The sequence below is a fragment of the Sceloporus occidentalis genome, unplaced genomic scaffold (genome assembly GCF_023333645.1).
Source record: "Sceloporus occidentalis isolate IW3139 unplaced genomic scaffold, rSceOcc1.0.p SCAF_128, whole genome shotgun sequence".
In the NCBI taxonomy this organism is placed as follows: Eukaryota; Metazoa; Chordata; class Lepidosauria; order Squamata; family Phrynosomatidae; genus Sceloporus; species Sceloporus occidentalis.
In genome coordinates this window covers 456,308-528,396 of record NW_028317108.1, presented here as the reverse complement: position 1 = coordinate 528,396, position 72,089 = coordinate 456,308, and the positions used below count along the sequence as shown (strand labels likewise).

At 42.0% G+C, this 72,089-nt stretch overlaps 2 protein-coding genes across 3 annotated transcripts; one reads left to right on the top strand and one right to left on the bottom strand.

Annotated features, from left to right (window-relative positions):
* The first annotated feature begins 2,825 nt into the window (after nt 1–2,825).
* LOC149281698 (fermitin family homolog 3-like) lies at nt 2,826–35,275 on the top strand. 2 transcript variants are annotated; one of them, XM_089499025.1, is made up of 14 exons: nt 2,826–2,985; nt 9,860–10,093; nt 10,221–10,346; nt 10,737–10,902; nt 11,010–11,112; nt 11,471–11,578; nt 15,466–15,597; nt 19,901–19,950; nt 20,029–20,153; nt 30,221–30,327; nt 32,130–32,345; nt 34,656–34,780; nt 34,864–35,005; nt 35,093–35,275. In XM_089499025.1, exons 1-14 carry the CDS (start codon nt 2,826–2,828, stop codon nt 35,273–35,275), a joined length of 1,977 nt encoding a protein of 658 aa, XP_089355151.1. The 2 variants fall into 2 exon arrangements, with proteins under 2 accessions (XP_089355151.1, XP_089355150.1); XM_089499024.1 differs by having other exon boundaries at nt 10,731–10,902.
* A 1,291-nt stretch (nt 35,276–36,566) lies between these two features.
* LOC149281697 (tRNA 2'-phosphotransferase 1-like) lies at nt 36,567–57,658 on the bottom strand. Its single transcript, XM_089499030.1, has 7 exons — nt 57,605–57,658; nt 54,923–55,004; nt 53,736–53,905; nt 45,827–45,995; nt 45,116–45,172; nt 40,065–40,175; nt 36,567–36,589 (listed from the first exon to the last, which is right to left on the bottom strand). Exons 1-7 carry the CDS (start codon nt 57,656–57,658, stop codon nt 36,567–36,569), a joined length of 666 nt encoding a protein of 221 aa, XP_089355156.1.
* Nucleotides 57,659–72,089: the final 14,431 nt, after the last annotated feature.

Below are 72,089 nucleotides of genomic sequence, written 5' to 3'. Positions count from 1 at the left end.
GTATGATTACACAATTGTGCCAAACAGGTGCTAGTGATCATTAATTTAATATGTAGGTTGAAACACAATTGAAACAGCTGTGTAAGAGAAATAAAACTGGGTGAGAAACAGCCAAGCTCACTAACAAGGTGAGGCTGCTGTCAAAAGTCTGAACATAGCAACAAGATGCAAGGTAGTTTTTCTGCATCAACAAGGTCTCTCCCATGCAGAAATTATAAGGCAGACAGGGGTTTGCAGATGTTCTATCTCAGCTCTTTAGAAGAAGCACAAACAACAAGGGCTGGTCTGGGTAACAGGCGCCCCCTGCCCGATGAGCAGGAGCGTTTGGGCAAATCCCAGATCTCCCTCTAACCAGCCCTCCCTAGCACTATACACCTGCAATTGATGGCGTTTGAAAGGGCAGCGTGGATATATATATGTACACCCCTTACATTTTTTGGTAATATTTTATTATATCTTTTCATGTGACAACACTGAAGAAATGAACTCTGCTACAAAGTAGTGAGTGTACAGCCTGTATAACAATGTAAATTTGGTTTTTCCATCAACATAACTCAACACACAGCCATTAATGTCTAAACCTTGGCTACAAAAGTGAGTACACCCCTAAGGGGAAATGCCCAAATTGGGCCCAAAGTGTCAATATTTTCTGTGGCCACCATTATTTTCCAGCACTGCCTTAACCCTCTTGGACATGGAGTTCACCAGACCTTCACAGGTTGCCACTGGAGTCCTTGCGCTCCCCTACCTACCGACAGATGCTCAATAGGGTTTAGGTCTGGAGACATGCTTGGTCAGTCCATCACCTTTACCCTCAGCTTCTTTAGCAAGGCAGTGGTCATCTTGGAGGTGTGTTTGGGGTCGTTATCAATTTGATGCAGTGTGAGGCATATGGTCTGAGCACTGACAGGCTGACCCCCCACCCCTTCAACCTCTGTAGCATTGCTGGCAGCACTCATACTTCTATTTCCCAAAGACAACCTCTTCCCAATGACACTGAACACGTGCACTCAACTTCTTTGGTTGACCATGGCGAGACCTGTTGTGAGTGGAACCTGTCCTGTGAAACCGCTGTATGGTCTTGCCCACCTCTTAGCAATCTTCTTATAGCCTAGGCCATCTTTATGTAGAGCAAAAATTCTTTTTTCAGATCCTCTTTGCCATGAGGTGCCATGATGAACTTCCAGTGACCAGTATGAGAGAGTGTGAGAGCGATAACACCAAATTTAACACACCTGCTCCCCATTCACACCTGAGACCTTGTAACACTAATGAGTCACATGACACAGGGGAGGGGAAATGGCTAATTGGGCCCAATTTGGACATTTCCACTTAGGGGTGTACTCACTTTTGTTGCCAAGGTTTAGACATTAATGTTGAGTGTGTTTACACTGTTATACAGGCTGTACACTTACTGTTTTACATTGTAGCAGAGTGTCATTTCTTCAGTGTTGTCACATGAAAAGATATAGTAAAATATTTACAAAAATGTGAGGGGTGTACTCACTTTTGTGAGATACTGTATATATATATATATATATATATATATATATATATATATATACATACATACATACATGCAGGCATTTGTAAGTGCAGTGTATATATGTGTGTGAGTATAGGCATGTATATGAGTGTGCATGGGCAATGTATGTATGTATGACCAGTGTATATGTGCGTGCATGCAGGCGTGTGTAACGGCACTGTATCTGTATATGTAAAATTCCAACGTATTGTGCTATATACATTTTCCCTTTATGTTGTTTCTTGTGATGCAAGTGGGAATACCCAATGATATCATTGTGACCACCCACCATCATCAGCGGGACCGCCCAGAGATGTCTGTCGGCAATCCTGGCCATGTCCTGCAAGAATAGGCTCTGGGTAGCCGGGCCCATAAATTCTCAGTTGCTAATAAAAACATGAGTGTTATAATGCAAGAGTATGGGAAATATCTTTTTTTCAAGTCCCATCTAGCATGCTGGGTTCATTCGCATTGAGTAAGATATCGTTCACATCTGTCTAAAGATATATGGTACCTGTCTGTATGTGAGTGCAGCCAGTTGTATTACCATTGTCTGCCATTTTGTGCATGACTTTTAAATTTGCCACATTTTTTTCCACTACAGTTGTCCTTTCAGAGTAAAGAAATATCCTCAAAGGCGTATCAGCAACCATCACTCCTGTGTTGCAATGGCATATTGTGTTAGCTAATTCGAGTTAAAAGGCTAATTGATAATTTCAAAACCCTTTTGCAATTATGTTAGCACAGCAATACCCCCCATACTTTTGAATGGTAGGATATATATATATATATATATACAGTATATATATTTATATTTCTACTTCCATCACCTGCGGGACTGCACTGTCCTATACAGCTAGAAAGAGGGTTGTGAAATACCACCAAACGCAGGCACATACAAACACTCTAACATGATACACTGACACAGTGTCACTTAACACACACAATACACATATATACATATATGCACTCTCCCTTTCTCCCTCTTTTAACCCGGTAACATGTGTTATATAACCCTGCTGAGAGCCACTAGCACATCCATAGCTGACAGCAGGACAAGTGGAAGCATTGGATCATAAATTAATTGTATTATAATGTAAACAATGGAGACCAAATAATCTCTTAACTTGAAATGTATATATGTCTTATATGAGGATAGAAGCTGATAGATATTAATAAAGAATACTATTACCATCATGAATTCGCTTCAAGCTGGACAATAATTATTTTTAGCAATACTATATAATATAGGACTAAAACTATTCTGTTTCCTTATCAGAGTGGTGTGGAAACCAAAAACATGGCTGGAATCAAGACATCAAGTGGAGACTATATAGATTCGTCCTGGGAACTGAAAGTTTATATGCATAAGCTAGAAGATGAAGCTGACCCAGTGACACTCAGGGTGACGGGTGACACTCACATTGGAGGAGTCATGTTGCAGGTGGTGGAAAAAATAGGTGAGTTAATACACCATTCATGCTTTAGAATACCCTGATTGCATATGAAATGGAGCATGTTAAAGTAATGTGGCAAGTCTTCTGCCTTCTATTTCTGGGTAATTTTAAATAACCGGGGAACAAAAAAAACACCCCACATGTTTTACATTGTGCTGAATTCTGATGGGGTTTGTTATGTTTTTTAAACACATAATTTAGTTATTATTCTACATGTTATATATGATAAAAACTAAACTTAAGTGTCTTTATAACTGTTTGCTTGCCATTGCACTGCATGTAGTAGACCAGTGACATGGGCTCTTACAGAGAATTACATCAACATTAGTATAATCAGCTTCCATCAGGGACAGCCTGTGGGAGTTTCTGTCTCTGCAATGTCCTGTGCAGCTAGAAAGGGGGTAGTGAAATACCACCAACCCCAGGTTGATTTCCTTAGTTCCCCTATATGGCAGGGTCAGCCCTGGCTGGGTTCAGTGATGGTTCAGTTTACATAAACACACACTCTCCGTCTCCTAGACACCACTAACCTCAGGCTCACCCTTGACACTCTGACGCTATAGATACATATATTCAGGCTAACGGCATATACTAACACCAACACCCACAGACACACATGCTAACCTTAAATACTAACATAGATGCTCACGCCAACACCATAGAATAACACGCACACATATCTTATCGGCATACACAAACACGCACTCTAACATGATACATTCACACACACTAACACTTTACACACACTCTCTACCACAATACATACACATATATATATATACACACACTCACACTTTCTACCTCTTTTAACTCTGTAACTTGTGTTATGTAACCCTGCTGAGAACCCTGGCCACTGGCATAATCAGCTTCTTCCAGGACTGCTTGTGGTCACAAACGTCCTCCAGTTTCCGGTAGCTCTAAGGACTAAAATAACCAAAAGAAGGAAAAAAGAGGAAGATATTTTTGTACAATAATACTGGGAACAGGGAGTGAACACTGTGGGCAATATGAACAAATTATTAAATCCAAATGTGTTAATATATACATTTAGTAAATATGCAGCTTTAGTACTGTATTTTGGTTAAAGCACACAAGTTTCCTTGACCTGTCAAGGTGCTTCATGTGAAATGGGAAAAACCACTGCCATTTAGCTAACAAAAAGTAGCTGGACTCAGGAGAGTTTAACAATGTGGTACATCCAAATTCTCCTCAGCGGGAATGCCCAAAAATGTCAGGAAGAACAGGTAGCCCTGGCCACGTCCCGCAAGGTATGGCCATTGGTGGCAAGGGGCCCCCAGTTGCTGCTTACTAGCAGTGTAATTTATGTATGTGTCTCCTGTGCCCAGCATGGATACACTGCTTATTGTACTAGGTGATGTAAGAGCCCAGATGGGGGCCCACTTGGTGCATGGTGATTTGCAGAGATATAGACAGACTCCATTATTGGCAAAAGTAATGGCTGACATGTTGCATCTGTGGTCTGACCTGCTTGAAGCTGCCAATCATTTTTACACACACACAGGTCTGGACAGATCCTAATTCTTGTTTGAATAGAGGTGCCTTCTTTCAGAATATCTTTACTGTCTAAAGTATAAGTAATGGTTTCCATATGGAGATTGTTTAACACCACTAGTGAGTATATTTTGGAAAGTTCTACCTGTTCTTCCCACATACTGCAAATGACACACCTTATATGTTATATGTTAAACCAAAAAACAAGATAGGCCACATGCAAAAGTAAAATATTTCAACCACACTGACCTTGCACTATGTCTGGCCAAATTGTTTTTGGGGGTTGCAGTGATGACATGCATACTGTATTGTGAAACAACTGTGCACTACGATGACTCATGTTAGTAATTTGATGGAAAATGAATGAAAAATGCTTAAGCATAATATTGAATTAATTTCTAATATTAGCCTTTTGATGTGCTTCACAAATAAAATTACCCGGACATGGATCACCAATAAGCATACCTGGGAACTTCTGGGCTCTGACTAACCAGGTCCTTCCCTTGCGCAACGCGGCAGGACTGCCCACTGACATCAGCGGGCGGTCCCGTGATGTCGGTGGGAGTTCCCCCGGCCTCAGTGGGCGGTCCAGCTGACATTGGGGGCCTTCCTGCTGATGCCAGTGGGAAACACCCCCCATTTAAAGGGAGGATTCGGGTCTTGACCGGGCAATCTCCGGACAAACCTGGAGACTTCCCAGGTATGCCAATAAGTAAAACATCCAAATAATAAACTTGTACAGAATTAAACTACACTTAAGTGATACATGTTTTTATTTAAGTGCAATAATAAATAGGGCACACAAAGCTAAAGTATATCCACAGAGATAAAGCCACAACTGCTTCTGATAAAAATTCCTTCAAAACAAATATTACTATTAATATATGCTCACACTAGCCTGAAAAAGTGTTGGCATAAGAGGGGATTTTTTTACATGAAGTTTCGTCACATCTTAGTAGCTGGATCAGGGTGTTTTGTACTAAGTCATGTGATATAAAAGTTAATTGCATGTAAATGTTAATATTGTGCTTACCTAGTGATGTAAATGTTTGCTGTGTAATTAGTTTTCTAAAACCTTATAGTAGAGTATTATATATAGGCTGGGCTGGACTGGCGATGGCAGGGCAGGCAATGGCTGGATATGTGTGGCTGCACAATACATTTTCATGCTCACGCAGCAGATCGGGTAATTGCTTGGCACTGTTGGCCAATGGCCCACTGGGTATCGGTTTTTATGGTGTTTTCTGTTCTTTTTTTTCTGACTATTTTATATTTCATTTTCTTTTGGCTCATCTAGTTAGCCTATTTCTTACTAGGTTCCTAGCCTAGTCCTATATAAAGGCAGTCTTATGTCACATGCTTGACTGACTGTATTATGTTGAAATACTTGTGATGGAAAGGTACTGAATTTATTCAACACATTTTGAGTGAAGAATAATTTCTAAAACATTAAATTGAAGAATCTGATAATTTTAGACCATGAGCACAAAGGATGTATGTTGTGTATTGAAGAAGTGTCAGATGTCAAAAATAACTATGCACCAGCAATTCTGTCAGTAATAGAAGGCAGATATGGAGAACAGTATGGTGGGAGATAATCATAAACTCTTAAGAAATACAGGGTCCAGAACATGCAGAAATAACATTCACATGGTTTATCCTGTTCAAGACTGAACAAAGAATATACATGTCTTGTACCCAGTATACAAATAACCAAGATCTGGATGAGATGTCTCCAAACTTAAGTATATAGAGTTTAACTAATCTTAATATGAAGTATGTCTTTGCTGGGCACTTTATAATTTACATTACTAAGAAGGCCCATGGAGAACAAAATAAATTAAAATAGTTAACTAGCACCACCAACAGAAGAGCTGTCATATTCAAAATGATTCATAATCCTAATTCTTGCTCATATTGCAATAGGTTGTACCTTTCTTCTCATTTAATGTATGAAGGTAAAGCTAATCCCTATTCTAAGTACAAATTATATCTTAGTTTTATATATATGTAAAGTGGCCTAATATTAGTTGGCCTTCATTTAATGAATTCATGGGTACAATTAAGAAATGCTTACATACTTTAATAATAATGTAGTTTATTAAATAAAATATATATTCAGTTCATCATTTAAAAATATAATTAAATGTATTAAGTAGATTAAATGTTTTCAAATAGTACATTAACATACAGGTGCAGATCAGTCTTGAATATTCGCTTTCCCATTATAATTGTTTCATGATTTTTCTTTGTCACCAAGTTTAAAAAAATCCCCTCTAATTTTTGTTTTGTGATAACATTGTGCATTTACAGTCTATTGAAACAACAGGCCCCTAGGCGTCCCCTACCTCAAATGGCTTTATCCAGGTCCCCTCACAGCCCTGGTGAATAGGCCACAGCCATAGCCTAGAGTGCCTTAAAGTGGAGCAATCGAACTGCGGCTGGCAGGGGGGGGTTGTCTAACTAGTCTTGGAGCATCCTCATTGGTGGGGATTCTAGAAGGTACATACCTGGCCAAATCCTGCTCTGTAGAGGAAAAGTACCTGTAACCAGTTGGAGGAGCTTGTTACCTGCAGCCCTATATAAACACTGTTGACCCTGCGCTTGTGTCCATTCAGGCTGCGGAGCTGCATATCTCTGATTTTCCCTGTCTCGCTATAGTTTCCTCTTTGCTGTATTCCATTCCTGGATTTCCTTGTGTTCTGTTCTGTGCTTCTGATTCCTTGATTCCGGTTTTGCTCTTTGGTTCAGCTCTGTTTCCTTTATAAGGTGTGCCCCACCCGTTTGTTATGTTTGTCTCAGTCTGCAGTCTAAATGTATGGTTTTGTGTTTAGATTCAACGCTTAGTTTCAGTTTATTAATAATTCAGTAGGCAGGGTTTAGTGTTAGGACCCACTAAATACTGGAGTACTTTGGCGTAGTGGTGGGCTAAGCATACTATGACCATATGATGTGACGGAATCTCCAGTTGTTATCATATAGTCCTAAGTTCCTGTATTCATGTTTGTCTGTCTCTTATGTACCTTTGTCCTCTTTTCCCTGAATCATCAGAGGATCTCGGTTCCTCTCTCTTCTCCCCATGTGGATTCTGGCTCCTCACTCCATCTCTTGTGGTCCTTGTTCCTTGTCCTTTGTTGTGTCCTGTATTATGTATGTCTTGTCTGGCTATGTTTTTTGCTCGGTCTCCCTGTCCCTTGCTCGCTCTGTCCCCCTTTCTTGCTATGTTCTGCTGTTACTCTGCTTAGCTTCCCTACTCCCAGCCTGCAGCATCCTGCACATCCATTTGTAGAGATATGTCTCATGCCTGCTCCAGGGTGCCTGCAGGATATCTCCAAGTTCTGCTTTGTTCTGGACAACATCCGCTGCTATGTCAGGGTCTTGGTATGTGGCTGCACTACCCTAGGTGCCCACCCAGGAGAGTGCAGTCGGCCTGCACCAGGCCCTGTCCAACTACGCTGCTGCACAGTCGTCTCCTGCTTGACAACCTTGACTTGTTAAACCTTTGTGATGCTGTACTGCATGCCCTTGACATTCTGGAATAATTATTGATATTTATTTTTTGGACTGCCTGTTACTAGGTGTCTGTACCTTCTGCCTTATAGCTCCCAGCCCAGTCCTTACAAAATACTCAAGCCATATGGAGACTGCAGGGGTTGTGGACACAATATATGCTCTCACCCAGAAAATGGGTATGATGGCACTCAAAGTCTAGAACAAGGCTTGACAAATCCCAGGTCGCCTGGGGCAGACAGCACAGCCACTCAGAGCCTGAGATCACCGCCACGGAGTGATTCTGTAGGCTGTAGGTTTTCCTGCAATCGCGTTTTCAGCTGCCACAGACAGCTTCAGGAAAGGGGGTTGAGTGTTGATTAAGTGCAGCGTTAACCCCTTCAATGCGGCATTTTAGGGGTTAATTCCCGTTTTCTACGGGGCTCTGCTGCTGGTGGTCTGCCTGGAAGCCCAGGCAGACCAGCAACAGCAAAAACGAGCCCCCACAAGCCCTTTGATGACTCCTGTAGGAATTGAAGCCTACAGCAGTCATCAGAGACTCCCCCCTGAAATGGCTGGTCTATAGACCAGCAATTGCGTCCCAGCTGCCAAAGGGAGCTTCAGGGACAGGAGGAGAGGGTTCTTCGGTCTCCACATGAGTGTGGAGACCAGCCCCAACCCTCCGCTGCTGCCTGATCGCTCCCTGAGAGCGACAGTGCAGTGTTAACCCCTTCAATGCCGCGATCGAGGCATTTTAGGGGTTAATTCACGTTTTGTAAGGGGCTCTGCTGCTGGTGGTCTGCCTGGAAGCCCAGGCAGACCAGCAACAGAAAAAATGAGCCCCACAAGCCTTTTGATGATTCCTGTAGGCATGGAAGCCTACAGCAGTCATCAGAGACTCCCCATGCAATGGCTGGTCTATAGACCAGCAATTGCGTCCCAGCTGCCAGAGGCAGCTTCAGAGACAGGGGGAGAGGGTTCTTTGGTCTCCACATGAGTGTGGAGACCAGCCTCAACACCCCCCTGTTGCCTGATCGCTCCATGAGAGTGACAGTGCAGCGTTAACCCCTTCAATTCCACAATTGTGTATGACACATTCGTCGCATTGCAGGGGTTAACATTTGTCCCCACAAGCTTGTGGGGACTAAATATCAGTCAATGCTGTGCTCCAATGGAACATCAGCATTGAAAGCGTTAAAAAAAAAATTATCAAAAAAAATAATTACAAAAAACAACAAAAACCAGCACTGACCTGAAAGTCCAGGGTGCTTCCAGGTCAAATGCTCTGAGTTTAGTAAGTGGGCTGATGATGATCAGATCACTCCTGACCAACTGTTAGTTTAAAAAAAATCCTGGCTCCTAACTTTTTTAGCTGGCGCCTAGATTCACAACAAATTTGTCAAGCCCTGGTCTAGAATGTACAGACACAAGTACAAGCCTCCAAGCGGCACCTGCGCAACCCTCTCCAGAAACTCAGGGGAAATCACCTGACTGTTTCCACAGTGACTGCAGTCAATATCTTTCATATAGTGCCACAGGCTTATCAGGGTCCTGACTACTATCTATCTCTTTGCTGCAGGGGGTCCAATGATATGAGCTCATCATCTCCTACACACCAATCATCCTGTGCTTGATTCATAAACTTTCTTTTGCCAAGAGATGAATGTTGAGTGAAATTTTTATAATAACATTGACTGTATATTATATACTTTATGACATTTAAACAATAAATGGAGGGTTTCAGGGTAGGGTAACCAGATGCTTCTGTCCCCAGACCTGTCTTAACAGTGGAAGATAAAATACACTGATGTATCATGCAAATGCCTACTATACGCAGGAAACATCCAACTATACAGTTGTTGATTATTTCCTACAGGGAAAACACAGGACTGGTCAGACTATGCCCTCTGGTGGAAGCAAAAACGCCAATGGCTGTTGAAGACTAATTGGACACTTGACAAATATGGGATTTTGGCTGATGCACTCCTCCATTTCACTCCTCAACACAAGCCAGTTATCTTATCTTTACCCAACCAGCGTTCACTAAGGATCCGGGTTTCCTTCTCTAGTACCACATTTAGTGCATGTGCTGAGGTTTGCAAAGTGCTGGGTGAGTCTCCACAGTTTAACCACCAATCATAAACAACCACTCATGAACCAAGTTTTGGTAAAATACATCTTTCTATTAAATCTCTTACAATAGTTGTCTTTTTTCATCTAATGTCTGTTTTAACTAGGTATCAGGCACCCAGAAGAACTTTCCTTCCTGAGGACACCTGAGGAGCGTGAGAAAAAGAAGAAGAAAGAGAAAGATCAAGTGACTCAAGAGATATTTGATCTAACCTCCTTTCAGCCTGTTTCTGGTAACCTTCTTCTTCCTCAGAAACACCTAGAAAGTATTTCACATGCCTCTTTCCCAGTGTTTATGTGACTGTCAAAGGTAGATTGTCCACTGGTAAAAAAAAGGCTTGACTATGTTAATCGAGACTTTAATGTCACACCATGGATTTCTCTCTTCATCTCTATAATGTGAATTATATGATGTGCTCTTAAAACGTATCAATTATCCACTAATTAAAAATACACATTGTTTCCATGTTATGAATATCTAATTAATATTTTTAAAACTGTTAACAGTTTTACACATTCAACATTTCACAATGATAATCAACCTAAATATTTTTATTATTATTATCATTAAAGTCTTGCCTGTCATCATGTGTCCCTTTCTGACATCTTCTTTTCAGATTCAGCAACACAACTAATTTTGGGAGGAATTCCATCTCATTTCACTACAAGCCCAGAGGCACAAGAGAGTTACCGTGCACTGTCAGTCTGCCAGACTGGACTAACCCCTGAGGATATACAGAAGAGATCCAAACCTATCTCTGTGACCGATAAAACTTTAGTACACGGCAGGTGTGAAAATATGTTTCAAGCATATAACTTCCTCTTCATCATAATACCCTATATTTCACCACCTATTTATTTGCTGTTAACTGATATTCCCCACTGTCTTCCGGAAGGTGGCTGGACTCTTCTAAGTCTCTGATGCAACAGGGGATACAAGAAGGCGACAGGCTATGGCTGCAATTTAAATATTATACATTCCATGATATTGATCCAAAGGTAAGATAATGAGGTTATGAGTTAGGAGCAAGGAAGATGGTTGGGGGTAGAAAACATTGGTATGTGTAGATGTGGCACAACTATACATACAAATTAAACAGCTAAGACCACCTTTTGGGAGAAGTACACAGATTCCCTATAAAATTATGTCAGTGTATCTTCAATAGTTTATGATCCTGAGCTCCTTAGCTTATATATAATTATAATTTTATCACTTTACATGGGGACCTCTAAAACATTTTCTCTTAGCATTCCTAAAAACACAGATGTTTCAGTATCGTGGACTCAAGCAAGAGAAAGGCCAAAATAGAACTGTATGTAATAATAACTATTCACTCTTTATGTTATTCTCCTCTAGATGGATATTGTACGCATTAACTTGCTATTTGAGCAGGCGCGGTGGGCTGTGCTGCTTGAAGAAACGGAGTGTACAGAAGAGGAAATGATGGTGTTTGCTGCTTTACAGGTACTAGAAATTTACTAATTATATAAAAAGGGTATGTCTTTTTTTGGCTTAACATTCAGTCCAGAGTAGAGGTGTGAGCCATGTCTGAGCCTGGCGAGCTGTACAGAAGCTGATCTGAACTTACAACAGAAGGAAAGTTGTGTGAACAGAAAAACCTACAAAAGAGGAATTTGAGAGGCTCATCTCTACCCTGTACTCTTACTTTTAATGAGCCAGGTGTTGGGCTTGAGCCAACAATAGTTATAGTCTGAAGGCATATGTGGATTATATGGCAGTATTATATGTGATTATATCACAGTATGCTATATGCCTATAAGCCATTGTACAAATTAGACATAGCATATTTTTTACAGCATGTGAAAATGTTAGATGACACAGCCTTGGTATTGTCTGGACTCCATGTTAGTGTCACAAAGACAGGAATTCAAATTATATTAAAGTCATAAAACCATGGGTAATATGTGTTGGTGTAATTTGCATTGTTGTCTTTCTTACATTAACATAGTCTCCAGACATTGGGCAATCTCCCATTCTAAAGAAATCTTCCCTCGAACATCCGCATCAAACTTCCATCAAGTTTCCCCCCTTCCCCTGGCTTCCAAACTACTATGGATTACATATAATCAGCTTTCCTCTAACTACCTTCTTTAACCTCCAGTGGCGTCTCCAGCTTTCATATTTAGAGGGGGCACATGGGGGGCCAGGGACCAAAGTAGGGGGGCCAATTATAAAACCGTACATATACACTATATATATATATATATATACACACACGTTAGACGTGCATTTTTAACTACATAATATGCACTTATCTCTTTGAAGTTAGCCCCTGCTGCCGATATATAGAAATATTACACCCTGCTTCTGATATATATATTAATATTAACCCCTGCTGGGGATATATGTTGATATTAGCCCCTGCTGGGGATATATGTTGATATTAGCCCCTGCTGCGGATATATACTTATATTATACCCTGCTGCTGATATACATAAAAATTATACCCTGCTGCTGATATATATATAAATATTTGACCCTGCTGCCAGTATATATTAATATTAGCCCCTACTGCCAATATATATTATTAGTCCCTGCAGCCAATATATATAATTAGCCCCTGCAGCCAATATATATTAATATTAACCCCTGCTGCCGATATGAATATAAATACTAGACCCTGCTACCAATATATGTTAATATTAGCTCCTGCTGCCAATATATGTTAATATTAGCTCCTGCTGCCAATATATATTAGCCACTGCTGCCAATATATATATTAATATTAGCCCCTGCTGCTGGTATATATTAATATTGGACCCTGCTGGCGATATATATTAATATTAGACCCTGCTGCCGATATATATAGTATTGGTCCCTGCTTCCTATATATATTAATATTAGCCCCTGCAGCCAATATATATATTAATATTAGACCCTGTTGCCAATATATAAATATTAGCCCCTGCTGCCAAAACATATATAAATATTTGCCCCTGCTGCCAATATATTTTATAGTGAAAAAATATCCAAGCATTTCCTTGGGCCCCGCTCAACGCTTCCTTGCATGCAATCACTCCCTCCGCTACCACAACAAAAAAAGAAATATTTCCCACACTGACTGCAGATCAGGGAAAGACCGTGAGAGTCAGTCCTGCACCGTGACATTGAGAGGTCCTCTCCCCTGTAATCATCCCCAGAGTCCCTTTATCCCCTCATTCACTAAACCATACCGCTCTTTTACTTACACCCTGTAGTTCAGGTATAGATCAAATAAACAACACATGGAAACAGCACATGCAACTAAATGAGATATAAAAAAAACAACTTGTATTTGCAGGTATACATAAATAATGTATGGAAACATAGCATTGCAGTTATAAACCAACAGAACACACAAACCCAGCATTGCAGGTATAGATCAACTGGAAATCACATGTACACTCAGCACTGAAGGTATAGATCAAATAAACAACACATGGAAACAGCACTCCAGGTATTGATCAACTGAATAAGACATACAAATCCTATATTTGCAGGTAAACATAAATAATGTATGGAAATATAGCCGATACAGATGAACAGAATGACACAAAACCCAGCTTTGCAGGTATAAATCAATTGGAAATTACATATAAACTCTGCATTAAAGGTATAGATAAAACACCCTAAATTACAGGCATAGATCACTGGTCACACACCCCAAAGCCAGCCCTGGTGTCCACACTGCCCACATAAAACCCGACCAGCACCCAAATTACATATTGTGTCAACTTTGTCCCCAAACAGCTGAACGTACGCCAAGTTTGTCCCATAAACACCTCTCCCTCCTAATCTATCCTATCTACCCCCCTCTCCCTCCCAATCTATCCTATCTACCCCCTCTCCCTCCCTATCTACCACCTCTGCCTCCCTATATACCTACTCTCCCTCCCAATCTATCCTATGTACCCCCTCTCCCTCCCAATCTATCCCATCTACCCCCTCTCCCCCCCTATCTATCTCATCTACCCCATCTCCCTCCCAATCTATCCCATCTACCCCATCTCCATCCCAATCTATCCCATCTACCCCCATCTCCCTCCCTATCTATCATATCTATCCCATCTACCCCCTCTCCCTCCCAATCTATCCTATCTATCCCCTCTCCCTCCCAATCTATACCTATCTACCTCTTCTGACTCTCTAACCCCCTCCTAACTTTCTACCCCCCTTTGAAGTTCACTTACCTTGGGCTTGTCCAGCGGTGAGATCGCGAGGTCTCTGTATCCCTGGTTCTGCAGTGTGCGCGGCTTCACTGCCGGGCGCCGGATATGACGACATATACCGGCGCCCGGCTTGAAATGCCGGCACTGCGACCAAGGCAGAGGCCTCGCGGTCGCGGAGAAGAGTGAGAGGCGCCGAACGGTTGCTGAGAACTTAATCCTCAGCAACCGCTCGGCGCCTCTCTTTCTCCCTCTGGCCCCCCCCTGCCGACGCCACTGTTAACCTCTACAATCTGGCTTCCATCCACAGGACAAAATGTGTAACCATCTCCTTGCTGTTAAAACAAATAGTCACTACACTACACTGCTCGTACTCTAGTCCTCTCTGCAGCCTTTGACACTGTTGACCATCCTCTCCTTCTGCAACCCCTTCATTCTCATGGCATCTGTGACATGGCTCTCTCGTGGCTCAAATCATACCTCTTTGACCATACCTTCGAATGGCACCCTGATCTCTTGTATACCGTCATGGACAAAAACCATAGCATGTTAACATATAGGACGTTTCCAGACTTAAATAATGTAAAGTTTATTTTTGGTGCAAAAGTTTGCAAATTTTACATACTGACGCTGGCCATCACTTACCATCTAATTATAAAGAAAGACAATGTTGCCTTTAGTACCAGCTTGGTTTTGATTGAGAAAGCAGTGTTTCAAGGCTTGGGCTGCCCTTCTGGCAAGCTAAGCAAATATCTGGTTGGCCGGTGCTAAATGGCACAGAAAGTGTATAGAAGGGGCACAGTAAGAATCCAGTCAGGTTATAAATGCTGCCTTTAGTCACAGGCTTCTTAAATCCATCCCTGGAAGATCGCTCACATGCCACAATTTTTGGATATTCAATCTTAACCACAGGCATCTCAATAAAAAATGAGCAAAACTACTTGCCTTCAGGCAAGGATACTAAATGTGCTATTTGCAGCATTCAAGGACTGTAAACCCATGCTTTAGCTCTTGTAATGCTAGACATCCAGGTTTAAGGCAGCGCCTCAAAATCTTCAAATCAGATATCCTAGAGGATCCCCCCTCTTGCCAGCCCTCCTCTGGAATGAGATATATATATACATTGTTATATAAATCATTAATGTTGTTTTGTTTGTTTTGAGATATCTTCTTCTTTCTCTGTAGTACCACGTGAACAAGTTATCAGTTAACTCAAACCCAATGGATATGACCCCAGACCCAGCCCTGCAGGATTTGGAGGAAGCACTTTCACATCTGGAGGTCAAGCTGGAGGCATCTACTCCCAACGACGCCCTGGTGAGAGGGAAATACTTGCTATATTACTATCACTATATAGGGAACCCATAGATCTAATGAGAAGTTAGAAGGGTAAGGCACAGCTTTCCCTAATGCATGTCACTATAATGTACCTGATGTATTAACAAACTTGTTTCTTTGTTCATGTATAATTATCTACTTTCATCAGATGTACCGTATTTGCTTGATTATAAGACGAGGTTTTTTTCAGAGCAAATGCTCTGAAAAATACCCCTCGTCTTATAATCGGGGTCGTCTTGTAATCAGACCTCAAATAGGTCTGACTATGAGACTAAGATCCAAATCCCCCGCAACGCTGCAGGGGACCTGGATCCTCCTGTCTCCCCTGCCCAAACCCCCACCCCCAACTTATCTGTGCTTCTGAGTCCCTGGTGTATAGCCGGGGCAGCGTGTAGACGTCTATGCGATTTGCGTAGACAACTTCCGCTGCAGCCGGAAGGAGGTGCGGTAAGCAGCGGGGGTTGTCTGCGTCCATCGCGCAGACCTTCCCCGGCTCTCAGAGATCAGAGTTCCCCTCACCGGGGAATTCTCTCTGACAGCCGGGGAAGGTCTGCACGATGGACGCAGACAACCCCCGCTGCTAACCGCACCTCCTTCCGGCTGCAGCGGAAGTTGTCTACACGCTGCCCGGACAACACACTAGGAGTCAGAAGCACCAGTAAGTTTTTTTTTTGGGGGGGGGGTGTTAAATGGGGGGCATAAGGCATTTCTCTATGAAATGCCTTTTAACCCCCTTAATGCCACTCTGCCTCCTGAAATGCCTTATACCTCCCTATATGCCACTCTGCCCCATAATATGCCTTTTAACCCCCTAAATGCCAGAGTGGCATATAGGGGTACAAGGCATTTCCGGAGGCAGAGTAGCACATAGGGGGTCAAAAGGGATATCATGGGCCACAGTGGCATATAGAGGGTTAAAAGGCATATCTTGGGGCACAGTGGCATATAGAGGGTTAAAAGGCATATCATGGGGCACAGTGGCATATAGGGGGTTTAAGGCATTTATGGGGCAGAGTGACAAGCCTGGGGAAAGATGTGCATAACTGGGGGGGCAGGTTGGAAAATAAAAGGAATTAAAAACAAAATATTTTTCTCAATCATAGCTTTTATTTAAAAAAATAGTTTACATAGTTTATATGAATTAACATTTACTGGTAAAACTTCAGGCTTTTTCTTTTTTTCCTAAATTAATATTCAGATTTTGGGGGGTCGTCTTATAATAGAGCAAATACGGTACTTAAAGTAAGGTGACCAGATTTTTAAAATAAAATTCAGGGACTTTTATTTTTTTAATTGGCAAATGGTAAAAAACTATTTTATAAGCATATTTTCTTCAAATTATATGTGCAGTGTATTAGGTATGTGTTTATGAAGTGATTGTATGATATATGTGTTATTTCTCACATTTTGTGAGAAAAATCTTTTGGGCAGGGCTGATGAACAGCATCATGGCCCTGGTGCTGAGGATTTTGGTGGGCCTTTTTATGGAAATAAACAAAATAGACAGAATCGTAACTCCTCGACATCCATGTATACTGGAGAAAGATGACATCAGTGCTAGGCAGATAATAAACGATAGAATCTTATTAGGAGTACATACATGAAATGCCTGAAGCCACAATTTAGTGCTAATTCTTTTCAATAAAATATGCAGATTAAAATAGATTAAATAACATAATACCTTTACTTTTCCTTTCACTGATTTCTGCTCCTAGAAAGTTTTGTCCTTTGAAGTGACGACAAATTTAGGAGGGTGTTTCATCAAATAGTTATATTTATTCCTACAGTAAGTAAAGTGTCAGGAAACAGATGAATAAAGACATACAAGGACAGGCTCTGCCACATCGACACCCAAATACACACACCAGGACAGGCTCTGGCACACCGACACCAAAAAAAACCACACACCAGGACAGGCGCTGCCACACCGACACGCAAACACACAGGGCTAAGCTACAACAATAAAAAAAAGTATTTCCCACACTGCTTTGTTGTCGACCCCCTTTGTGTTTTTTTGCCCCCTTGTGTATTGATGCCACCAGCCCAGATAAAATGCTGCCCTGCCCTGCAGTATGGGGATGTATATCTGACTAATTAGTTCCCTTCTATAAGTCTATACATCCCCCATACTGCAGGGCAGTATTTTATCTGGGCTGGCCAACAATATGTAAAGAGGTATATGGGTCCTAGAAAACATGGCTGCTGTGGCCACAGTAATTGCCTTGTGTATTGCCCCTAGCTAGCCCCACATTGTACATCGGTGCCGCTTGCAGATTTCTGCAGGGGCCGCTGCTTCCCTCTGTGTTGCTCTGTGCGAGCAATTTCTCTTGTACTGCCCAGGGGAAGCAGGAAAAGAGCAGGGTCATGTGACGTAAATTGACGTGACTCCGCTGGGTTCCTGCTTCCCCTGGGCGGTACAAGAGACGTGTGTGCGAGCAATGCACAGGAAAGCAGCAGGTCCTATGCGGGTGTGAATGTTAATCCGGCCCTGCATCCGGGGACATGTCTAGGAACAAAATTTGTCTCGGGAAAATGTTCTCATTCTGGGGACTGTCCCCGGAAACCCTACTTAAAGAGACACTCCAGCAATCATATGCTCTTTAATGCAATGATGGTTGTGTTGTCCCTTCATCTATGTGATTCCCCCATTTGCAAATGCATTAGTGGCCCACGTCGCCCTGAACATGATACATTTACTGCCAGTCAGATCCATTGCTGGCTGGAAAAAGCTCAAAGTAGGTGTCTAATGAAACCCCTGTGCACATGCAGGAAAATCACTTCCAGTGGGAGTGGTGTCCTGCCACTATTGGGCTGCTTTAAGCTCAAGATGTCACTGAGGGAGAAGGAAGCTGCAGCTTCTCTCTAAAGTAAAGGTGTTTTTTTTTCCAATTTTGAACAATGCATATGAAGTACTTAAATACCCATTTGTATTCATATGTATGATTGTTCAGGGGTCTCCTTGGGACACTTGTATGTCTCTTTAAGAAGCGGTTCACCTAACATGTTTTGCTTAAGGCCCTAAGGTACAGGAAGAAAGTTTATTCTTTAAAGTTAAAGAGGTCATAATCTAATACTAGCAGGTCAGAGGCTTAGATGTAATCTAAAGTTTTACTTTACAGAGAGGATGGTAGTTAAGTGGAAAACACTTTTAGCATAAGTGGTACAGAGAAGTGAGAGAATCGAAACATGCATGGGATATGTTTACGGCTATTTGGAATCTAAGAGAAAGAAAGAGGACTGATTAAGGTCTGTACAAGACGCTCATACTAGATAGGCCTAATAGTTGATATCTGACGCCAAATTTTATGTTTCTATGTAAAAACCTAGAGCCACACCGGTGTACACACCACACCAAGCTGCTAGTATATTTGGTTATTTTCTGTGTATATGTCCTTGCTAATTACACACTGCCTAAAAACAAGACCCCGCTCCCACAACCCGGAGGATTCGACTGTTGACCCAGAGAGTTTCCCGGTATGCTAATATGGCACATGTCTGGTAACAAATGGTCATACTTGGGAAATTCTGAGGTTAGGCTACTTGGAGCTCTTTTTCTACTTGGGGAGTGGCTTTGTGAAGGGTTGGGGCTAACCCTCTAGTCTGGCCTTTAGAGAGTGAGAGTGGGAGAGAACAATACTGGTCCTTTAGACTTAAGAAAGAATGAACATACTTGAAGACTCTGGAAAGCAGGGCTTTACCTGGAGACTTGGTCAAACCTTAAGAGCTTCCAGGTGTGCACATGCAGTTATACAAATCAGTCAGTGGACATCATTCCTTAAAGCAGAAGATAAAAGTAGAAGCAAAGTGCAAGCGGTATAAAGCGATGTACCCCGTGTCCCAGTCAGTTATCCAATCGGATTTAAAGAGAAATATCACGGACACTCAAGATTAATGTTAAGAAGTTATAATATTTATTATGCCAACGTTTTGGCCATTCAAGGCCTTTATCGTGCAAAAAACTTATAAAACTTGTTTTTGCCTTGACAAAGGCCTTGCATTGCCAAAACGTTGGCTGTATAATTATAACAACTTAACTTTAACTTTGAGTGTTCATAGTATTTCTTTTTAGACCCAGTTATGCACATGCACATAAAATAAATGGCCATCAGTCACTCTTCACATAAATGCACCTAGTTTATGGATAATACAGTAAACTAATGCATACATAGTTGTCTTTCCCTGCTGAGGGATACCATTTCTTGTATCTGTCTGTCTTCAGTTGCAGGCGTTAATACTATTAAGTGCAGTTGACTGTAATAGTGTGCATGGCTTTTTTTCTTAGGAAGACATCCTTATTGAACCAGAGCTGGAGGAATATCTGCGAGTGTTCAGGTAACTGCTGCTCTATAATTAGCTCTTTAATGAACTGAACCATCTGCACTGTAACAACACTTTTGTCTCCTATGCCAGACCACGGAAAATGACTCTGAAGGGCTATAAACAGAACTGGGTGCAGCTGAAAAGTACCAATCTGTCATGTTATAAAACCAAAGAAGAGGCCAAAGGGGAGCCATTGCTTGTACTGGGACTAAAGGGTAAGTAAAAACTTACTGCATGGATACAGGGACACTGAAATGAAAAGTGATTAAATATATACCATAATTTTTTCGACTTACTATGCCCCTGCAAACAATACAATATGCAATTACAATGTAGGAAAATGTAATATACATATACTTAACCCTTTGACGACAATTGACGTCACAAAAAACAGTTAAAAACAATTGACATGCCTGGTGCGTCATGACTTCGTAGATCATTTCCTCACCCAAGCGGTGTTGCTGTAATGCCTCAATGTCCCCGTGTGGCCCCTCCCCCAGATGGCAACGGCCGCCATATATTGTATGGTTATGGACTCCCGGTTTAAAAGAGCTTAGGAGCTCAGAAACCTACCCCAGGACATACAGTAACCGCTCTGTAGAGCGGTCAGAAGTGCCACTGCAAGAGATTTTGCCTCTCGCCAGATGGCGGCGTCCTTTGAAAAAATAAACACGTTTCCAAAAGGGTCTCTCCAGACCCTCCTGAGAACTCCTGAGAACTTGTTGAATACAAGTACTGATTGAATTATGCAAGTCAATGGAGCCCAGCTTTTTAATCACAATGTGATTATTAAAATAAATGTACAAATAAATAAATAATTCAAAAATAGTTGCAGAGTGTCTTGAAACAAAAGCTACAGATTCCTTGTCAAATGGGCACAATTCCTCCCAGGTATAGACAAAGTTCTATAAAGGAGCTTTACCACCATTTTTCAAAGTATGACTGAGTACAGTTCTAATTCCATCTGGAGAATCTTTAAAAGTAAGGGTGAGTGGTTGTCTGACAACGGTTTCTTTGTATCATTGTAAATGTTATTTTAAGGCAAGACAGGAGTGTTCCTATTTGCATATCTTCCTTTACTCTCACAGACAGCAGCAAAGAAAGAGTTAGCATAACACTGGAAACAACCAATAAAAAAACAAGGTATAGCAGCATATAAACCCTAAGACATCCCTAATATTCTTTCTCTGCTGCTCACCGTAGCTGCAGGTCAGATCATTTGTTTATGATTCTTTCTGCTTGGTGCTTTGTATTTATTAGACTTGTGCATTCGTCTTCGGGCGAACATGAAAACGAACACGAAGAGTGCATTTTCATGTTTGTCCCGAAGAGACGAAGATAGCGGCGGTAAAACGTACACGAAGACACACAACATGAATAATCTTCGTGTTAGTCTTCGTCTGCTACTCTCCCTGGTCCCTTCCCCATCTAGCCTCCCTTATCTCCGCAGCATCGTAGGGGTTGCCGGAAGCGGAAATCCGCAGGTCCTCCGTCAGGGGTTAAGCCATGCGAACGACTCTATTGGTCGCCTGCAGGGTCCTCCCCTGGCATCAACCAATTGGTTGATGCCGGAGGAAGACCCTGCAGGGGACCAATAGGCTCACTCTCACAGCCTTTTTAACTCCTGACGGCAAACCTACGGATTTCTGCTCCCGTTAACCCCTGCGATGCTGCAGAGATAAGGTAGGCTAGATGACTAACACAAAGATTATTCTGCTAAAACAGTTAAAGGTCTGTGCAAGCGACTTTAGTGGTCATTCGTACGGACTTTTAACTGTTGTAGCAGGGAGACCAGTGGTCTCTGCCAGACAAGTTGCTGGGAAAGGATTTTAAAAGTCTGTACCTGTACACCTGTACGTGTACAGGTGTACTTCATTGGTTGATGGCAGACGAGGCCCCTGCAGGCGACCACTAGACTTGCTCGTACGGACATTTAAACTCCTGGTGCCAAAGCTGCGGCGTAGTCCGTACCGCGTTAACCCCATATTAATCCCTTCTAAAAAAAAACCCGGAAAAAACGAAGAAAACAACGAACACGAAGAACGCACACGAATATTCACCCGAACAGAAGACAGGAACGGGCGAATATTCGCGGAAAACGCCCAAGTGTAGCATTTATTGTCTATTTATACACATATATATATATCAATATATATATATATATATATACATACACACATATATTGATATAGATTTGCTTATTATACATATTTTGGTGCTTATCTTGTTCTTTACAAGTAAGGGTGAGTGGTTGTCTGACAACAGTTTCTTTGTATCATTGTAAACGTTATTATGAATGTAAACATGTAAACAATGAAGAGGTTCCGCAATAGTGGGTTTTGATTGTAAGAAAGAGTGGTAAAAATTAAGTAAACCAAAGGCTTGCAGCTGTTGCTTATATTTTGGAATTAGATTGCTGCTACTTTGACATCAGTTGTGTGAAAGTCATGTGCATTAAAGTTTCACCCTGGGGATTTAACACTGGTTGCTCCAACAACACATAAGTCCAGATAGGATGGCCACTATTTTTTTAACCCTTTGTGGTCCAATACATTTTTACTAAGTGCACCAAGCACAAAACTGTTATGTTTTCTTATAACTACATTTAATAAGCATTTAATAAATACTATTCTAAAACCATGTTAGTCTCTATAGTTTTTTCATTGTATAAAACTTTTTTTTTAAATAATCATCTTCGTCTCTAATATCACATTCAGAATCACTCTGTACTAATAATATGGCTAATTCTTCCTTATCATAGCGACATCTAGTGGCCACTAGGAAATCCAACATTGTAAAATATTTTTTTCTATAAAAGTGACACCTAACCGTCAACTAGTAAATCAGACATTGGACCACAAGCAGTAAAATATTTTGTCGGATACATAGGACCGCAAAGGGTTAATACCTGTGGCGCAATGTTGTATTATTGTTTATGCATCGGCAGCTACATCATTCACAGTTAACTGCATGTTTACTATGCTATATACTGATATATGTTTTCTGTTGAAATGTGTAGATCACTGCACTTTACGTTATAGCTTGATATCAGTGCATTGCGATATTGCACTATACATTATACACTACTTGCTATGACTACATTACGTGGGGGGAATATATATAAAAAAAAAAATGTCCCCCCGTGCCTGTGGAACGTCCTTCTGCTGATTCATCATAGGTATTGCCACGGTTGCACCCTCAGACTCTGTAGTCTGCTTCCTATGCTGTATACTGATATATTTTTTGGGTTGCACTGTGTGCTTGATGTCAAGGCCCCCTCTGGGGTGCTTTGAGGTATTGCACTATACATTTTACACTAATTGCTGTGGCTACATTCGGTGGGGGAAATTAAGTTTTGTTTGTTTTGTTTTTGTCCGTGTCTGCCGACTACTTTTCGGCTCTAGTCGCCCAGTTGCTTTCAGGACGTTAAAATATCTGAACCAAGAGACTCTACTACTGAAGCCAATTTTTTCCTGTATTTTCTATGTTGGATTTTTATATCTCTGGTGTTGAATTGACCACACCACATGTGGTTCGTTCTTAGGCAATATGCTCTGACTTGCGCCCTGAGCTCACCCTGAGCTGCTCCGTAATATTGCACTGTACACACACGTTCTCTATATTTACACCCCACAGGAGGTATGGGGTTTGGGTTTTGTGTTTTTCTTTTTCTTTCGTGGGTACAGCATTACTCCTGCTTATGATCTACCTGTATATATTCCTTTGCTTCTGCTCGTAGTCAGCTCACATACAGATTGCAGCAGATGCTTCTGTAACATGGTGGGCAGTTGTAATTTGCTTGACTCTATTGCCCATTGTACTACACACATGTATGTTATCTGACTCCTGTCTCTCTAAACATATACCTTGTTCTTTGTAACGTCTCTTACCAGTAAATGGTGCCATGACATACTGTGTTTGTACTGTATCTTCTTCCGTATCTGTCTCCCCATACAGGATCTGACTGTCGCTCTACAGGTTTTGGGTGGCGGCGGGTCCTCCCAGAACATTGTTATTCTGTTTCTTCTGGTCCTCTCTTGGACGGGTGGCGCTTCCCCCTTCACAATATTGGGGTGGTCGTGGCTGCTGTCCTCCATTATTAGAGGCGGCTTGTTCCATTACCCGGTAGCCACTCCAAGTGTTGTCTTTTCCCCTTTCCCCCCTTCTCCCCCCCTTTTTTATCTTTTCCTACATCTCTCTCTTCTCTTTTTCTATTTCTCCCTCTCCTCTGCTTCTCTTCGCTATGACTCCTGTGTTGGCGAACACCTGTGAAAAACGCTCTCATTTATTGAGGGATCTGAAGCACCACAGGGCATCTATTGTCTATTTTCAAGAGACTCACTTTAAGGCGACCAGACCACCGACATTACTCAATGCCCAATGGGGTTTTTCAGCAATAACATAATGTCTAAATCCAGAGGTGTAGCTGTACTTTTTGCTAAGCATATGCCATTTATCAAGAAAGCTCATATGACTGACCCGAATGGTAGGTTTATTTTTGTAAAAGGCACTATCGCAGATTCTCTTCATACTTTTGCTAACGTGTATTTACCCAATAGATAGCAGCACCGTTGCTTCTCCAAGATTCTTAGATTACTACGCCCCTTCCAAGAGGGTCTCTTGATCCTGGGCGGGGATTTCAATGTGGCATTTGAACCCAGACTGGATACTTCCGAAGGGCACTCCTGAACTCCCCCGCATGTCTCCCAAAAAATGAAAGCTTTACTGCATGATCTTCAGCTGGTAGATTGTTGGAGGGCGCTTCATCCCTGCGATAGGGACTACAGTTTTTTCTCCGCTGCCAAAAGACTCTATACTAGACTCGACTACCTCTTTATGCCATATTACCATCTCCCCAAATTGTTGTCTGCGCATTACGGTCTGATCACTTGGTTTTATCACGCACCCTTGATAATGTCCTTGACCTCGACACTAACCCGACCGACAGCAACGACATGGTGACTTAACGAATCGCTCTTTACAGATCCGGTGCTTCAGGCTGACACAAAATCACTTCTGATTAACTATTTTACAGACAATAACACCCCAGATGTTTCCCCTCTGACTGTATGGGAGGCTCATAAGTGTGTAGTTTGCGGACATTTCATAAAAGTCGGGTCTGAACGGAAGAATGCGGCTACGTCCGCCCTAGGGAAACTGTATTAAGACATAGCGACATTAGAACAAGCCCATAAAGATACTCTTACTGACACTGCCTTCCATCAATTGGTCCTCTTATGTAGAGCTCTCTCTTCATTGCTGGTCACTAGAGCGAGGTGTTCTTTCCTATGGCTGAGGGCCCTATATTATGAACACAGGGACAAACCCGGTAAATATTTGGCTAGGGCCTTGAGAACTCGCTGCAGACAATACTATATCCCTAAAATACGCTCCACGGCTAGTTCCCACTACAGACTTCCTCATGAGATTATGCCAGACTATTACTCTAATCGTTATAATCTGTCTGGTGCTACTTCGCCAGCTACTCAGGCTTCCCGGTCAGCTAAAGTACATGCTTACCTTTCAAGAACTCTGCGGAGAAAAGGCTGTGGAGCAGGCGGATAGTATGGAGACTCCTATCACTTTGACTTAGCTAGGGACGGCAATTAAAGCGTCGAAATTGGGGAAGTGCCCTGGGCCCGACGGGCTTCCTTTGCTCTACTATAAGAAATTGTTGGAGGTCCTGGGTCCACAGATGGTGAGCTCCTTTAACGCTATTCTGGAGGGTATAGACATTCACCCACACACTGTGATGGCTAACATCTCTCTGATCCCCAAAGAAGGCAAGGACTTGGAACAATGCAGTAGCTTCCGCCCTATTTCCCTGCTTAACGCAGATCTCAAATTACTCTCTAAAATTCTGGCCAATCGGATGCAACGTTTTATCCCGTCCCTAGTGCACCCTGACCAAACGGGTTTCACGCCGGGACAAGAGTCCCGATATAGCACGCTCAGAGCTGTGAACTTGATGCATTATGCGATAACCTCCAAGACTGAAACCATCCTCCTGTCAACAGATGGTGAGAAAGCTTTTGACAGGTTGGATTGGTCCTTTATGTTCGCAGCCTTGGATCATATGGGTTTTGGACCCAACATGTGACGCTGGGTCTCTTTCTTATATTCCCACCCTTCAGCTAGGATTAGGGTTAACGGAGTGTTAACTGATTCCTTCCCCATCGCGAATGGGACAAGACAGGGTTGCCCGCTCTCTCCCATGCTTTTTATTTTCTCCCTAGAGCCTTTCATGGAATCTATCCAGCAGAATGTAGACATTCGGGCCTCCAGATCATGCACAAAATCCTGGGATATGCAGACCACTTGCTTTTTGTAGTCACGCAACCACGGTTATCACTTCCGGTTATTAAAAGAATATGGGGAATTGACTAATCTGAAAATTAATAATTCAAAATCTGAAATCTTGAACATCAATATGGCGACGCTGGACGCCCTGCACTTACGTTCCAGCTTCCCCTTCAAATGGTGTGAGGGAAAGCTAAGATGTCTGGGAGTCTGGTTTACACGGGACTTATCAGACCTTTACCGACATAACTTCATCCCCCTATTAGCGACCATTAAGACCATTCAGAAGGATCTTAATACGTGGTCTCCTCAACACAAATGTCACCTTTTGAGGGCCTTGGAATGGTCCCATCAACCTAAACATAAACTGTGTGTCAGTATTGAAGCCCAGGCAACCTCTATACCCCTACACCACCTTTTATGGTTACCGCGACATCACTCCCGAGCTTTCGCCTGCAATCACCCATTTGTGAAGGCTACACTACTCACACTACATTCTCTGCATTTAACGCACTCTCTGACGACGTATCCCTCGCCCCTAACACCTATCAGAAACAATCCCGACTTCCCACAAGCACAGGTTGCTGGTCCTTTTTTGTCAACCGCGTTGACAGACAGGGCTCTGATTTCGGACTTCTTACTTGATAATAAATTGCGACCCTTGGAAACGATTCTACCAGACTACTGTTACAGACAAAGTTCACTATTGTCAATTGGTGAAAACATACCATGACATGTGACCTCACTAATTTTGATCATCCCTCCCTCCCCACGGCGTTTTGATATTATATCAACTTATTTTGCGGGCGCAAAACACTGTCCCATTGTGCTTTCAAGGCTTCTGGAAACAGACACTGCAGATCCCTTTAAGCCCAAAAGACTGGGAAAAAAAAATTTTCTTCTCACCCATAAAGTTTCACATAGTACGAAACTGCAGGAAACCTCTTAAAAACTCCTGACCCGCTGGTATCGGTCCCCCGATATAATCCATGCTGCCTTCCCAGATTTGTCGAATACGTGTTGGAGATGTGGCTCAGGGGTGGGTTCGCTTTTGCATTTATGGTGGGAGTGCCCGAAGATAATTCCATTTTGGCGTCAGATCCATTTGCTCATGCCTAGATTCACGGACCATCCGATACTGTTTTCACCTGATTTGTTCCTTTAGCATCATACTGCTCGATCGGTCACTAGTTATAGAAAATCGATCGTGCCTCACCTTCTGAACGCCGCAAAAGCCTTAATACCGCTTCACTGGAAAGATCCTCTGCCTCCTTCCTTTCGGGAGTGGATCTTGAAAGAAGAACACATTAGAACTTTGGAGGAACTGGCCATGTCTTTTGATGATCAAAGTGAGAAGTATAGGAAGATGTGGTATTATTGGATGGAATAAATTGCAAGCCCAGATGTTCAGGCCCTATTGATGGTGTGAGTGGTCATTTGCTGGGTGGGGCGCTGTGTCACTTCTCCCCCCCCCTCTTTTTTTCTTCTCTCTCTCTCTCTTATCTGTTTCTTTCCTCCTTTTCCCTTTTTGTCTGACGCCTTTCTCTACCCTACTTACCCCTTGTTGTATTTACTGTGCTGTGGTTTCTGCGCCTCCACACTTATTCCCACCATCCCACCATTGCCTACTTCAACTGTTTTTTTGTTTTGTTTTTTTTTTTTTACGGTTTGGTTCACTGGTGACTCGTCCTTGGGGTCTCCTGTCCGACTGGACGAGAGTCCGTCGATAATGTACTTGGAGCCTTCCATCTGGTGTATTACTGTGGTGGGAAATATGATTTCTGTTCCTGTACTTTCATTGACAATGTATGTGGATTATATGCTACTGTATTAGCCCATTGCGCTGGGCTCCATGTATACCTATACTTTTTGGAGTTACATGCCTTGCATCTCCCTTACTTCCTTCTCCAACCAGTTTTTGTTTTCTTGTTGTGACAAGACAATAAAACATATATTTGAAAAAGAAAATTAAATAAAATAGAAGAAATTTTACCCAACAGTGCTGTATCAACTGTATTATGTTGTCCTCTAAATTCCGTTTAGGGGCGCTCATGTAAGATAAAAGGGAAAAAAACAACAACAATAGTGTAGATTGTGTAGAAGCACATGAAAATTTTCAGCACTATTGCGAGTGCAACTGACACCATTAACAATTAATTTAGTGAACATTCTACACCAGGGGTTCTCAAACTGCGGCCCTCCAGCTGCTGCAGGACTACATCTCCCATAATGCTCCTTCAGCTAAGGGGCTGGCTGAGGAGTATGGGAGATGTAGTCCTGCAGCAGCGGGAGGGCCGCAGTTTGAGAACCCCTGTTTTACACTAGTGTTGTTGTTTTTTTCCCTTTTAGCTTACATGAGCGCCCCTAAACAGAATTGAATCTATAATTTGTAACACCTGGAGAGAGGTGTTTATTAAGGTGGCAGCTGTAAGAAAACAAAGGGAAAGTATTTCTAAAACATTTATCTATTATACACTATTTTATTTTGGGTACATCAGTTCTCCTCACAGTTACTTTTTGATTATGTTGTCCTCTGACTGTTTGTTCAGCAGGGAGAATGTAATATAAAAACTGCTGTGTATATGATTCTTGGAGAGCTTAAATGTATAGCAAAGTGTGAGTTTGTTGTATGTGTCCATGATGTGTGTAGTGACAACCAACAAATACAACATATGAAGCTGCATTTTTTCACCACAGAGAAAGACATGATGTTAGGCTTCCTTTTAATAGAACATGTGGAGAAGTGATGCATCCCTCCCCACACACACACACCAGTGGTTATGATTATGAGCATTTTACACCATGCAATGGTCATTAAAAAATCGGGTAATAGTAATTTTTTGACTCTCCATCATGCCTAGCTTTGCTAAGCTGAGACACAAGGAGGAGGGTATAGAGAAACTTTCACAATGCCTGTACACTGGTGATACTGATTGGTAGAGAGAGCATGAGATTGAGCTGAGCGACAACATATTTTATTTCTGAAGGGAAAAAGCCCTCCGAACTGAAAGGGCAGGAAACAAAATTTGTTGAAAATGAATGGATCAAAAACTAAACGCAAATTTTTTTATCCAAATCGTTTTTGCTCAATTTTTACAAGTCTAGTATACAGAATACACACTTTGCACCTGCTGGTTTTTGTGACATCAGTGTGGGTTTTTCATGTATAAGATACAGACCCCTTTAGAATTTTTTTTTTTTTTAAAGTTGGGGAGAATACCAGCTGTTTTTAACCATTTTGGAATGTAAATTTAACTGCCACATTGTATGTGCATGTTTATCCTAACATTTTTTCCATTTACATATGTTGTTGACCATAACAAGTGTAGTGTGACCATTCAGTATGTGGGATCATGAACAAACATACTGCATAGTGGCACTATACATGTATGTGAAACATCCTGATTACATTACATTTATTTATAAAGCGCCAGAATATTCCGCAGCGCTGTTACAGTCAGTAGAACAATTTCACATACAAAAACACATACAATAACAAACTGGTGTAAAGGAGAAGAGGGTCCTGCCTTGCGAGCTAACAATCTATTCGGTGGTTGAGGAGAAAGTGAGACAATGGGAGATGACTGCTTGGATGGGGATGAGTTGATCTGGTTCCAATGATGTGTTGGACCCTTATAAAAATTACTCTAATTTATACCATATTTTACATGTTATAGTGTTAAGCTTCAGTAGTAGAGAGTCAGGAGATATGGGCTGGTAATAGTTCTGGGCCCAAGGGGTGAGGAAAGGAGAGCTGGTGATAATACTAGGTACAGATAGCAAAGAAAAAAAATAGCTGGTTATAGTATTTGCCTCAAGGGACGAGTAGAGCAGTGCTGGCCCAAATGAGGAAAGGAGTTTTAAAACTGGTTTTAATACTGTTTCTAAGGAGTGAGAATGATATTTGCTAAGAGTACTGGACCCAAACATTTATGGAATGTCTTTCCTTCTTTTTATCTCATTTGATTTCCCTCCTTCCTAGGGTGTGAAGTTGTACCTGAGGTTAACATTTCCTCTCAGAAGTTCTGTATCAGACTGGTAGTCCCATCCACGGAGGGAATGAATGAAGTTTCTCTGCGCTGTGAAGATGTAAGTGTTATGGATATCTCCTAGCTTCATCACCAATCACATTTATTTTACAACCTTTTTTACAACAAAATTTACAAACTTTATTTCTTAAAGTGTCATTGTAAGCTGACGGGAAAGACCTTACATCAGTAAACTAGTTCAGATTTGGAAATAACCTAATGCCAAAACGCACTCTTGAAGAACAGTAATGGTTTACAGCATCAAAGACAACAAAAGAGCATGTACTTATGTTCAGGTTACTTCAGCAATGTGGAGGAATCTCATGTCAACATCAGCCAACCTCCACAATTGAGAGTACACTACAGAACAGCTGGACATGATGACATAGCCCCATGTTCCAACAGAGCTTCAAATTAATAACTGCACAACAGGTCTTTTTATTACTCTCAGAACAGGACGAGGACATCATATTCTTATCTGAATAGACAGTGGTCCAAGTTCCAACAAGAGCTGTGCGCAGATACAAATACTATGCCAGTTACACTATGGCCTTGTGCCAAAAAAGCAGTAAAGCATAAGAGAAAGATAAGAAAGAACATCTCTTATGAGCACTACGGAGCCATAGAAAAACAACTCCCATCACAGTTATACTTTAGTGGGAGTGACAAATAGCTGACTCACGCCTGTCTGTATAATCAAGAGAGCACACAAGTGTAGTACCTCATTATTAGTTTGAAAAACAACAGTATCTATATCTATCTATCTATCTATCTATCTATCTATCTATCTATCTATCTATCTATATATATATATATACTAGAAGTGCACACAAGGCCTAAAATAATTTCTGACACATTTTTCATTTTGTTTGTGGCTCATTTGTTTTCATACAACAAATTTAGTTTCCTGTCTTTTTGGTTTGGATGAAATGCTGAGGCCTTTTTTAATATATCTACATCTCTGTGCCCCCTTTTCTTATAACCTTATCCTCTCTACCTGCCCTATCTGTGCCCCCTGCACCCCCTTGCTTTGTATCTGCCCCCTAACTGCTCACTCACCTTTTCCAGCCGTTGCCTTGTCTCCCCTAATCTATCTGTGCAGCTGCAGAGATGAAACTGACAGGAGAGATGGGAGGGGCAACAGGAGAGGGGAGGGGGGCAAGTTGCAATGCTTTTTTTTCTTTGCTATATGTAACCTCTTGGAGCTTGGTCTTGTTTCCTGAGGAGTTTGAATTTGCGAATATCTAACTAGCATCATCTGTTATGTTTAAACAACGCTTAAGCTATCCAATTTGAACCTTAACCACATTTTCTGGGAACATTGTCAAAATGCTAATCATAGGTCATTTAAGTCTGTTTAAATTCTCTAGAAAAGTAATATCTTCTAATTAACTGTCAATCCTAAAAAATATGTTGAAACAAATGAGTTGAAACAAATCTTACCAAAATTTCAGAGGTTTCGCCTTTCGTTTGTCGCATTAGGGGCCCTCCTCGTTATTGGCGATTCGTAGCACAAATCTGAATGTGCAAGTCTATATACACCACTCATAATACTAAAAATTTAAATATCTGAGAGTGAGGTTAAACAGGTAGTCATTAAAATGGTAAGCATTATAAAAGTCTACCAGTGAATTTGGGAGAGCCATACCCAAACAAATTGTCATTTGTTCTTTGAACTTCTGGGGCATGGCTGATGCAGTGTGAAAGTGAAAACAAATAATTAACAAAGCATTTAAGTAAATGGAATGAATACAAGTCAGTATATGGTCCCAACATTATTTTTCTAGATATCATTTGTATGTGAGCTGGGTGGGAATAACTGATAGCTCCTCGGTACATTTTTTTTATTGGTTTTATTTTTAGGAACAACAATATGCCCACTGGATGGCTGGCTGTCGCTTGGCAGCAAAAGGTCGTACAATGGGTGACCCATCATATAAAGATGAAGTACAGAATATTTTGTCCTTCCTCAAACTCCAGAAATCCAGCTCCCAAACATCTAGCACCATGTCAATCGATTCTGTCAATATGCATGCCTTGGTGTCACCAAGATACCAGAAGAAACTCAAACCCAAGCAAGTAAGTAGCTAAGCTTAACCAATGCCAAACTACTGCAACCCTCTAGATCAGGGGCCCCCGTGAGCAGGGCTGGACTGGCCCACCTGGAAATTTACATTCAAAGCGGCCTCCCGGCTGCGAACTTCATAGCCGCACTACGACGGCTTTGAACTTCGCGGCCGGGCGGCTGCTTTGAACACATGATGTTAGAGGGGGCGGGCTCACAGAAGGTGTTTCTTGTGGCAAGGAGAGGGTCATAACATCGGAGGAGAGAAGGAAAAAAAAGGAAAAAAGAAAAATGTAAGTATTACCAAAAAATAGTTAGATATTCAAGAGGGGGTTATGGCATTACAAAATGTGTGGCTGGGGGGTAATACACATGGCAGTGGGGTCATCAATAGACAAGAGGGTGGTTGGGCATTACATTAACCAATACAAAAGGGGTGGGGGCATCAATACACAAGGGAGGGGGTTGGCTGGGGCATCACATAAATCAATACACAAGGGTGTGGGGGCATAAATGCACAAAGGGGTGCAATACACAAGGTTGTGGGGGGCACATTAATCAATAGTAAAGGGGGCCTGGCTGGGGCATCAGTACACAAGTACACTGAAAATTTTTTTATGCTTAGTGTGGCAGAGCCTGTCCTGGTGTGTGTGTTTGGGTGTCAGTATGGCAGACCCCGTCCTGGTGTGTGTGTCTGGGTGTCGGTGTGGCAGAGCCTGTGTGTGTTTGGGTGTCGGTGTGGCGTCCGGGACGCGTCGCCCGGGTGCTCGTGGCGTTGCGCACTGGTTCGGAGTGCATCACGAGTGGCGGGTACTCGATACTTACCCCTCCCGGGGGGCGATTCAGAGACGCTGTGTCCTCGTACGCGGCAGTTCACAAGAATGAATCGCCGCACAGTGATGGACACCCACGGCACTACATGCCACGCCCCCCTTCCGATCCCATACCCCCGTGGAGGAGAAGCAACGTCCATTGGATGTCGTCACGGTTGGGGGCGGGATCTAGAAGGGCGGCTAGTTTAAAAACTGAGCACTGATACCTGTTCAGTGCTCAGTTGTTCTTACAACTAAGCTGTATGCTCTGTTGCTGGTATTCTATGTTGATTCATGTTGATTCCTGTTGCCGACCATCACCTGTTTATGACCACGTTGACCTCTCTGCTCCTGACCTGGATTGCCTGACCATTCTCTGCCTGATACCCGGTACGACCTCTCTGCTCCTGACCCGGATTGCCTGACCATTCTCTGCCTGATATCCGGTACCGACCTTGGCTTGCCTATTGACCACGTTGACCTCTCTTCTCCTGACCCGGATTGCCTGACCACTCTCTGCCTGATACCCGGTACCGACCTTGGCTTGCCTATTGACCACGTTGACCTCTCTGCTCCTGACCCGGATTCCCTGTTTATTCTCTGCCTTATTACTGGACTATACCTATTGTTACCCTGTGCTAGTAACACTACTCCTGCCTAGGAGGCATCCATACCTGATTGGGTCCGATAAGAGACTGATTCATTGTATCCTGCATCCTGGTTTCCTCACCTGTGCAAACGTAACAGTGTGTGTTTGGGTGTCGGTGTGGCAGACCCCGTCCTGGTGTGTGTCTGGGTGTGTTTGGGTGTCGGTGTGGCAGAGCTTGTCTTGATGTGTGTGTGTTTGGGTGTCGGTGTCAATATTTTATTAAAAAGAATCAATGGCACCAAATTATGGCTTCAGGCGTCCCGTGTATGATGACTTTTTTAGTTTACTGATAACTCCCAATCCTATCACATAAGATTGTATTATCTGCCAGGCACTGATGTCATCTTTATCCAGTACACATCAATGCCGAGGAGTTAAGATTCTATTTTATTTCCATAAAATGGCCACCAAAATCCTCAGCACCAGGCCTGTGATGCTCTTTATTCAGCCCTGCCTCCAGTGTGCGTCAGCCATCTTAAATCCATCTTCTACCCACAGTGTGCTCCAGCCTTGTGCACTTTTATTTGGCTAAGCTTGTTAAATGGTTTGTGGACTGACTTTGTTTTACTGTTTAAGTAATTTAGTATTGATAGAATGACGTATAAAAGTTGATCAAAAAATTGTCCACTGCTTTTTCATTAACCCTGCATTATAATGCTAAATGGCCATGCACTCATACATTTCTGATGAAGTAGCCCACTACAGAAAAAACTTGCACACCCCTGCTCTAGATGAACTATAAAGACTCCCATAGTCTAGCAAGTGCTAGGCAAAGTGCTGGGGACTTGCATGAGAGGGTTAAACAATGTCTACAGGTTTAATGGAGCCTTTTTTTGTTGACTTTAATTGTCCTTCTTCTTCAGTTAACGCCGCGTATCTTAGAGGCATATCAAAATATTGCACAGCTCTCTCTCATAGATGCCAAGCTACGCTTTATTCAGTCCTGGCAATCACTGCCCGACTTTGGACTTTCATACTTCCTTGTAAGGTCAGTATTGCTTTACATCACTCCTGTGAATTGTTTGTGCTTAATAAAATATTTTCTTTCACTGATTATATCAATATTTAAAGATTTAAAGGTGCCCGTCGAGATGAGATATTAGGCATTGCCAGCAATCGTCTGATACGCATTGACCTGGGTGTTGGAGATGTGGTCAAAACATGGATGTACAGCAATATGAAACAATGGAATGTCAACTGGGACATAAGACAAGTGAGTGAAGACAGGGAGGAGATAAGAAAATGAAACATTTTTGCTTTATCCCTTAGTTTATTTTACTGACTTGTTCTTCCATATCAGGTTTCCATAGAATTCACCGAGAATATAAATGTAGCCTTCACCTGCATTTCTGCACCATGCAAAGTCATACACGAGTACATTGGTGGCTATATTTTCATGTCCACACGTGGTAAGGATGGAGGATCAAAGGGACTGAATGAAGAACTCTTCTATAAGCTGACGGGTGGCCACGAAGCTCTTTAATCTGCTCCCTAATACAGCCTACCCATTGCTTGCTTTGGATCTGATCCTTCTTACTAGACTTTATTTCTTATTTCTTTATTTTCTTATTTGAGGTGGACAATCACCCACTGAATTCCTCTGCTATCCGTTTACAATGGGTGTTCTCCACCAATTCAAATGAAACCCATATAACATAAACATGGAAATGGGTTGTTGGCCAACTGTGGCTAATAGGCTAGGGTTACTAAATTCAAAGCTTGAACCAAGGTGGGTCAATAGAAATGAAATTCACTTAATCTTAAACTGTTTAATTCACCCTGTTCAGAAAGTGTTATGTAGAAGTTCTGACCTGCCTCATGATCCCAAGGGGTTCAATAACCCCCTAACTACCCTAAACCATGTTTTGTTCTGAGCAGATATGGAACATGTACACCTATAACTATAAACTAATCCATCAAAAAATGGTGTATATATAATTTTTTCTTGAAATGTCTGTCTAAAAATCAACTACTATTGGAGCTTAACTTGAAAGCATACCAAGACAGGATACTTAGGTATGATGTGTGCTTCCTTAGAAGCAACAGGAGAGGAGGAAAATGTGAAAACATAGCTGGATATGCATGTAGTAAAATGCATATTTTAATGTAAAAGGTGCATTATAAAAACATTAAATATATATATATATAGACATATAAAATTTGATTGCACACACGCCTTATATATAATGTATATACTCCCATTGATTTTTAGAAGGACATTTCAAAAAAATATAGAAATTGTAATTATATACACACATTCACACACAGGTTCTGGCATGCCGCTTTATATTGTGTGCTAATGATCTCTCCAAGTCTCCCTTTCTAATATGATTAAAGCAGTCCGATGTTCAACAGGAAACTACTTCCTAATCCTGCTAATAAAACAAATAATGTAATTTCAAATATTTCTGACCTGTTCTAATTAAAATATATCCAAGCTATGGTGCATTTTCAGTACAGAACCGTTCATACTCTATTTCCTGCCTCCTAAAGTGGATATCTATGTGCACACAAACTGAAAAATATACAGTATATATACTTTAAAATGATGCAACAGTGGCCTTTATTATTCTGTATTATGTTTCACATAAATAGATACACATGCATATCTTAAAATGCATTAGGTATCTGTGTATGTATATATATATATATATATATATATATATATATATATATATACACACTAACATATATGTTTTATGCTAAACATTAAAATTACACTTGATTCACTGCATTCATTATGTTGACTGATTTTTTGAAGATTTTTGCTTGTATCATTTGATCGGAATGAGTTGTCCTGAAAGAAAAATAACAGGTAATGTCATAACAATAGAATACAGTGTAAAAAAACAACAACAAAAAAACCCTACGTCTTTGAACCCTGTGTGAGCTGCTTGCCAATATTGTACTCAAAAATTTAAGTTATACATTCAACAATTAACTGACATATTTACCCACCAAAAAGTAAAAAAGGGACCATGTTACACATTTGGCTGACTGTACACTCGCTGGGCACCATACATTCCTTTACAGTAAATACACAAAATAGGCTTTTGATAGAAGTAGCGAAGGCTAACAGTATATGAGCATGTTGTATAAAATGTGAAAATGTGATTAGTATATTAAGTAAAATCTTTATTAAAAAATTTAAACATCCCTTAAACCAACATCCTCTGCATAGAGGATCTAAATTGCCATCATACTGTACCAATGTGTCCCAACAACATACAAGACATTGGGGGTCTATAGTTAAAAAAATAATAATAATAATGTTATTTAAAAATAAAAAGACCTCAGTGAGTTCGCCATGACATCATAATGGAAAGATATGTCAAAAAAATAAAAAAAAGGCATGTCAAGGAAATGCATCCCCTTAACATGCCTAGCACGTCATGCGGTTAAAGGAGGGTAGAAAGCAATCAATGATTGCTTTCTTTGCTCAGCTGATTTTGCTACAATGCTTTGACATTGAGGCGTTTATCAACACCAAAAAATTTTTTATTTTTATGAACAAGTCCAGAAATTGGCACTATATCTTATCGGAAATCCTAGCATGAAAAGAATTAAAATGCCAGCATTTGAAATACCCTGAGATGTCTAGTTTTCGGAAATATATGGTTTGATGGGGTAAATTGAATTGGTTGGGTTCAAAGATGTCCCAAATAGGGCATGGGTGCAAACAATAACCCCCCCCCCCCGAAATTTTAGGGAAGAGACACTCAGGACGGACAAAAAAAACCTTCTTGGAGGAATTGGAGGATAGTCCACATGGAAGGGTGGAGGCTTATAACACAGTAAGTGATCACACCATGATCACATCATGAGAGAAACTTATTCCACACTCTCAGATATATCCAGGAGGTAGAACCCCAAATTGATTTAAGCAGCACATCCGCCATATCACCTGTTATTCCATGCCACTTATCAGGGGGGTGCCGCAATGGCCGCCTAACGAGGGCCTGCAGCTCACTTCTGTGGCGCCCGCGCACTGTGTGAGGAACCTCTTTCCCCGCACAGGCGCAGCAGGAACCTGGGCGGGAAAAGAGTTTCCTCACACAGTGTGCAGGCGCCACATAAATGACCCAATCGAGCTGCATAGATGTCTGCGTGGCCCCAGTGACGATCGGCCGGCCCCTGGACCAGTGATCTGCAAGAGAGGTGAGGGGGTGTGGGAGAGTGAATTAATGAAGTGTTTAGGGGCAGAAATGGGACAGACAGGTTGCTTCAGGGGCAAAAGTGGCACAGACAGGCTGCTTCAGGCGGGACAGAAATCAGACAGGCAGGCTGTTTAGAGGGGCAGAGGTGGAACAAGCAGGTTGCTTCAGGGGCAGAGGTGGCACAAAACGACTTCTTCAGGGGCAGAGTTGGCACTGTGTTACAGTACTTTAGGTACTTCACAAGTTTCAGAATTAATGGTCAATTTGTACAACACTATGGAATATGATGAAACTATATAAAACAATAATAATAATACTCTAAATCTGGGGTGTCCAACTTGCGGACTTCAAGGTGCGGCCCTGCTCACGGTGCAGCACGGTGTGTGCAAGCCGGCCGCCTAATAAAATTGAAAGCAGCCGACGTGCACACATGACGGTATAACCGCCTCACGGCCAGAGCAATGTTCCCTTTAATTTTTCTTGGGTGGTGTGCGCAGAAAATTTCTGTTGTGCATAACACCTATCACTATATACTGAGGCAGATATTGACGGTGTTGCAGCATAAGTGCTTTCATTATATACTGAGGCAAATATTGACAGTTGTGCAGCATAACTGTTATTATATGCTAAGGCACTCATTGACGGTGGTACAGCATAACTGCTATCATTATATACTGAGGCAAACATTGACGGCGGGGCAGCATAACACCTATCACTATATACTGAGGCACACACTGACGGTAGTACAGCATAACCCCTATCACTATATACTAAGCTAAACATCGATGTGGTGTAGGCCTACCGCTTCAATGTTTGGCTTAGTATATAGGGATGCACCGAAATGAAAATTCTGGACCGAAAATTCAACATTCACTTGCCCGAAACTGAAAATGACCCCCCCTTTAAAAAAAAACAAAAAACCTAACAGCAATCAGACTCCTATCATGCCCAGGCAGCCACTACATGCTAGAACCTGGGCATCATATTAATGTGATTACAGCCTCCCTATGCCATCCTATCCCCCCCCTTACACATCCATGCTATCACACACACACTCATTCACAAACAATCAGCATAAACTACAGCATAACACCCATCACTCTCACACACTAATCCACTCTCACTTAATGTTTTCCTACCTTTCCTCTGTTAGTTACTTTTCCTCCTCCTCTTCGTTCTTCCTCTTGCCTCTTCTTCTTCTGTGTCCTGTCCTTCCGGTGCAGTAAAGATGGTTGGCGTGGCTTCAGTGCTGTGTGCCGGGATATGACATCAAATCCCGACGCACAGCATCAGTTGCCGCGTGCATCGCAAGGGAGCAGGATCGGAGGTCTGCATTAACAGACCTCCCGCTCCCTTGATTGATTTTAAGCCGGTTGGAAGGAGATCCTTGATCTCCCCAACCGAGCTTGCTCCTCCAGCGGCGGACATTACTGTCCGTCTCTGGAGGAGTGCCAGCGTCACCCTGGATGGACTGCCTGCCCCCCCCAGCTCCCCGTTAGGTACTGTGCGCACAATTTTAGGACGTGTGCGCTCTCTCGAAAAGTTATGTGCGCGCGCACAAGCGCACAGCTTAGAGGGAACACTGGTAAGGAGGTGGGCTTGATTGGCAACAAATGTGGCGGGAGCGGGTGGGATTGGCCACAAATGTGGCGGGAGCGGAACACCCACATTGCGGGAGCGGGCGGGATTAGGAAAAAAGTCAGCGGGAGCGGGATTAAAAAAGCAGTCCCGCGCAGGGCTCTACATCACACCAAGCCTTTTCGTCCAACACTGATGCCTGACCTCACAAATGCTCTACTGGATGAATGGGCAAAAAGCTATTATAAATGCAAAGAGGGACCAACTACACATTAACGTATATGCATTTAGAATGTAATGTCATATAAATCCCTGTTGATGTAATGGATTGGTTGGTGTCATTCAATACCCACTACATTACATTACATTTATTTATAAAGCGCCGGCAGATTCCTCAGCGCTGTATGCTATCCAACTTAGTAACTAAAACTCTGCTAAAGTGAATAAATCCAAAATGTTTCTCCTTGAATCTATGCTCATGCCAACTGTTAAGGGATTGTTCCGGTTTTTTTTTTCTATAAGTTCTAAGATACATACTTTGAGGTCTAAGCTGCAGGACTTGCAGGAAATATTTTGGAAGAAGAAGACCATCTGCATTCCCTGGTGTTAGTAGAACACGATTAGCTGACCAGAAGAATGGGATTCCATCTGTAGAGAAAAGATGAAGTTGGGGAGCTGTGTGTTGCAGTAAAGTATGAAATGCAAACATATTTCCATACTCTTCCTAGGTTTTCCGGAGAAAGTCTAGACAGTTGTGGGAACGGCATGAACATGAGAAGTACTAAAGAACAGGATATGCAAGTTTAAAGTAGGGTTGAATGTATTTTCTAAACTTGTTAATTTGTTATTTAGAACATTTAGTCCTATGCATTGAAAAAATATTCACAAAATACTGTAAAACTTTAGAACATTGTCCATATAAATTAAAATAAGTCAAGTAAAGCCTTTTTCTGTACTGTATCGTATGTTAGAGCATATGAAAATGAACTTTTTGTAAAATCAAATAATCATGGAGCTGATTCCTGTCAATAGTTTAACACATTAAGCATGTCCTCATATTAGTAAAGACATTTAAGATATCATTTGTGTAGGGGTTAAAGAAAGCAAACATGATGACCAAAATCTTTCAAAACAAGTTAGTGATAAAGGTCAAAGAGAGGCACTGAACAGGAGAAGGATACAGCTTCATAGTGCATAGTTAATATTCTAACATTAAGAACTGGATGATGCACTACATATGCAAACACTACCTAGATTCACTTTGATCCCCACCGCAGCTGATAACAGAGTGATCAGTAAAGCAGTGCTTCATAATCCTACATTGATGACAGCAGTATGTCTGATGAGCCTGCATATAAGGCAGGGGTTATCAGAGGCCTTATGGCACTTTGCACTTTTTTTTTTCACAGCGAAGTCACTGACCTCGTGGGGGGGGGGGGGTCAGTGGCCCAACATAATCTGTTTAGACCCTCTGGGAACTCTTTTACACTGAAAACAGTTTCTGGTGTCAGCAACACTAACACTGCTGAAAGAGAATACATGAACACTCTCCATTATATAATTGTAACTGGCACTTACAATTAAAGGGCCACTCTAGCCATCATATGCACCTTAATGCCTATGATAGCTGTGTGGTCCCGGGCCGGATTAATGTAGGGGCTGATGAAGCTGCAGCTCCAGGTCCCTACCTGAAAATAGGCCCAGTCAGGGCCGGACTGACTGGGCCTATGCGTGGACGATGCCCCTTGAGCGCACAGCAACCACGGTCGCAACATCACTCTATCTGTGAATTAATGAATATCTGTGAATTAATATCTGAATGAGTGAATGAACATTTGTGAATGAGTGAATAAATATGTGTGTGATAGCATGAATGTGTAAGTGGGGGGGCATGGCAAAGGAAGGGTGTTTGGGGCAAAGATGCCACAGGCTGGCTGTTTTGGGGGAAAGGATGCCACAGGCAGGCTGTTTTGGGGGAAAGGATGGCAAATCCTATGCTTGCAATCTGGGTGCCAGGGCTGATTTGATACTAAAGTTTGCCAGTTTGTGCAAAGATGCTAGGGAGACCAGCTCAGAGGAAGCATTTCTGGGGCAGGCTGACTCTCCTAGCAGCCAGGACAGTAGCCTCTCCAGCATAGTGGGGAGCCAGAAGGGTAGGAAGGCTAGACAGGTGCTGGTGGTATGGGATTCAATTGTAAGCAAGGTTGATAAGCAAGCGTAATCTGTCGCCAGAACCTTGAATGCCGTCTCCCGGGTACTCGGTTTCGTCATATTGCGGACCGGGTAGACAGATTCTTGGGAGGGGCTGGAGATGATTCACGGGAGGAGGATATCATCTTGCCTCTTTACAGGTCAATGGTAAGACTTCACCTTGAACATGCGGTGCAATTCTGGGCACCGGTCCTTAAAAAGGACATTATAGAACTAGAAAAAGTGCAAAGGAAGGCTACAAAATTAATAAGGGGATTGGGAGATACTAGTTATGAAGAGAAACTAAAAAAGTTAAAATTATATTTCAGAGGGGATATGATAACATTATATAAATATTTGCAGGGCCATATAAAGAGCTCTTCAGTGACAGAAATGTACAAAGAACAAGAGGTCACCCTCTGAGACTGAAAGAGTGGAAATTTCATAGACGACAAAGGAAGGGATTATTAACAGTAAGGACAATAAAGGTACGGAATTTACTGCCTAGGGAGGTGGTGTTATCAAATACATTAAATGCCTTCAAAAGGGGTCTGGATATTTTTTTTTTAGAAAGGCATGACATACCTATTTTAGAGCTTCTTGATCCAAGTAGAAATCCGATTGCCTTTTGGAGTCAAGAAGGAATTTTTCCCCCTGATGGCAGAATTCGACGTAGCTCAATTAGGGGTTTTTTTGCCTTCTTTTGGATCAAGAGTAGGAAGGTTAGGTACAAGGGTTGAACTTGATGGCCTTAGGTCTTTTTTCAACCTTATGTACTATGTAAAGGAGGGAGGCTGACTGGGTGGCATAAATATACAATGCAGGGCTGGCTGGGGGCTATCCCGCAAGGTCCATTAATTCACAAAAGGGTGCATGCTGGGGCATCCCATATATCAATACTAAAGGGGGGGCTGTTTAGTGCTATAAATACACAATGTGAGGCTGTCTGGTGGGATAAATATACAATGTGGGGCTGGGTGGGGGCATAAATACACATAGGGCTGGCTGGGGGTGATACACAAGGGGGCAAAAATGAGCAATGTGGAGAATTAAAAGAAGAATATTGTTAGCTTAACCAGTCTGGATGCGGGTGTCAGTGTGGGAGAACGTGTCCTGGTGTGTGTGTGTTTGGGTGTCGGTGTGGTAGAGGCTGTCTTGGTGTGTGTGTTTGGGTGTCAGCGTGCCAGAGCCTGTCCTGGTGTGTGTGTGTTTGGGTGTCAGTGTGGCAGAGTCTGTCCTGGTGTGTGTGTGTGTGTTTGCGTGTCAGTGTGGCAGAGCCTGTCCTGGTGTGTGTGTGTTTGGGTGTCGGTGTGGCAGAGCCTGTCCTGGTGTGTGTGTGTGTGTGAGAGTTTGGGTGTCGATGTGGCAGAGCCTGTCCTGGTGTGTGTGTGTTTGGGTGTCGGTGTGGCAGAGCCTGTCCTGGTGTGTGTTTGGGTGTTGGTGTGGCAGAGCCTGTCCTGGTGTGTGTCCTGGCACTTTACTTACTTTTTTTAGTGTACTGATATACTCCCAATTCCATCACATAAGATTCTATCTTATACTATCTGCCTACCACTACCACTCAGCACCAGGCCCATGATGCTCTTAATCCGGGTATGGTGTGGTCCCTTTAAATTTGTGTGTGGTCTCCCTTGCAATTGAACAGGGGGATTCAACAGATTAATTTACCAATCCTTCAGCTATCTGATCTGCTATCAGCTGAACATTTCCAGACATGAAATACTTAGCACCAATCAGCTAGCACTGGTCACTGATTTCAACAGGAGGAGTTCTTTCCTGGCACTAATTGCCTACGTCAAGCAGCCAATCAGTGGAAGGAATTGTTTAAACATATGGGAATGGTTTTTGTGGTCATGCAAGGCACATTTTGACTAGGTCTACATTAAAACTATGTTAGACCAAGGTACTACATTTTTCAGATATTTTAGTCCACCCTCTAATGCAGTAGAGCTCATCTAAATGCCTCAGTATTTGAAATAAAAATGGTGTTTCATAAGATGTGAACATCTAATTATTTCATGGAGGAGATACTTAAGATGTAGAAGGGTTTCATACTTTAGGCAGAAAGATGAAAATATATTAGAGAGTGTATAATATATATTTTAGGAACACACATACACATGTATAGTCTAGATTGTAAGTATGTTTGAGAAGGGCCCGCCTCACTTTTTGGTTTCTGATGCACTACTTGCTGTACCATAGTTTGTTGCACTGCAGTTTACCCATTGCACAGTGCTGGTGCTATTTGATTAATCAATAATACCGTATTTGCTCGATTATAAGAGGAGGTTTTTTCAAGAGCAAATGCTTCTAATCAGGGTCGTCTTATAATCAGACCTCAACTAGGGCTGACTATGAGACTAAGGTCCAGATTCCCCGCAGCGATGCAGGGGACCTGGATCCTCCTGTCCCCCCCCCAACTTACCGGTACTTCTGAGTCCCCGATGCTTAGTCTGGGCAGCGTGTAGAGCTGTACGCGATTTGCGTAGGGCTCTACACGCTGCCCAGGCTAAGCACCGGGCAGCGTGTACAGCTCTACGCGATTCGTGTAAACAACTTCGGCTGCAGCCGGGAGGAGGTGCTTGTTGGCGGCGGGGGATGTCTGCGTCCATCGCGCAGACCTTCCCCGGCTGTCAGAGATCAGAGTTCCCCGTGATCTCTGAAAGCAGGGGAAGGTCTGTGTGAGGGACGCAGACATCCCCCGCCGCCAACCGCACCTCCTCCCAGCTGAAGTGGAAGTTGTCTACGCGAATCGCGTAGAGCTCTACACGCTGCCTGGACTGCGCACCGGGGACTCAGAAGCTCTGGTAAGTTTGGAGGAGGGAGGGGGAGGGAGTGTTAAATGGGGGGCATAAGGCATTTCTGGAGGCAGAGTGCTCTGTGAAATGCCTTTTAACCCCCTTAATGCCACTCTGCCTCCTGAAATGCCTTATACCTCCCTATATGCCACTCTGCCCCATAATATGCCTTTTAACCCCCTAAATGCCAGAGTGGCATATAGGGCAATTCTGGAGGCAGAGTGGCACATAGGGGGTCAAAAGGCATATCATGGGGCACAGTGACATTTAAAGGGTTAAAAGGCATATCATGGGGCACAGTGGCATATAGGGGGTATAAGGCATTTCTGGGGCAGATGTGCATAACGGGGGGGCAGGTTGAAAAAAAAAAGGAAATAAAAACAAAATATTTTTCTCAATCATAGCTTTTATTAAAAAAAATTGTTCACATAGTTTACATGAATTAACATTTACTGGTAAAACTTTTTTCCTATAGGGTCATCTTATATTAAGGCTTTTTTTTTCATAAATGAATATTCAGATTTTGGGGGGTTGTCTTATAATCGAGCAAATACGGTAATAATGATAATATATACACATTAAGTAGAATGAGAGACTCACCTGCTATAGCTTTGGTTAGATCTATAAATATACCAACTTCACAATCATTACGGATCCCTGCAATGAGACATATAATGCATTAAGTGGAAATCCAGACAAACATGTTTATTAGAAACAATTCCAAAAAACTGTTCCTGATACCACTCTTGGTCAGTGGTGAACCCTGAAATAACTCACTGTTGAACCCTGCAGGCCACAAACTACTGATGAATTCCAAGAGACCACTAATTACTGAAAATTAAATGTATATATATATATATATATATATATATATATATATATATATATATATATATAAATATAAATAATATATAAAATAGTAGAGTTCTCAAAAAAATATGTGGGGATTACTCCTATTCTATCCTAGGTAAGAGACTTGGTTCCACAAGAAAATTGCCTGAAAGGAGTGTGTCACCCTTCTGCACTCTAAATAATTGGTAGTGATTGAATGTGAAGAGACCCTAGATAGGGGACACCTGTGAGGAGACTTATCATTTAGACTATGCAGGTGTCCCCAATCTAGGGTATTCTCACATTACTATCAACCCCAAGAGGTAGATCACTGCTGTAAGAATTCCACATTTTGCTGACTTCAAATCACTCAAACATTAAATCCCTTAATAAACCGGTACCGGTTTTGTGTATTACAATCAAAGTTTTTTGACTCCTACTGTTGAGCATGACCCCATGAATACACCAGAAAACTCTCACCACTGATAACACCATGATCTTCCTCAGGTAGTTCAGTGGAGAGATGGATGTGTATCCGGTTCATACGAGACAGACCACTATGGCGTATCGAAGGCCAATGGCGGAGGTAAGTGCAATGGATAGCCTGGTAAGGAAGCTCCTCCCCCACTGGAGTTAGATCAACCTCCACCTGAAAGGAGAGAGCCTAGGTGAGCAGAGCCATTTTGCCATTTTTACCATATCTTTGTTCAGTCGTGATTCTTCTTGTCCATATTTCATGCGACCACACAAATGGTATACTATTTTTTCCAGGAAGGATAGGGCTTTCTTTTGATACCATTTATAACTATAGCACAACATATTAGAAAAAAAAAATATTACATTATAGAAAAATTTTGAATGTAAAATTTCCACTAAAATAGTTGACAAAAACACCCCAAAATGTAATTATATAAGCGCCTTGAATTTAAAAATACCTAATTTACATATAATTTTCATATACAGTCATATAAGAAAGTACACCCTCTTTGAATTCTATATTTTTACATATCAAGACATAATAATCATCTGTTCCTTAGCAGGTCTAAAAAATTAGGTAAATACAAACTCAAATGACCAACAATACATGACATATTACACAGTGTCATTATTTATTCAACAAAAATAAAGCCAAAACATGCCATATATTTCCTTAAGATGTTTGTGCAAGTTATGTCCGAGATGTAAGTGTATTGCAGCACTTGGGACCAACGCTAATTTGCCAATTTGTTATGTAAGTCAGTGAGACAGTTTCCAATGCACAATGGTGGAACGAGAGAGGAAGGAAGGGCGCTAGTAACTGGAATCTTTCCTGACACCTTTTGTTGTGCTTACCCTGCTAGGAAAATGTCTTCCAACAAGCCTCAGGACATTTTCTGACTAAATAATTTAAACATTCAACCAGCTGAAGCTCAGTAGAAGTTATATAGCAGAACAATGACCCTAAATCTACTACAGAATGGTTTCAAAAAAAGAAAATCTGCCTTCTGGAGCAGCCTTGTCGAGCTCACTTACTGTAGCTGGTGGTGTAAGCTACAGGCCAAGGTCTCAAATATTATATTTGCTCGATTAAAAAGTTTTGATTTTTAAAAGCTTTCTACCTATCTAACGCTAAAACCATACCTGGGAACTCTCATTTACAAGAGGGAAGAACTATTAATTTAAAGGGGAGACAATCATCATTCAAAATCATTGGCCTGATTTGAACATCCAGTTCAGTGCAGATTTTTCCCAAGCAGACACATAACCAATAACAGAGACGAAGAAGTGCCTTAACAACTTCCACCTTCTTGCATACTTTCGGCCTGCTCTCCTCTTCTCCTAACAAGCCAAGCTGAGCTGAGCTGAGCTCTCTGCTGTTCAAAACTTAGTTCTGTCTCAATGCAAGTACCTGTTCTGTAAACAAAACCTCAAGAAAGACTGTTTTGCTACTTTGACTAAAATACTAAAATATGGCTACAAACACATGCAATTTGGATTTATAATCATATATCGAATAGTTCCAAGACTAAAGACGGTTTAACCCCTTGACCAGTGGTGTATTTCGGTTTTGTGCTGCCCTAGGCAAGACTAAAGTCGGGCACCCCCTAATCTAAAATTGGCCCACCCCCGCTAACTTTCAGCAGCCCGAATATTAATTTTATACTTACTGTTAGACGAATTGCTGAGCAGTGTGGATGTTATAAGGAAAGGGGCGGGGCCAATCATCCGAACTTTCCATCACTAAAACGCAGTGAATTTCAATCGGATCCTGCGGCACCACTCACAAGAAATGGCACGGGCCATTGGCTGCAAAACTTGCAGGGGGCGTTCGACGGGCGTTTGAGGCTGCGTTTTTTTATGCCCCCTGAAATGTGCCGCCCAAGGCAGTTGCCTTGTCTGGCTCACGGCAGAGACAGCACTGCCCTTGATGTGCCAGGCACGTCACGAAAAAACAGTCGGTTAACAACAATTGATGTGCCTGGCACGTCATGACTTTTTGGGTGAAGAAAGCAATCTATGATCGTTAACTGTGTTGCTGTAATGCCTCGTTAATGAAGCATTCAGCAGCACCGGGATTGGCAGCTGGGGCCCCGTGTGGCCCCTCCCCAAGATGGCAACGTCCACCATATATTGTATGGAGGCAGACGCCTGGTTAAAAAGAGCTCGTTGATCGCCTCCTAAGCTTAAACAGTGTTGCTGAAATGCCTGGATAGTGAGGCATTCAGCGACACTGAAAACCCACCCCAGAAGGCAGTGTGAGAGATTTTGCCTCTCGCGAGATGGCCACGTCCTTTAAAAGAATAAACAAGTTTCCAAGAGGGTCTCTTTAGACCCTTCTTAGAACTATGGCTCCCTTTGCAGCCCAGCTTTCTAATCACAATGCGAGTAGTAAAATAAATTAAAAAAAATTGTTAAAAAAAAGGTAACGTGTAAAAATAATTTCCCACTGATGTCACCATCAGGGGAACCTTCCAGTTCAAAAAATTAATTTATATATATACATATATATATACACTGCTCAAAATAATAAAGGGAACGCTTAAACGACACAATGTAACTCGAAGTCAATCACACTTCTGTGAAATCACACTGTCCACTCAGGAAGCAACACTGATGGACAATCAATTTCACATGCTGTTGTGCAAATGGAACAGACAACAGGTGGAAATTATAGGCAATTAGCAAGACACCCCAATAAAGGAGTGGTTCTACAGCTGGTGACCACAGTCCACTTCTGAGTTCCTATGCTTCCTGGCTGCTGTTTTGGTCAGTTTTGAATGCTGGTGGTGCTTTCACTCTAGTGGTAGCATGAGACGGAGTCTACAACCCACACAAGTGGCTCAGGTAGTGCAGCTCATCCAGGATGGCACATCAATGCGAGCTGTGGCAAGAAGGTTTGCTGTGTCTGTCAGCGTAGTGTCCAGAGTATGGCGGCGCTACCAGGAGACAGGCCAGTACATCAGTCTTCTACCTCCGCCTTTGTGCAAGGAGGAACAGGAGGAGCACTGCCAGAGCCCTGCAAATCTCCAGCAGGCCACAAATCTGCATGTGTTCACTCAAACAGTCAGAAACAGACTCCATGAGGGTGGTATGAGGGCCCAACGTCCACAGGTGGGGGTTGTGCTTACAGCCCAACACCGTGCAGGACGTTTGGCATTTGCCAGAGAACACCAGGATTGGCATAGTCGCCACTGGCGCCCTGTGCTCTTCACAGAAGGTAGCAGGTTCACACTGAGCACATGTGACAGAGTCTGGAGACGCCGTGGAGAACCTTCTGCTGCCTGCAACATCCTCCAGCATGACCGGTTTGGCGGTGGGTCAGTAATGGTGTGGGGTGGCATTTCTTTGGGGGGGCCGCACAGCCCTCCATGTGCTTGCCAGAGGTAGCCTGACTGCCATTAGGTACCGAGATGAGATCCTCAGACCCCTTGTGAGACCATATGCTGGTGCGGTTGGCCCTGGGTTCCTCCTAATGCAAGACAATGCTAGACCTCATGTGGCTGGAGTGTGTCAGCAGTTCCTGCAAGAGGAAGGCATTGATGCTATGGACTGGCCCGCCCGTTCCCCAGACCTGAATCCGATTGAGCACATCTGGGACATCATGTTTCGCTCCATCCACCAACGCCACGTTGCACCACAGACTGTCCAGGAGTTGGCGGATGCTTTAGTCCAGGTCTGGGATAACATCCCTCAGGAGACCATCCGCAACCTCATCAGGAGCATGCCCAGGCGTTGTAGGGAGGTCATACGGGCACGTGGAGGCCACACACACTACTTAGCCTCATTGTGACTTGTTTTAAGGACATTACATCAAAGTTGGATCAGCCTGTAGTGTGGTTTTCCTTTTTGATATTGAGTGTGACTTCATATCCAGATATATATATATATATATATATATATATATATACACACACAGTGGGGCAAAAATGTATTTAGTCCTGTAATTGTATTTGAGGCCTGTAATTTTCACCCTAGGTACACTTCAACTATGAGAGACAGAATGGGGGGAAAGAATACAGGAAATCACATTGTAGGATTTCTAATGAATTCATTGGTAAATTCCTTGGTAAAAAAAGTATTTGGTCACCTACAAACAAGCAAGATATCTGGCTCTCACAGACCTGTAACATCTTCTTTAAGAGTCTCTGTCCTCCACTCGTTACCTGTATTAATGGCACTTGTTTGAACTTGTTATCAGGTTAAAAGACACCTGTCTACAACCTCAGACAGTCACACTCCAAACCCCACTATGGCCAAGACACTAGAAACAAAATTGTAGACCTGCACCAGGCTGGTGTGAAGAAATCAACTGTGGGAGCAATTATTCGAAAATGGAAGACATACAGGACCACTGATAATCTCCCTCGATCTGGGGCTCCATGCAAGATCTCACCCCGTGGTGTCAAAATGATCGCAAGAACGCATGGGCGGGGACAGCATTTTCCCCCATCAGATCCCCACTTTCTCACACTATCTACCCCCTCTCCCCCCTCTCACACTTTCTTACTATCTACCCCCCTCCCTACCCCCCCTTCTCACTAGCTACCCTCTCCCTACCCTCCCTTCTCAATAAAATATGCAGATTAAAATAAAGTAAATGACACAAAACGTTTACTTTTCCTTTCACTGATTTCTGGGCCTAGAAAGTTTTGTGACTACAAATTCAGGACAAATTCAGGACTCAGGATAATTAAAAATGAAATAGTTCTATTTATTCTAGGGATGCACCAAAATGAAAATTCTGGACCAAAACATTCACGGTTCACTTAGCCAAAACCGAAAATGACCCCCCACCTTTAAAATAATAATAAAAACTCACATTTTTAATAAAAGTAGGTAACACACCACAATTTGGCAAAAAAATTAGCAATATGACTTGGCATGATAGGAGTGTGATTGCTAACAGCAATCACACTCCTATCATACCCAGGCAGCCAGTACATGCTGGTACAGGGTGGCTGTAAGTGATGTGCAGACCCCATACTGCTGGCAGCATCAATACACAAGGGGGGCAGCTAGCTATGTTTCAGCATGTACTGGCTGACTTGGCATGATAGGAGTGTGATTGCTAACAGCAATCACAGTCCCATCATGCCTAGGTTCCAGCACTTACACATCCATTCTATCACACACACACTCATTCATTCATATACTCATTCATTCACAGATTCATTCCCTCAATCACGCATACTCATTCAAACACCCTCCCCACCCCCTTACCTGCACTGCAGCTCCTCGATGCCGCTCACAGGCTTCAGCAGAGGGCGCGGCCTCCCTCTGCGTTCTCTTGTACTGCACAGAGGAAGCAGGATGTGATGTAATGTCACGTGAACTGTGCTGGGTTCCAGTTCCTCTGTGCAGTACAGAAGACCCTCCCACAGGTAAGTAGCAGGGCTCGAGGTGCGGACCGCGTAAGATCGGTTGCCCTGGCTGCCGATCTTACGCGGGCCGCACCTCGAGGTCTCGCGGGCCGCATTTGCGGCGTTTCTATTGGGGGGGTTCCTACGACCCTGGGGGTGATTTCTTAATTATGCCCCCCCCCGCATGAGTTACTGGGGGGATCTGTCCCCCCCGGTTCCTACGCCCATGCAAGAACGGTGATCAAAAATCCCAGAACCACATGGGGGGACCTAGTGAATGACCTGCAGAGAGCTGGGAACAAAGTAACAAAAGCTACCATCAGTAACACACTACGCCGCCAGGGACTCAAATCATGCAGTGCCAGACGTGTCCCCCTGCTTAAGTCAGTACATGTCCGGGCCCGTCTGAAGTTTGCTAAAGAGCATTTGGATGATCCAGAAGAGGATTGGGCAAATGTCATATGGTCAGATGAAACCAAGGTAGAACTTTTTGGTAGAAACTCAACTCGTCGTGTTTGGAGGAGAAAGAATGCTGAGTTGCATCCAAAGAACACCATACCTACGGTGAAGCATGGGGGTGGAAACATAATGCTTTGGGGCTGTTTTTCTGCAAAGGGACCAGGACGACTTTTTTTTTTTTTTTTAAATCAGACCATGTGATTTATGGACTTTGTTGTCTCATTCTGTCTCTCATAGTTGAAGTGTACCTATGGTGAAAATTACAGGCCTCTCTCATCTTTGTAAGTGGGAGAACTTGCACAATTGGTGGCTGAGTAAATACTTTTTTGCCCCACTGTGTATATATATATATATATATATATATATATTACACGTACTCACTGGCCACGTACACCTGTTTAATTGCTTGTTAACACAAATATCTAATCATCCATTCACATGGCAGCAACTCAATGCATTTAGGCATGTAGACGTGGTCAAAATAACTTGTTGAAGTTCAAACTCAGCATCAGAATGGGGAAGAAAGGGGATTTAAGTGACTTTGAACGTGGCATGGTTGTTGGTGCCAGGCGGGCTGGTCTGAGTATTTCAGAAACTGCTGATCTACTGGGATTTGTGTGGACCAAATTGCCATTTGACGTCAGAGGTCAGAGGAGAATGGGCAGACTGGTTTGAGATGACAGAAAGGCAACAGTAACTCAAATAACCACTTGTTACAACCTAGGTATGCAGAATACCATCTCTGAACGCACAACACATCGCAGATGGGCTACAGTAGCAGAAGACCACAACTGAGGCTACAATTCGCACAGGCTCACCAAAATTGGATAATGGAAGACTGGAAGAATGTTGCCTGGTCTGATGAGTCTCAATTCTAGCTGCTACATTCAGATCGCAGGGTCAGACTTTGGGATAAACAACATGAAAGCATGGATTCATCCTGACACTATGGGCCCCATAGTACCAACAGAGCATCATTTAAATGGGACAGCCTACCTGAGTATTGTTGCTGACCATGTCCATCGCTTTATGGCCACAGTGTACCCATGTTCTGATGGCTACTTCCAGGGTAATGCACCATGTCACAAACCTCACATCATCTCCAACTGGTTTCTTGAACATGACAATGAGTTTACTGTACTCCAATGACCTCCACAGTCACCAGATCTCAATCCAATAGAGCAACTTTGGGATTTGGTGCAGCCAACAAATCTGCAGCAACTGCATGATGCCATATCCATATATCCAGTAGGACCAAAATCTCTGGGGAATGTTTTCAGCACCTTGTAGAAAGTATGCCATGAAGAATGAAGGTAGTTCTGAAGGCAAAAGGGGGTCTCGGTACTAGCAAGGTGTACCTAATAATGTGGCCAGTGAGTGTGTGTGTGTATATATATATATATATATATATATATATATATTGTGACATTCATGTAGGATTGGTGGTGGAAGGGAGGTATGTTTCTCCTAGATTCCTTTCCTATGTGAAGTAACACCAGAGTCTTCCACCTGCTAGGTGATTCATTTGGGTGAATGAGAGGGCGGATATAAAAGGGAAGCCAGGAGGGCAGAGAGCTCTCTGGCTGAGGACACAGAAAGCCTGTCTGTGGGAGAGACATGTGAGTAAAGGTTGCTGGACATATTATGTTAAGTTGGCAGAGAGAAGCTCTCCAGCTGGTAGTGAGGGACATCCCTTGTATAGTAAGTGCCGGACAGGCAAGGTATTTCTTTTGTTGCTGTGTTGTTATATTTCAAACATTTGTTTGAATGAAGATGGGCACTTGTCCCTTGACCTCAGCGAGGGGCGATCCCAGACCTATCTCACAATATATATATATATATATATATATATATATATATATATATATATAAGTTTATTTTTATGAACAAGTCCTAAAATTAGCGTTATATCTTCACAAAAAATTCTCGCATTGGAAAGAGTTAAAAAACTGGCATGTTAAAGCCCTCCTTGTCCTGAGAAAAACAATATATAACTTGTGTGGGTTCAGTAAATGAGAAAGAAGAAAATTACAGCTAAACACAAGCACCGCAGAATAGTAGATTCATGACTGCAAGAAGTGCATAGTTACCTTTAAGGAGTGCCCCTGGTTGGCTCTGATCTCTAGGGCTCCTGCAGACCCTGAGTGTCGTAGGGTAAAACGTTGCTTGTCGTTACATCTAACCACTCGTTCAATATCTTCCTGGGAATAGCAGCGAAACTGGGGAAGGGTAAGCATTGATGAAAGGGGGACAAAGCCATCTTCGGTGACGGAGAAGGGAGTTGGAGTACAAAAATGGAAATAATTATGAGAAAAGAAAATGAAAAAATGAATGAGAAATATTTACAAAATATGTAGGATGCGGGATAAACTGCAGCTATTTAAGTACTGTAATGAGAGACAGGATTAAAGTCAGAAGTAGAGAAATATAAGCAGAAGTAGATGAGGGCAACATGCATTTGTCAAGTTGTTGTTAAACTATCCATAGAATCATTACTGGTCCCTTTAAAGTTTTGTAGTTTTTCCCCCCTCGTGAACACATGGGGGGTTCTGCACAATCCCTCCATATGTATTTGCTTAGTTCGCCAGCTATTTTCTGTGCAGGAGATTTATGCAGCACATTTCCATGCATATGATATAATTACCTCCCGTCAGCACCAGTTCTGACCTAGAGAAAGCTGCCAACAGCTGCATTGACGTCAATTGGAGTACATTCTTGTCACTGACTGGCTGTTTCTAGCATCCAATCAGTGGCAACGAACATCAAACCATGGAGGAGGATGGCACCCACAGAGCTGCAATTTGTGTGTTTGTTGACAAGGCTATTATTTTTTAGATCTTTTTTTTCTGAAGAATGCACATTACTCACATAGAAGAGCTGCCAAATGCATATTAAATTGTCACTTTAAGTAATTAAGATCTATGCTCCTTTTAACAAAACCTGGAGGGCTGCTTGATTAAATTACACTTTAATCTCCACCGAATGGACATGATGCAATGGGCCTAGGGGGTCATTTGTTTTGTTTGTATTTATTTTTTTAATTAATTGTTTGGTGGGTGAGGGGAAATGCTTAGTGAGCAGACATCCCTGATTTACTGAGCTACATTCTCACTAAAAGCAGCTGTTTGGGCTTGTTGTTGTGAAATAGTGGTTTTGGGTACAGTGGGGATTAAGCTCACACTCTTTTATCACAAGCACTGATCAAGATCATAATTCTCCAGAAAGGAATAGGATGTATTTGGTTCAAAGTGTGTGCTTACACACACATTCACAATACCTTGGCCCATGGGAAGCCCTAGACTGACAGCTCCGTGACGCAAAGCATATGACAAGAGCTTTGATAGACGCACATCAGGGTCCTATGGATAAAATAAACAGATTTTTAATGTATGCCATAGTTTTCCTCTTCCTCATTTAGTGTACAACACCAATTATATATTGTGTTTTTCAGTACAAGTGCAGCTTTCACACATACAACCAGTACGAGTATTACAGTATTTAAAACACATTTTTCTTTGGTGGGGCTGTATGGTATATGTGCACCAAAAAAGTGTGGAACGCTAAAATAAATATTTTTCAAAAAATCACCCTTTATAAGTAGTTGCTGGGTGGTAACATGTAACGGATAAAACGGAAATACAAAAACAGTGCAGTATGTCTGTATATAGAAATAGATAGTATATATATCCTACAGAGTGCGTACTCACGATTTAAACGGAGCCTTTAAAAAAAGCCAGAAGGAGGACTACCAGGACTTTTAAAGTACACACTATTTTTCTCTTTGTATACTTTGTTGGGTTGATTTTAACATAAGTTTACAAAATAAATGTGATTTTACTGCATCCTGGGATTTCCAAACTTTTGGTGTGCTACAGCTGCCATCTGAAGGGTCTACCTACCCTATATTAGGCACAAGCCACAACACTCAGAGCCAGGGAATTTTATGGCTCGGAGCAAGGGAGGAAAAAACCACAGAGAGACGTTTAGGTTAAGTGCCGCCTTAAGGGAACAGTCGTGTGATTTTCAGGAGCGCTTTTTTTAAAGGCTCCGTTTAAATTGTACGCACTCTGTAGGATATACATACTATCTATTTCTATATACAGACATACCGCACTATTATTTTTGTATTTCTGTTTTTTCCGTTACATGTTACCACCCAGCAACTACCGTATTTGCTCGACGACCCTGATTATAAGACGACCCCCCAAAATCTGAATATTAATTTATGAAAAAAAGAAAAAGCCTGTATATAAGATGACCCTATAGGAAAAAAGTTTTACCAGTAAATGTTAATTCATGTAAACTATGCGAACAATTTTTTTTTAATAAAAGCTATGATTGAGAAAAATATTTTGTTTTTATTTCCTTTTTTTTTTTCAACCTGCCCCCCCCCAGTTATGCACATCTGCCCCAGAAATGCCTTATACCCCCTATATGCCACTGTGCCCCATGATATGGCTTTTGACCCCCTATGTGCCACTCTGCCTCCAGAATTGCCTTATACCCCTATATGCCACTCTGGCATTTAGGGGGTTAAAAGGCATATTATGGGGCAGAGCGGCATATAGGGAGGTATAAGGCATTTCAGGAGGCAGAGTGGCGTATAGAGGGTTAAAAGGCATTTCTGGAGGCAGAGTGGCATTAAGGGGGTTAAAAGGCATTTCATAGAGCACTCTGCCTCCAGAAATGCCTTATGCCCCCCATTTGACACTCCCTCCCTCCTCCAAACTTACCGGTGTTTCTGAGTCCCCGGTGCGTAGCCCGGGCAGCGTGTAGAGCTCTACACGATTCGCGTAGACAACTTCTGCTCCAGCCGGGAGGAGGTGCAGTTAGCAGTGGTGGTTGTCTGCGTCCATCGCGCAGACCTTCCCCGGCTATCAGAACTCTGATCTCTGACAGCCGGGGGTTGTCTGCGCGATGGATGCAGACAAACACCGCTGCTAACCGCACCTCCTCCCGGGTGCAGCGGAAGTTGTCTATGCAAACATTGCAACGCGTCTTTTCCAATTATGTCATTTTGGCACCAAGTTTTAAAGGTTAAAAGCCCTGACCTCCCAGAAACCTTGTGTACCAGACCCTATTTAGTTATTCCGACCCGTGATTCTTGCAGCCTGCCTGGACCTTATGCAGTGACTTGACTTCGCCTTTGGATCTTCCTTTTGTACCTCGCCCGGATTGTTTGTTTGTTTCCTGCTAATAGGAACTAACCGGTTCCCTGGCTCATGCACAGCCGTGACACTTTTGCACTAGCTGTGTGTAATTTATATACCTGTGAAACTGTGAATAAATGTGTTTTCCCTAATATAGCTTTTTTCTTCAAACAGTATTTGATTTATTTTGAGGCTGTCATATATAATATATATGTAATATATATAAAGAATTTTTTTAAAAAAAACACTAAACCACCTAAATTTACAATTACACAACATTTATTCATTCTGTAGTGCTATTAAAAGAGGCATATTGTGAGGGGCATTTTTAGGTTCCAAATCCACTTAAGCACCCTAAAATTTCCAAAGCTGCCCACTATCCCTAAACCCCAACAAAACAGTAATTAAAAAAAATAAATTGTGACCCGGTCAAATAAGACAAGTTGAGTGCAACATAAGTAAAGATCTCCTTTGGTTCTTTGCAGACCCCAAGGATCTATCTTGCAACTTTAGGAAATCCCTTGTGAAGTCACTATGACATTAGTGAAGGGGTTCCCCATATTTTTTTTAATTATACTAGTGCATGCAACCTGCCAATAAAATCACATGCAGTTTTGTCTCTTCTCTTGCCCTCGCTCTCGTCATCTATACTTTTGGTTCACATATACACACACACCCATGAGATCTGCCTGTGCAGAATGATTGTGTTATAGTCTAATTCTGGGGATCACATGTTGGTTGGGTGTACAAAGTAGGTGCAGTTTTGCTAAATGCTACCAAATGCTGTTTTTATTCTTATTTATTTTTACCTGTTTTTTCCCTCTGGATCCTTTTCTCCTGCTATCATGGCTTGATCTATCCATTTCCTCTTAACCATGACAAGAAAAAAAAATATTTTTGATGTATAAAAGAGAATATTGCCATATATAGGAATTGAACACTTTGTAGATCTAAACAGAAATGAAGGAATACAATAAGTGGAATGGTATTGTCTAGGGTGAATACTGGAATATTTAAAACAGCATCCCTTGGCAATTTGGCATAATGGGTAAATCCTTGGTAGGCTGCTACCTACAAACACTTGATACAACTCAGCTGGCTAATGTTATAAGTTATCATGAGGAGTCTTTTGAATATGCGAAGCCACATCCTATGCTTCTAAAACTAGCAAAGGTAGCTGATGCAAAAGCGTAGCATGTGCACAACTGGGAACTCTCCGGGCTTGGCCTAGAGAACTCTGGGAGAAGCACCACTTCCCCAAGTCAACACCCAAATCCTCTGGGTCTCAGGAGCGGGGTCCTGACGCGCCTCACTCCCCATCAGTGGGCATACCTAGCCGCCTCCCACAAGTTCCCAGGTACGAGCATGTGATTGCTTGTGTGAAGCAGTGTTTGGGCAGCTGGATTTAAAGCACCACGGCCTATGTGTTACATTGTAAAATATTGTCTAAAGAGTGATTGTTTGGTCCTTTCCAAGCTAGTAAAGGCATTTCTATACATTACATTTATTTATATGGCACCAGTAGGATCTTTTATTCTATAAAATAAGGGAATAGAAAGAGGGGTAGTGTAGACCTCATTGGCATACTCAATGTCTATGAAGAATGGTTTTGATCTACAAGATTGGATTGCTTTCATACAAAAAACAAAACAAAAAACATCCAAGAATCCAAGAAACAAAGCTGAAAGATGAAAAGAAATCCAGAGCCCCAGAAAGTGCATAACTTTGAGAGCCAAAAACCATTAAAATTCCAAAATATAAGAATATGTAGAAACCACACTCACCAACCACAAAAATATAGTTGTCAGATTACTGGAGCTTTTGTGTTTGTAACATATAAAGAAAGAGCATGTGGGACTAAAAGTGGGTTATTGTGTCAAATACCATATTGCCTAGTTGTTGAGATATTGAGCTAGGGAGATATTTGATATACATTAAAGATTCTAGGAATTTGCAGATCCACCCTCTTTCCCATTTTACTTTGAAAGTGTGCTGTTTGTATCCAAGGAAGGTTGCTACGCTCACAAAGGCGGTTTCGCGATGACGTAAAGAAAACACATGCCTGTCACGTTTATAGCACTTTTCACCAATGGCATCTACAGTCTCAAGATCAGCAATTTTTTTAAATTAATAAACGATTCTGGCATATCTGGGTTGCTTCGTTATTTAAATATAATGCAACACGGTTGCTGTTCTACTATATAGTGTAAAAGGCAACGGAACGTATTCACACATATCTTTTCAAGGAAGACATCTGAACTAAAATGATCCTATGATTTGCAACCAGGACTAGGTATTTCATAATTCATTGCAAAATCTCACTATGGCTACTTTTTGCTAAATAGGACAGAGAACAATTCTGAATCCACACCGCTAAGCGATCGGAAAGCCATAGCTGAATTTACCTGAACACGAAACCGGAAACAGTGGTGGACGATGGGAAATGTAGTTTCACGTTACGTTGCTCCTACCTGTGTCAGAGTCTGGGAGATGTTTTTTCGGTTGGGTTAGTTTGATAGTGGACTTTAATGTACATATTTAAAGTAAGTTGTTAAATGATCATTGGAATACAACACCCATCATCGACAACCAGTCAAATCTGGCATCCAGCAGACTGAGTTTGGTGTGTGAGGACTACTGTAATTTCGTTTGAGCGGTACCTCACAGTTTGACACATCGCGTTCATACAACTGCGTATTAGACAGATTGCCCCCTCTTCTATTAATTGTCTAAAGCAGGGGTTCTCAAACTGCGGCCTTCCAGCTGCTGCAGGACTACATCTCCCATAATGCTCCTTCAGCTAAGGGGCTGGCTGAGGAGTATGGGAGATGTAGTCCTGCAGCAGCTGGAGGGCCGCAGTTTGAGAACCCCTGGTCTAAAGCTTACTCAAGCCATTCTATTACGGGGTTATTATTTTTTGCAATTTATTTATATCTCTAAGGGGTAATTGACCTATTTATTCCTAATCCGGCCAAATACAATCATTCCAATGAAGCTATCATGGTTGTAATGTTTCTTCAAAATTAAAATCTTTTTCTGAGAATGAGGGCAAAGTATTCCCAACGTGATTTCTGTCATGTTAGTCATTCTGAAGCTAAGGTGTTTCAAGTTTAAGAGGTCTCCTGAGAGAAGAGCTGTAAGGCAATCAGTACTTTCAAATTTTACTATTTAAAAGGAGCGCTCCAGCCACCATATGCTCTTTAATGTATGAAATAGCGGAGTGGTCCCTTAAAATGTACTAGTTGTCCCCCTTGTTAATGCAGCAGAATCTTCACACACAAACTATATGTTGTTTTTTCAAGACTAGGTAAGGTAAGGCTTTTTATTGATACAATTTCATACATGGGCCACGTCTAACATGTTTTGTGGATATGTTCTCTGTGAGTTCTGCTTGGCTTTTGCAGTTGCATTTAGCTTGGACACACAAGCGAATCCTGAGCTGGGGCGAATCTCCTAAGTGACATCTCTAAGTGAGGAGTTACAAGCAAAGAAGGAGTTAAAAAGCAAGAAGGAGGGTAAAGTATAAATCCTTGTGATTGCATATAATATATTTATATATATTTTGCGCCTTACTGTCTGTTTTTGCCAGTTATTTGAGCTATCCCCATTGCCAAGATGTCCTCCATGTTTGACAATGCGGTCAGGTGTACATCTTGCTCAATGTATGCAATCCTTGAGCAGCGCTTCGAGGGTGCATATTGCTGTGCGAGATGTGTGCGGGTTGCTCATTTGGAAGCACAAATCCTGAGTCTAGAGGAGCAACTGGCAACACTGAGATCTATTGACAACTTGGAGAGGAGTCTGCTGCTCACTGAGCAAGCTCTCTCGCAGGTAGAGGTGGGGGAGGATAGTGGGATGGAGGTACAGGACAGTCAGGCAGCTAGCTGGGTTACAGTTAGAAGGCGGGGTAGGGGGAAAAGCGCCAGGGAGGCTAGTCCTGATCTAGCACACCCCAACAAGTTTGCCCGGTTGGCAGATGAGGCGGATGTTAGTTCAGAGTTAGCAGTACTGCAGCAAGTCACTGCCTCTGACCACCAGAGGGGTGTCTGCTCCAGTAAGGAGGGAAGGAGGAGCGCAGGGCAGGCAAGACAGGTGCTGGTAGTGGGGGACTCAATTATTAGGGGGACAGACAGGGCGATCTGTCACAAAGACCGGGATCGCCGAACAGTGTGTTGTCTGCCTGGCGCTCGAGTTCGGCACATCGCGGATCGGGTTGACAGATTACTGGCAGGGGCTGGAGAAGACCCAGCAGTCATGGTGCACATTGGCACCAATGACAAAGTGAGAGGGAGGCGGAGTGTCCTTAAAAATGATTTCAGGGACTTAGGTAGCAAGCTTAAGGCAAGGACCTCCAAGGTAGTATTTTCTGAAATATTACCTGTACCACGTGCCACACCAGAGAGGCAGCGGGAGATTAGGGAGCTAAACAAGTGGCTCAGAAGCTGGTGTAGGAAGGAGGGGTTTGGGTTCATGGAGAACTGGGCCGACTTCTCTGTCGGATACAGGCTCTACGGTAGGGACGGGCTGCACCTCAATGGGGAGGGTGCAGCTGTGCTTGGGGAGAAGATGGTCAGAAGGGTGGAGGAGTGTTTAAACTAGGGAAAGGGGGGGAGGGAAACTACAATATAGAAGGGGAAGATAGTGTAGATAGAGAACTGGGGCTTACAAATGTACCTGGGGGTGGAGCGGAGGGAGGGGTTAGAATAGTTAATAGGGATAGGCTTCATAGGGAAAAAAACCATACACCTCTAAATTGTATGCTTACTAATGCCAGAAGTCTGACCAATAAAACTGACGAACTGGAGTTAATAATGTCTGAAGAGAATTATGACATAGTGGGTATAACAGAGACATGGTTGGATGATAGCTATGACTGGGCGGTTAACATACAGGGGTATAGTCTATTCAGGAAGGATCGGAAAAAACGAAAAGGGGGAGGAGTTTGCCTTTATGTAAAGTCCAGCCTAAAGGCCACACTGCGGGAGAATATATGTGAGGGAAATGATAATGTGGAGTCATTATGGGTAGAAATATATGGAAAGAAAAATAATAAAATACTGATCGGGGTTTGCTATAAGCCACCAAATATAATGGAAGCAGCAGAAGATCAATTATTAAAGCAAATAAACAAGGCAGCTAATCACAATGAGGTGGTTATTATGGGGGACTTTAACTATCCCGACATAAACTGGGAAAGCGAGACCTGTGAATCTCATAAAGGAAACCGGTTTCTGACTATAAGTAAGGATAATTATCTGTCCCAAATGGTACAGGACCCGACCAGAGGGGGCGCCCTACTGGACTTAATATTAACCAACAGACCTGACAGAGTAACTAATGTGCAGGTCAGGGGACATCTAGGAAATAGTGATCACAATATGATACATTATAACTTGTCCTTCAATAAGGGAACTCTTAGAGGAGCCACAAGAACTATGAACTTTAGGAGGGCAAAGTTTGATCAACTAAGAGAAGCCCTTAACACTGTAAATTGGGAAAATGTCCTCAAAAACAAGAGTACAGACACTCAATGGGAGATTTTTAAGAATATCTTAAATTCTTACTGTGAAAGGTACATACCGTATGGGAATAAAGGAGTCAGGAACAAGAGAAAACCAATGTGGATAAATAAAAATGTAAAGGGGGCAATAAATGGCAAAAAAAAGGCATTTAAGCTACTAAAACAGGAAGGCAGTGAGGAAGCACTAAAAAGCTATCGGGAAAAAAATAAAATATGTAAAAATCAGATAAAAGCAGCAAAATTGGAGACAGAAAGACTCATTGCCAAAGAGAGTAAAACAAACCCCAAAATGTTCTTTAACTATATAAATAGTAAAAAGGTTAAAAATGAAAGCGTTGGCCCCTTAAAAAGTAATGAGGGAGAAGTTATAGATGGGGATCAGGAAAAAGCTAATCTATTAAATATATTCTTCTCTGCTGTATTCACAGAGGAAAATGAAATGCCAGGTAATATACAGCAGGATGAGATAAATGCCACAGTACATGTCGCCTGTCTAACGCAGGAAGAAGTGCAGTGCCGCCTAAAAAAAATCAAAATAGACAAATCACCAGGTCCAGATGGCATTCACCCCCGCGTTCTAAGGGAGTTAAGTAATGTAATAGACAGACCCCTATTTCTAATATTCAAGGACTCTATAGTGACAGGGTCTGTTCCCCAGGACTGGCGCATAGCAAATGTTGTGCCAATATTCAAAAAGGGGACAAAAAGTGACCCGGGGAATTATAGGCCTGTTAGTTTAACTTCTGTTGTGTGTAAACTGTTTGAGGGTTTCCTAAGAGATGCTATTTTGGAGTATCTCAATGAAAATAAATGTATGACTCCATATCAGCATGGGTTTACAAGGGATCGGTCCTGTCAAACTAACCTCATCAGCTTTTATGAGGAGGTGAGCTCAAGACTGGATCGGGGTGAATCGCTGGATGTCGTATATCTTGATTTTTCCAAAGCATTTGATACGGTGCCACATAAAAGGCTGGTACATAAAATGAGAATGCTTGGGCTGGGGGAGAATGTGTGTATGTGGGTAAGTAACTGGCTCAGTGATAGGAAACAGAGGGTGGTTATTAATGGTACATACTCTGAGTGGGTGACTGTTGCTAGTGGGGTACCACAGGGGTCAGTTTTGGGTCCTATTCTTTTTAATATATTTATTAATGACCTTGTAGAGGGATTGCATAGTAAAGTATCAATCTTTGCAGACGATACTAAGCTCTGTAACGTGGTTAACACAATAGAGGACAGCGCACGATTACAAATGGATCTGCATAGGTTGGAGGCTTGGGCTGGGATGTGGCAGATGAGGTTCAACACAGATAAATGTAAGGTTATGCACATGGGGAAGAAAAATCCAGGCTGGGAATATGTATTAAATGGGAAAACACTGGGGACGACTGACATGGAAAAGGACTTAGGAGTTTTAGTTAACAGTAAATTTACCTGTAGCGACCAGTGTCAGGCAGCTGCTGCTAAGGCAAATAAAATCATGGGGTGCATCAAAAGGGGCATAGATGCCCACGACAAGGAAATAATTCTACCACTGTACAAGTCACTAGTCAGACCACACATGGAATACTGTGTACAGTACTGGGCACCAGTGTACAAGAAAGATATAGTGGAGCTGGAGAGGGTTCAAAGACGTGCAACCAGAGTAATAAGGGGAATGGGAGGACTACAGTACCCAGAAAGATTATCAGAATTGGGGTTATTTAGTTTGGAAAAAAGACGGCTTAGGGGGGACTTAATAACTATGTATAAATATATAAGGGGGCAGTACAGAGATCACTCCCAGGACCTATTTATACTCAGGACTGTATCTATAACAAGGGGACATCCTCTACGGCTGGAGGAAAGAAGGTTTCTACACCAGCACAGACGGGGGTTCTTTACAGTAAGAGCGGTGAGATTATGGAACTCTCTGCCAGAGGAAGTGGTGATGGTAAACTCAATAAAAGAGTTCAAAAGGAGTCTGGACGTGTTTCTTGAAAGCAATAATATTACAAGTTATGGATATTAGATTAATAGGGACAGAACGTTGATCCAGGGATTTATTCTGATTGCCATATTTGGAGTCGGGAAGGAATTTTCCCCCTGGTATGGGGCAATTGGCATCTGCTTCATAAGGGTTTTTTGCCTTCCTCTGGATCAACACAGTAGGGACACAATATGTATATAGGTTGAACTTGATGGACTTTGGTCTTTTTTCAACCTTATGAACTATGAACTATGAACTCACAATGGGGGACCCATTACTCATATTTTACACACCGCAGAGCTGCATACTATTTTTGCTGGTCAGCCATAACTTAAAGTATAAAAATCTGCGCGCCCATTTTTCCCCGATGTAGAGACTCGGACCTTAATTAGCCCTTGGGTCTTGTCTTAGATTCGGGATAGCTTTGTGCCTGTTCCATGCATGTTTAAATTCCCCCAATGTATTAGCCTCTACCACTTTTGATTTGAAGATGTTGCCGCACCCTTATAGTTTTTTTTTTTTTACATTTAATGTATGGTAGGAGATTCCCACTCTCCTTACCTAAACTTTAGTTTTGCAATGTTGATGTAGATGCGGCAGGCGTGACCTCCACTTCCTGCACCAGTCTGCCTCGTCTACATCAACGTTGAGAATCAAGAATCAGGGCGGAACGAAAGTTTTTGCTTGCGTTGCTGGGGGAGACTGCGTTTTTGCCTGACCGCACTACCGAAAGGGCTCTGCAGTCTTCTGATCCGGTCTTCCAGACACCCTAGAAAAGGTAAAAATGCTAAAACCCGATTATAGGCCGCACCCCCAAAGATTTAAATTATGGGAAAAACGTGCGGCCTATAATCGGGCCAATACGGTATATATATATATATATCAAATAACAGATGGAATAGGTATCTTGTGATAATACATTTTTTATTGGACTAACAGGGTTTTGGAATGACAAGCTTTCGGGAGCTTTTCTCCCTTTCTCAAGTCTAAAACGTTTCTGAGCAAAACGACACATAGAATTCAATGTTGGGTGGCAGGGGAGGGGGGCTTACTGCCCAGATCTGATAAGGAGGGTGAGATGTTGTAAAAGTATGTGTCCCTGCAGAGGGTCATAAATGTTCTGAGTAGGGAATTTTGAGGGGGGGTAGCACTGCTAAAGACAAATTGACACAAAAAGAAAAGGAAAAAATAATAAGATGCCAGTGCTCACATACTGGGAATAGGAATGCAGTGATAAATATAGGGATGGGAATGTATATGTCTACACATGTGGTCATATATACAGGTACATATAGATGAACATGGTGCACATACAAATACAGTACATATAGCAGTTGGGGGGTGTATGTAAAACCTGTGTAGTGCGACAGGAAACCCAAATCGGCATTGAGTCCTCTATTCTTGCTGTTGAATTGTTCAAAAGTTTGTCTTTCTTTGGTATTACTGAAGTCCCCTTTCAGCATCTTGATTTTTAGGTCCTTGATTGATGATGTTGGGTGAAATGGTGTTCCACAGGGGTGCAACAGGAATTTTCCTTGTGGTGTTTAATGGAATGTCTGTGCATGTTCATTCTGCCATTTAATTGCTGGCTGGTTTCTCCAATGTAGCATCCTAGGTCACATTTCGTGCATTGTATCATATACACTACATTGCTAGATGTGCAGGTATATGATCCTTTAATACTGTAGGTCTAGCTGTTGTGGGTGGCTATGTTGTCTGTGTATATGCGTTGGCACAGTTTGCAGTAGGGCTTTTTGCACAGTGTGGTCTCTTTTTCCTTATTCATAATATCAGTGGGTAGTTTCCAGTTAATTAACTTTTATTGCAAGTTTGGGGGTTGTCTGAAGGCCAAAATGGGTGTTTCAGGGAAGATGTTTTTAGTGTCTCATCTTCTGCTAGCATTGGCTGTAGGTCTTTAATGACTTTCCAAATGTTTTCAAGCGCTGGGTTATAGGTGACTACAAGTGGTACGCGTGTAGAGATTCTTTTTTCTCTATATTGTAGCAGGTGTGTGCGTGGAACTTTGAGAGCAGAGTTGATTTGTTTGTTGTAGGGCTGCAACAACGAATCGATAATAATAGATTATGAAAATCGTTGTCAACTATTGGCATATTTGGTTGCCATCTTCGTCCCCATAGCAGTCCCCATGATTTGTAGGTAGATCTTATTATTGAAAGTAAAGTAGTTATGTGTGAGGATGAATTTTACCAGTTCTGTGATGATTCAGGGGTTGTATTTTTGGTTGTCAGTGCCTGAGAGAAAATGTTTTAATGCCATCTTTATGTGGAATCATCACAGAACTGGTAAAATTCATCCTCACACATAACTCAGACGCTACTAAAGAAGCCTGATTAGGCTAAGCGCGTCTGCGTGACGACGTCATTGCGCTATACCCGGAAGTCGCTTTGGCTGGAGAAAAAAGAGACTCGAGAAACAGATTTATAATAAACGGATGAGAGATACTCTTAAGAAACACTGCTGGTAACTGAATCTGTTGTGTGCCCAAACAAGTCCGAGCAAGCTGATTTGCTCAAACCTATGTGAGTGTGATATTATCCTGGGGGGAGCATTTGGTACACACTTGTTGATAAACGGAAAGCACTGTGGTTTTTGTCGGTTTTTATTTTCTACATGCTAATACGTTCCTGCTACAAAATGGATGGATGTCTTGTTTACACAATGAATGCAAATATAAGTATTTTACAATTGTTTCTTATTGCGGGATATACACTGTGTTTGTTTTTGGTGAAATTTATTTACACAGTTGCCACTTCATAAGTTCAATATTTTTTGCGCAGCACATTATCTTTCACTGCTTTTTTGTGGTACACTTGGGTGTATCTCTAGTGTTTGCAGCACTGTTTAACCCCTTAATGACAATTGACGGTCCAGGCACGTCACCCGAAAATGAAGGGTTAACGAAAATTGACGTGCCAGGACCGTCATGACTTTAAACGTGTACAGAAAGCGAACGTAGATCGCCGTTGCTGTAATGCCTCGACCTCGGGGCATTCAGAAACAACGCGATCGGCACTAAGGGCCGTGTCTGGCCCCTCCCCGGGGCGTCAACGTCCGCCATTCATTGTATGGCGGCGGACACCCGTTTTCAATGATCACCTCCTAAACTTCAATGGTGTTCCTGAAATGCCTCGATCAGGAGGCATTCCGGAGAGCGGTTACAACCGCCACGAAGTTGAAAAAGTTCGCTAGATGGTCTCCAGACCCTCTAGAGAACTCTGGCTCCACTTGCAGGTTGAATACAGGTACTGCATTCAACCATGCAAGTCAATGGAGCCCAGCTTTCTAATCACAGTGTGATTAGTAAAAATAAATTAAAAAAATAAAATAATAATTAGAAAAAAATAGTTGAAAAAAAACAGTAAAATGTAAAAATAATTTCCCACTGATGTCACTGTCAGGGGAACCTTCAAGTTCCAAAAACTTTTTAAAAAAAATTTAAAAAGGCAAAATAAAAAATAAATAAATATATATATATATATATATAAAATATTTTTGTGAACAAGTCCTAAAATTAGCACATTAGCTTAAAACAATTCTCGCGTGGAAAGAGTTAAAATACTGACATAGTAAATGCCCATGGGGTGTCTACTTTAAAAAAAATTATGATTTGATGGGGTAAATTGAATGTCCCAATTAACACCGGGGGGAAGGATGGCCACACATCTAATTTCCAATTAGAAAAATGCACACGTCCCAAATGTGGCCTTTTAGTTCCCCCAAAAAGTGACAAACCCATGCATCACTGTACTCAGGAGATGTTGCTAAACACATATTGGGGTGTCGTGTGACAGTGACATATACCAGGAGCTGTAAATTCATACATAAAGTAGGTGTGTGGGGAAAAATACACACAAAAAATACTACTTCAAACTTTGAAAAAATGCTGGTGGTAAAATGTGTGCATACAAAGAGTTAAAATACCAGCATTTAAAATACCCTGGGGTGTCTAGTTTTCAAAAATATATGGTTTTATTGGGCACACTGAAATGGCCTGGCTCAACATTGAAAAATGTGCATGCCCCAAATGTGGCCCTCCCCCCCCAAACAGCCAGGCAAAATCATTCATGTGAGGTATCGCTGTACTCAGGAGATGTTGCTGACCACACATTGGCGTGTTTTATGACATATACCAGAACCTGTTAATTCATACCTGAAGTAAAATGTGTGTGGAAAAATAAAAAGACTACCACAAAGTTTGACAAAGACTGGTGGTAGATATGGTGCATGGAAAGAGTTAAAATACTAGCATTTGAAATACCCTGGGGTGTGTAGTTTTCAAAACTATATGATTTGATAAATTTGGTAAATTGCATTTGCCGGCTTCAAAGATACCCAAAATGGCACATTGGGGGAAGAATTGCCAGATTTGGAAAAAATGGCTTTGAAATAGCAAAACGCTACCTGTACTTATTGCCCCATAATGTGCAGAAAAAAGCAAAAAAAACATAAAAACATTGGGCATTTCTAAACTCAGGACGAATAGTAGAATATATTTAGCAGGTTTTTTCATTACCTTTTATAGATGAGTAGAAGATTTTTCAACTAAAAGTTAGAAAAAGTCATTTTTTTCTAAATTTTTCACCATATTTTAAACTTTTTTAATAGTAAATAATATGACGCAATCAAAAGAATGTCATCTCAATAAAGCCCTTCTTGTCCTGAAAAAACCAATATATAACTTGTATGGGTTCAGTAAACGGGAAAGAAGAAAATTACAGCTAAACACGAGCAGCACAGACATGTTAAAAGGGCCATTGTCACGAAGGGTACAAAAAATAAAATCAGCTATTGTCACGATGGGGTTAAAGCACTTTTTTCACAATATATTTTGTTTGCACCAATTGATATATATTTTAGTGCCTGATCATCACTTTGATAATTATCTGTTAGTGAAAGGTATATATTTACTGGACATGTTTTTACCATTTCAAGCTCATATTTTCAGAAGCATTTAATAGTAAGTAATAATACAATACAAAAAAACATCTAAAATGTGATATTGACATCTCCTAGGAATTACAATGTTTTTATATTTGTTTCTCTCACTGTTTCCTTCAGTCAACTAGCTTGTCATCCTCACAGTAAACATGTAATAGAGCCATAGTGGCCATATTTAAATACCCACTCAGTAAAGTCATTTGTTTGAAGGTATAACTCTTGAATTGATGTCACATGACTATTTCCATCTTCTCCATTCAAATGGATCAGAGGTACCTGGTTTTACAGCTGTAAGAAAGAATTTCCATTCACTACCTTAGGTGAATGTCAACTCCTGACTTTCTCACACCTGCAGAGAAATGAGACAGAATGACTTATGGCAGGAAAACCGGTATTATTATTATTTATTGTTTTATATAGAACCATGCGATTCCGCAGCACTGTACAAAGGATAGACAGGATATAACAATTAGTATATAGCATAACAAGATGACATACAGACACCACAGGTGAGGAGCACCATCTTCCTTGTCTGCCTGTCAACTGGCTCAGTTGAAGTCCAGTCTCCCTTTTTTTGCAATACCCTATATGCAAATGAATGCTGTATTTATATTGTTGCCTGATGTGTGTAATATATAATCATTTAATGGTCCAATTCATTTAAATGTTAAATGTGTATAGGGGTCTATTTTGCAGAGGCTCCAATGCATTTTATTGCATGCAAATCATGTTAGCCAATTATGCTTTTTTCCACAGCTCCCTCTTTTGAAACCAGGAAGCATTTGTATGTACATATCTTGCAAATGATCACTATGGATTCCATTGTAGTCAATAGGATCAAAGCGTCAATAAAAGCTTCAATAAAAGTAGCAGGAGCCAATCACATGTATGCTATCTGAACACTGACATGCATGTGATAACTGTAGGGCTGAAACAACGAATCGATAAAATCGATAATAATCGATAACGGAAATCATTGTCGACGATTTCCGTTATCGATTAATCGAGTGATCGATTCGTTGTTGGAGCACTCGGCTCCTTTTACTTACCTCCGCGAGCGTTCCCCGCTTCCGCTTCCGCTACACGCTCCGCCTTCTTTTAGTTGCGTGTGGCTCCGTTCGCACAGAGCGGTTCGCTCTGTGCGAGTGGCTCCATTCGCACAGAGCGATTCGCGGGGGTGGGGTTTCAGGGGAAGCAGGGCAGAGTGGGGGTGGGGGGGCAGGCCAGGGTGTGAGTGTGGGGGCAGGGCAGGAGACTGGGTGCAGGGCAGAGTGGGGGTGGGGGTGCAGGGCAGAGTGTGAGTGTGGGTGCAGGGCAGAGTGGGTGCAGGGTGTGAGTGTGGGGGCAGGGCAGAATGTGGGGGCAGGGCTGGGTGCAGGGCAGAGTTGGAGACAGGGTGCAGGGGCACAGTGCAAAGTGCTGGGTGCAAAGTGCCAGGGCTGGGTGCAAAGTGCCAGGGCTGGGTGCAAAGTGCCGGGTGCAAAGTGCTGGGTGCAAAGTGCCAGGGCTGGGTGCAAAGTGCTGGGTGCAAAGTGCTGGGTGCAAAGTGCCAGGGCTGGGTGCAAAGTGCCGGGTGCAAAGTGCCAGGGCTGGGTGCAAAGTACTGGGTGCAAAGTGCCAGGGCTGGGGCAAAGTTTCTTGAACAGTAATAGTCCACCTCTTTTCAGAATGTTTGGGGTTATTTTGTTTCATAAATATTGTGTTTGGGTTTTTGTACTTTGAAAATATTGTTTTTTTATTACATCATAACAAAATAAGAAAAAAAAATTAATGTAATTAAAAAAAGTTAATGTAAATTTTAAGTTGTTTTTTTAACATCCAGTTCATTAAATTATTTTAAATAAACAGAAAATTTGCATATTGTTTTTTTTTTATCCGATTAATCGAAAAAATAATCGGCCAACTAATCGATTATTAAAATAATCGTTAGTTGCAGCCCTAGATAACTGCTGCCATCCCCACTGATTTTGGTCAAAACTCAGCTTTAGTAGGATTGCTACTGAGCATGTCCAAAAAGTGTTAAATCTAGGGCTGCAACTAACGATTATTTTAATAATCGATTAGTTGGCCGATTATTTTGTCGATTAATCGATTAATCGGATAAAAAAAATACATTATTTTAAATTGAAGAAAAATTGCAATAAAAAACGTACAATTTACACTTTCATCTCTTTATTGCAATGGCCTCTCTATTCACCTTCTTATTTTACTGACATAATAATAAAAGCTACAAGAACCCAAACACAGTGCTTCTCAAACTAGGTTTTAATACAAAGTTATTAGTAAATATTAATTCATATGTTAACTATTTTTCATATTTAATAAAAACTGAGAAAAAAGCCTTGTTTAAATTTTTTTATTTACCAAACTGCCCCCGGTTATGCACATCTGACCCCCAGCTTGCCACTCTGCCCCCATATATGCCTTATACCTCTTATATGCCAGATTCCACTGTGCCCCCTGATATGCCACTGTGCCCCTGATATGCCTTATACTCCTTATATGCCAGTGATATGCAACTGAGCCCCCTGATATACCTTTTACCCCCAGATTTGTTTTATGCCCCCCTGATATGCCTAATATCGATGTCTTATACCCCCTATATGCCACTGAGCCCCCTGATATACCTTTTACCCCCAGATATGTTTATGCCCCCCTGATATGCCTAATATCCATATGCCTTATACCCCCTATATGCCCTAAAAATTCATAATAACCCCCATACACCACTATAACTCACCCATACACCACTCTGGCTCCTCCCCCTCCCATACACCACTCTGGCTCCTCCCCCTCCCATACTCCACTCTGCCTCCTCCCCCTCCCATATACCACTCTGCCT

Bases quoted from the DNA above. Each gene is read 5' to 3' on its own strand.
- LOC149281698 (XM_089499024.1), top strand. From the start codon at position 2,826: ATGGCTGGAATCAAGACATCAAGTGGAGACTATATAGATTCGTCCTGG. The intron at 10,903-11,009 runs GTGTGAAAATAT...GTCTTCCGGAAG, and splicing joins AAAACTTTAGTACACGGCAG to GTGGCTGGACTCTTCTAAGT. The intron at 30,328-32,129 runs GTAAGTGTTATG...TTTTATTTTTAG, and splicing joins TTTCTCTGCGCTGTGAAGAT to GAACAACAATATGCCCACTG.
- LOC149281697 (XM_089499030.1), bottom strand. From the start codon at position 57,658: ATGGATAGATCAAGCCATGATAGCAGGAGAAAAGGATCCAGAGGGAAA. The intron at 55,005-57,604 runs GTAAAAATAAAT...TTTTATCCATAG, and splicing joins GATCCAGAGGGAAAAAACAG to GACCCTGATGTGCGTCTATC. The intron at 45,173-45,826 runs GTGAGAGTTTTC...GTCTCATTGCAG, and splicing joins AGATCATGGTGTTATCAGTG to GGATCCGTAATGATTGTGAA.